Below are 72,089 nucleotides of genomic sequence, written 5' to 3'. Positions count from 1 at the left end.
GGATGCATTTGAAGTCTTGCATATGGAAATATTAAGATGCAAGACACCATCATTCCTAGTAACTGCATAAATACTCGAGCTGGCAATGAGTGATGGAGCTGGAACTGGGAAATTAGAGCTTGAATGTTGTAGATTCTGGCTGGATTGGGACAGGCCAAAGCTTTTTGTGTATCGAGATTGGCTCCCAAGTACGTTTGCGTGTTGGAGATGGGACTTGGACAGATTTACTATGAATCCAAGATTGTGGAGCAGCTGCACTGTTTTGTGAGTGTGTTCTAGACACTTTACTTGTGAACTGGCTTTGATGAGCCAGTCGTCCAAGTATGGGAAGACGTGAATATGTTGTCTTCGCAAATATGTGGTTTGGGAATTTGCTCTTTTGCGAGTGTTAGAGACCACTATCGAGACTAAGGGAACTTGACCTTTGATATAGATTGGGTCGGTAGGTGCTGGCATATATTTTTTGTCTACTCTAGGTGTGACAATCCTCACATGCACTGGGTCTTTAAAAATTTCGTCTGCGTGTTTGAGAAACCCTTGAGCATGGGCAGTGTGTGCGTCACTCTTTGAGCAGAACTTAAGGTCTCGAAGACAAAATCCTCTTCAAGTGGCTCTTTATGAAGTTGGACCCCATGATATTCAACAGCCCTTTTAAGTAGCTCTATGTAGCCTAAATTGTCGTCTGAAGGAGAGGGTTTTGAAGAGTATGGATCAGGATCATTGTCTGTATTAGGATCTGTATTGTAGTCAGTTCATGGATCAGGACTAATGTGCCCTGGTACATCCCCATCTGCATCCCCGTCATCTTGGTGCTCAGGTGACTGTGGTTGTGGTGAATTTGTAGGAGTAATTAACAAATTTGGGTCAAGTGGGGTAGGAAGTGTAAGAGGAGGGGGAGAAGGATTAGTACCCACATTTTTCTTTTTAAGTGGAATTTGGTAAGCTTCCTCTATCTCTGGCTTCCGTTTAACTGGCAGTTTTATATGAATATGTCCAGTTTTTGGATTAATCACTAGTTGCTTCTGTTTCTGGTTTGTGTTGGAAGGCAGGACGTCAAAGAGGCTCCTTGGATGGGGAGAAGCGGTCTTTTCTTTCAGTGCCAGAATTTTCATTGCTGGAAGGCTTTGATGTGTGTTTTGGTGCAGAGTCCGAAGGCGGAGCGTTCAAATCCTGTTCTCGGTGCCGACCTTGGCCCAAAGGCAGAGGAAGGATCGGAGCCTTTTTCTACAGCATATTGTGGGGCAGGGAAGTATCAATTCTCAGGGTACGCTGACCCTGCGGCTCGTCGTCTTCCATGTTGGAGTCGTCTTCTGACATAGAAATGTGTTCCTCCTCTTCCTCGGCTCCTTGTGCATCGAAAACTTCATGGTCCGAATCTTCTCCGAAGAGATCCGGTGCGGAGCCGCTTTGTTGGTGCTTTTCGTGACATCGAGCCTGATGATCACGGAGCATCTTCTTGGATCCAAACGATAAACACGTCGCAGTCCTGCTTGTTGTGTTCCGGGGGTAGACACAAGTTGCACACTTCGTGCAAGTTGGTGCGCGGATACTTAACACAACACCCGGGACAGAATTTGAATGGAGTCCGTTCCATCGACTGAGTGCTGACCCGACGCTTTTAGGCCCTCCACAAATTTTATGATCGAAGATTTTGAACAGATACGATACACAGAGAATGGGAAACGCGATCGAGAAACAATACCGTCGAGGGTAGTGGATTGCACACCGAGGGGAACCCTGAGAAATGGTGTTGAACCGGAGCACAGTAATTCACGTCCGAACCCAATGGCAAGAAAAACCAAAACAATCTAACAATGGAGTCGATGCCCATGCACACTACACCGAAAGGAGGAGTCACCTACCTCGTGACTTGAAAAGACTTCTTCAAAGAAAAACAAAGAGCAAACATCCGGACCCAACACATTTGGGATTTGAAAGGCGTGCTTACCTGCAAATCCTCTGCAGGGTCTCTGGCATGACTGGCTGCATGTCTTTGTACTGGCTATCTAAGCAGCAACTCCTCGAGCAGGTCAGCCCCTGTCCATCAAGTCCACTGTGCCGTATGAATAAAGACATAACAGTGGGCCTTAAGGGCAAACAGAGATCCACCAGATGTGACCAAACCCTTGGTACGCAACATCAGGATCCAGGCTAGAGTAGCCAGAGCAACTGCCATTGACAGGGCAGGATGGATACTGGTGGAGTGTTTTCCCTTTAAGTGCATAGTTGGTTTTAAAGCATCTAAAGGCTGAAGCCTATTGTCTTTTAGCCTGTGGCATTTCATTTTTGCTTTGAAAATATTTGTGCATGCGCCTCATTTCACTTTTATTAAACAAGCACGTTTTCTTATTGTTAGTATTGAGAAGAAAAGAAACTTGGCCTTGGACACTTAAGTTCTCGATTTGGGCCAACTGCTCATATACATTTGAAACATTTGGTGGAGGCCAGTAAATTCTATGGACAATATCGGACTTCAAACTAAAAACACATTAACCTTACTGATACCTACTATAGTAGTACTAACACCAATGTTGGCAAGTCTCTTTCCAAAGTCCTCCACACATATGAAGTTTTGGCATTTCGAGCGGCACTACGGCGGCCAGGTGCAGAGTGCTGAGGCCCAATGTTATCCAATGGGGGATAGGGGTCTCCGGTTGGTGGCTGCTCACGAGCAGGCCACAAGGTTGTGGGAGCAAAGCTCCAGGTGTTAGGCTCAGGGCAAAGGGGGATCCGGTTTAGCACACAAGGTGCACCCGCAGCGGCACAGGGACAGCTGGGTACAGGGTACTGTTTGGTGTCGGGAGCCCTGTTGATTTCAATGGGGATTCTCCACTTGCAACAAACACTGCAGGCTCGGGGACGAAGATCTGCTGGAGGTGACCACCGGTTGGAGAGGTACGTTTGGATACATGGGGATGCTGGGACGTTGGGTGCAAGGGTGTCTTTAGGCGTCGGGTTTTCCTACCAGCTCCGGTGGTGGTCCGTGGATCCTTCAGACAGGGGCTGCAGGCGTTGATTGGAGATTCAAGGCAGGTCAGAGATCACCAGATCTCAGGTCAGGATAGCCAGGGAGACCTCCTTGTGGTGTTGGGCCACTCGAACTCGGGCCGAGGGTGTCAGGTGCAGAGTGGTGCAGACTCGCAGATTTGGTTGGAGCCAGAGGCTGTGGGTGAGCAAATCCGGTGCTCACAGGAGACAAAGTCTTGGTTTGGGAAGGCTGGGCAGGCCCTCCACGTTCTTGGGGGCTGCTGGCTACAGGACACACCGGGATTTTACTGGAGCAGGTTCGAGGTGGGGACAGGCCGGTAGGGCTGGGGCCAAGTCAGTGGGCGTTGTCCTCCTCTTAGTTCAGCACAGCTTCTTCTGTCCTTCTCTTCTTCTGGTCGGTTCTTGTCTGAGTCCAAGTTTGGGGTTGCCCCTAAATACTAGATTTAGGGGCGTTATCGGTAGGTAAAGGTCGGGATCAATGGGTCCCTTCCTTGGTGTGGGTACACCCCCTATTATGCCACATTCTGGTAGGAGTTGGTAGGTCTTTTCCACTGCCCGAATTTTCTATTAAAGTTTTACCAGGATCTCTTCCCTACACTGTTTTTTGTGCGAGATGTTTTGGGCCCAGTCTCGGAGCACTGTTTTGAAGGCTTCCCATACCTTCCCTGATGAGACCACTGTGCAGACCTGGTCTTCAAAATAAGGAATGGACTCTACAGAGTTCTGAAGCCAACTCGGTTATTTAAATCCCAGCTGGTCAACTTTCAACATGCCCTCCGCCCCTTCGTGCCAAACCCAATGCAACCTGGAGTGGTGCATGGTCAATGATACGCTTGGGCAATTGTGGTTAAACACTGCTCTGCACCGGTTCTCGTCCACTTCTCAGGGCACCCACTCTGTCTCTGGTGTGTGCACACCTCCAGGTGGGGGGTGGTAGGGACAAGAGCATCCACCACTAAGTCTTGTGCTCCCCGGACCCGGCAGGGTTTCTCATCCTAGGCCGTGAACACCCCTCTCTGGGCCTGGCCCTGTTGGGTCACCTTCAATCTCTGCAGCCGTTGGCGGATTCAGACCCCCCCCCCATTTATTTATTTATAAAGTTTTATATAGCGCGAACGTGACCCAAAAGAGTATCTGAGCGCTTTGCAGTGTACAGTAAAAGAACATAGATGGATGAGAAGGTATACACGCATTCAAATGTGTCAATTTGTACAGCAGAGATCTAAAATATATGGATGACCAACATAGAGGACCGGGAATCTGCAGGACGTTGTGCAATATACAGTTATTGAACATTAGGGGATTGTGCTAGGAAACAGAGATAAAAGCCAGTTAAGCTTTACATTACATACAGTTATTAAGCATTAAGGGCTGTGGTATTAATCTTACATAAAATAGTCTCTTTCATTCCACCGGAGGTAGGCAATGATAAGTGAGTCTTGTAGATGACTCAGTGACAGCCTGAATTAAGACTTAGGACGAGAATTTGTTCATTAGTAGTATTTTTACTTCTTTTTTGAATGCGGTAAAGGAAGAGATTCCACGCACTACTGGAGTTAAGGAGTTCCAAATCTTTGGAGCAATCCCTGAGAAAGCTCTGCAGCCAGTTCTCTTCTTATGGAAGGATTGAGGTTTCAGAAGGAAAGTACTTGCACTTCGTAGTTGTCTGCAACCTCCAGATCTTTCCAGCTTTAGAGCCAAGTAAGTGGGTGTATTGTTATGAATTGCTTTGTGTGTCATGCAGGCCACTTTTAGGTGAATTCTTGCCTCGTAAGGCAACCAGTTCAGGGCTTTTAAGGTCGGGGAGATGTGACTGTTTCTTTTGGTTCCGGATACCAGTCTAGCAGCAGCATCATTGATGCCCTCAGCGGAGCCAGTTTGCATTTTGGGAGACCACAGAGTGTGGTGCTTCCGTAGTCTAATCTTGGCAGCACTAGGGCTTGTACTGCCATTTTTAGACCAGCCTGAGAGAGGAAGGGTTTGAGTTTCCTTAATATACTCAACTTGTGATTAGCTCCCTTGGTGGCATTAGAGATGCGCGACTGCATAGTTGGATGTTTGTCTATGGCGATTCCTAGGGATTTTGCGGAGTCAATGATGCGGGGAACACAGTCAAAGGAGGTTAGGTGTTTTAGCCATAGGTCTAAATTCGGTGGGTGGCTCGGTGGCGAGATGAGGATGAATTCCGTTTGTTTGGTATTCAGCATGAGGTGGTTGTTAGTGAGCCAGCTTTGAGTGTTCAGTAGAATAGTGTTGAGGGCAATGAAGTCTTCTGGCGAGGTGATTTTCAGATACAGCTGGGTGTCATCTGCCTACAGGTGATATAGAATATTCACTGATTTCAGTGTGTTTGCCAAAGGCTCCATTAGGAGGTTGAAAAGAATGGGTGATAGGGCTGATCCCTGAGGGACACCCAGGGTGACCACAGAGGGTTGCGAGAGTGAATTCTTCATCTTGATTCTTTGAGATCTGTTATTCAAGAAGGAGCAGAACCATTGCAACACTGTGCCCGAGAGGCCCGTCCTTCGTTCCAACAGGGACAGGAGGTTGTCGTGCTTGACCGTATCGAAGGCAGAGGACAGGTCAAAGAGTATCAATAGGCATGACTCATTGCGGTCAAGCATTTTTAGTATGTCGTCCATAATGTGTGTGAGTGCAGATTTTGTGCAGTGACCTTGGCGGAAGCCAGACTGGTGACGGTCTAAGAGGTTGTAGTTCTCAATATGTTTGCATAATTGAATTTGTAGACATTTCTCCAATAGTTTCGCCAAAGTGGGGATGTTGGATATAGGACGATAGTTGTTGAGATCAGATGAAGTGGCATCAGCTTTCTTTAGTATAGGTGTGACCTTCCCTATTTTAAGATAGTCTGGAATGACACCTTGACTCAGGGAGGCATTTACAATCTTTGCCCATAGCGGTAGGATAGATGTTTTTAAGACTTTAAACAGTGCAAGAGGCAGGGGGTCAGAGAAATGAGTGGAGGGGTTGATTGATTGAAGAGTGTTGTCAATTATTTGTTGAGAGATTGTCGAGAAGGTGCACCATGAGGCATTGTTTTTTGTGGCTTCCCCTGGGTTATTTAAGTGAACTTTGAATAGAGTGCCACATTTAGAATCTTGGACCGTAGATTGCGGGAGCGCCATCTTGGATTGGATGTCTAGCTCGATGGTCTTAGTCTTTTCGTGGAAGAAATTGGCCAGCAGGTAGGTGTGGCCAGGTCATTTAGCTCCCTAGAGTTAGTTGTATTGCATGATTGTTGCTTGACGATTTCAAAGAGTTTCTTTGGCCGGTGGATAGCTTGGTTCAGCTGGGTTCTGAAAAATTCTGCCTTTGCCTTAAGAATCTTCCTATTGTATGAATTCCTTAACCTTCTAAGATGCTCAAGGTTATCAGTGGTAGGAGCAGATTTCCATAGACGCTCTGCAGCTCTTAGATGCCGACGCTCCGAGTTTAGGACCTCATTGAACCAGGGTTTGGAAATTTTGGAGGAGAAATTTTTTTCTTGGAGGGGCACTGTAGAGTCCAGGATTTCAAGTAAAGTGGAATTGTAGAAGGTTGTGAGGTCATGTACATCAGTCATGTCCATCATGAGGGTCAGGGCGGAGTTGCAACGGTTTACCAAGGTGACGGAGTTGATATTTTGTAAGTTCCTTTTCCATTGTCTTGCTTTTGAGGGTTGGCCCCTTTTTTGAGTGACTTCGATATTGATGGAGAAGAGGATGCAATAATGATCAGACCAATCGCATGGGGTGATGGATTCTAGTAGGACGATGTTTGTTTTTGCAATGATGAGGTCCAATGTCTCTCCCTTGTTATGAGTTGTGCTGTCACAGAATTGAGATAGCTCCTGTTCTGACAGAAACTCTTTAAGACAGCCTACAATATGATAGTTTTCGTTGTTCCAGTGGAGGTTAGTCACCCAGGAAAATATGAGGTACTTGTGAGTTGGCATTGGATGCCATGATCTCCATTATTTCGTCGACACAAGTCAAGTTATCGCCTGGGGGGTGGTAGAACATGTGAAGCTTGCTGGCGATGCGCTTAAAATCAGAGATATTAATACAAAGGTAATCATCGGAGGATAGCCCAATGGAATCCGCTTGCTTGACTGATATTGAGTCACGATAAATGCAGGCTACCCCTACCCCCATTTTCCCGATTCTGTCTAGTCAGATTAGGTCATGTGAAGGAGGAACCAGTAAGTCGAGGATGGGCGAGGAGGAACTATTCAGCCAAGTTTCTGTGAGGACCATAATGTCTAAGTCATTCTCCAAAATGAGATGAATATATCAGTGGCATGTTTACTAGCAGATCTGCAATTAATGAGCCCACACTTAAACTTGTTAATAGAGTGGTATAGGGAAATCTGTTCTAAGTTGATATTTGTGAGGTTATCTCGTTTACGGATCTGTTGTTGAAAGTCGGTTCTCGGAGGGGATTGGTTACAATGGATTGAATAGTGCCACATTGCGACTTACTGTTGTCTGAGGCTCGGGCATAGGATGTAAGGAAGTCGTCTATGTCTCTGTCTGATAGTTCAACGCTTGACCTAGGCCTCGATGGTGAGGGTAAACTACCCACATTAGTGTTTTTGGGGTGTGTGGACTTGGATGTGTGTTGACTAGATTGGACGTTGATTTGGTTATACTGACTAGTCTTCTCGGTGTGAGCATTCGTGGGGATGCAATTTCTCATATGGAGACTGAATTGGTTCACGGTGTTGTTGGTAGCTCTATGTAAGTTAAGAAGTTCTTTAGTGATAGTGGATAGGTTATGCATTTCGCCCTTGAGATTGGATAGACCAGTAGCTAACTCATTAAGTTGAGTGATCTAGACGGAATTGGGCAAGTAGGAAGTAGTCGTGGGTGTATGATCAGTTATGGAGGGCGATCCGCCCGAAGTGGCAGTCATGTTCTCCACTTGCTTAGGGATAGCTACATTAGGTATGGGTGTATAATCCGTTACGAAGGGTAAACCAACAGTATGATCAGTCTGCAAAATCACGTTCTCCATTTGTTTGGGGAGAACTTCCATAGGGGTCGATGCGAGAAGCTGAACTGTGAGGTTTGTTGTGGGGTCCACATCCCTGTGTAGTGTGGAATAAGCGCGAGGCAGCCGGATAGGGGCTTCCTCGTGAAGTTGAGGAATGGTCATTGTGCTCTGTGATTGGATTGGCGGGGAGAGTGTAGCGTGTATGAGTGTAGCGGATGTACGGGTCCCCTCAAATATCGAGGACAGTGGGTGAGGCGGGTCTAAGCGATCCGCTTTGTATGGAGGGGAGGAGAGGAGGTCGGAGTTGGTGGTATCCCGTATGATGCCATCCCGCGAGGATGGCAGGGATAGCAGGGGTGCGTCTGTCAAGATGAGATCACTAGCAAAGCCTAACCCCGTCTCTTCTGGGCGGGGGATCCAGGTGTGGCCTCGCCTAAACGGACTGGGTGGTAGGGATTATTGGGGGATCCGGAACTGCTGAGGTTGGTGGCCAAGTGCAAACCAATCTCACCTGGGCCAGGGGATCCATGTGTATTTGGCTCAAATGTGTCTGGATGGCTGGGCACCATGTCAGAGATGACATTAGTCGGATTGGGAGAGTTTGGTGTGGTATTTTGACGAGGAGGCGTTAGGGAGGCCTCTAAATCCAGAATATGCGAGGATGTGGTGAGTGTGTTATTCTTAATGTTTACTGCTTTCTTGAGAGTAGGGAAGAGCCTGTCTATGATAGAGATTATCGTTAAAGGCTTGTATAAGAATATTACCATTGTTGCAGATAGTAATGGTGGCATTCGCTGGGCATAGGACCGAGGCTGTTACCGACAATTTGAGGGCATGCGGGGTTTTCTTTGTTTTGGAGATTCTGAGCAATGCGTAGAAGGTATTTCTCCATTGGGCACGTTTTTTCGTGTGGAAGATCAGGTAGTTGGAAATAATGCCTTTGTTAATGCAGAAGTATGGGTCTAAAACAAGAGTCTCAGGATGATTTATCATAAGCCTGTGCTGGAACTTCTTTGTAGCGTTTTTAGAGAGGTTGGGCGGGTAACGAATGGTGAAGGTGGTGCAGATTGGGGTGTACAAATTCTCCCTACTTCCACGGATAGAGTAAATTCACAGATACACGCACATACACTCATCATATGCTTGGGCCCATTTCACTAACATACACTCAGAATTACTCTATCAGCACTGAACCTGTGGAAAGAAAACCTTCTAAACACCCTGCATCTACACTATGGTCGATAAGACCTAATTGACACTGTCTTGAGTCATGATTTAATCAATAATAATCAACAATAATCAAAATAGAGTACTCAATAATTGACAAGAAATAACCACCAACACAGTATTTCAAATAATGGTAATTTATCTAAAATTAGTTCAAAGAAAATCAATTCAAAAGCAAAATCATTATTCTCATAATTACCTATTCTAGCTAAATGTCATAAACAGGTCAGGACAGGTCTCTCGATAGAAGTCTCTCAAGTCACCGTCCTCACAGCATCGATCCTCACCAACGCAAGTTCGGAAAGAAGTGGCCTCAGAATCCAAAATGCAATGACCACAGACCCTCTCTAGTCTAGTATATTTATAATAAATTTAACAAAAGAAGGCAACATAAAATGTTTTAGATATCCGCTGAACCGCTGAGCAGAGCGAGCAGGAAAGGATGTAGCATCGCTACATTTGGAAAAATCTCCGCTCATAAAAATCACAAAAATAAAAAGACGGAAGACGGAACTAAAACTTGAAAATGTTTCTTTTTCATGTTCATATTTCCTCGGAACCAGCATTGTGATCACAAAGTTCATTGTGGCTCCTTTGTCTTCCAAGGACACTTGGATGTCCGCCCAGAGCTGCTGTCCTCACGGAAAACTTTTAACCAGGCGAAGACTGTGGTCAGATGACTCTCGACCATGTTCAGCAAGGCCTTCTCATCACAAATCGACTACTCAAATACAGGCTTTAAACGGCAGCCATCTTTCACTAGGCCAAAACGTACCATCTTAATTAAAAGAGACAAAAACAACGTTACCACAGCATAGTGATTAAACAGTGTTAACCCCACTAATACCCTTATGTGTATGTAATTATCTAGCCTTTGCAACACAAGAAAAGCATTAGTACACGACATTTTAAAAGCGTTTTTGTGCTTTAAAATAAACAGCACTCAGCAACATTTATTTAATAAAACATGCACATTATTAGTAAGCAACATGAACGCATCCCCACGTATAGTTTTCTCTTATTAGTGCGTATTGATTAATCAGAACATTTACACAAAACAAATAATTAGTAGTTATAAATTAATAATTTTAATTTCTTTCGACAATAGACAAACCAGAGCTTAAAACCCCAATAGATTTTCAACAGAAAACTCTGCTCCAGCAAAGGCATTATGGCCAGCTGGTTCCAGGTCTATGAACATTTTTTTTTTCTCCTCTTTGTCATTATTTTCCTCCTTTTTTTTTTTAATATAACAGATAAATTAAGATTTGCCCTACCGGTACATTTAAAAACCCACTGAGCTGCAAAAGGCCATAAGGGTGTCAGCCCTTCACAATATACAGATCGTTATGACCACTCCAAGTATTCCCTCATTCTATCTCTGCAGTGTAGTTCCCCCTTATTTCCTTTCCCTTAGATAACCATGTCCTCCTCCAAACACTTCAAATTGTAAATTTGACTTTCCCCAGTCAGTTGAATGCACCTCCTTGGGTGTAGTCCTGTTTCACTGTTTGTTAACAGTGAGGAGGAGAGGCGTGGTTTATTTAATGTCTCGGTCAGGTGCCATTTTGAGGTCAGGCGCCCGGCTTTAAAGCTCAATACCGACTAGCAGGACCTCCTTGAAAGAGCGAAATCCACTTCCCCTGCTTAACTTTACCCTCTATGTAATTGACTAAAAGGATCTTAGACAGAGGAGCTTACCAAGGGCCAGGAGGAAGGGCAGTCGAGCAGGAGATATGGACACATTGGAAAATGGCGCCCGTCCTTTATGACCACCGGAGGAAGATCACGTCGACAGTACAGGTGAACCAATATTTTTGCGGTCTGATGTCTGAATTGGATGGGCGGTGGACGCGATCTGCCCCCCAGTTGCTCCCACCTCCATCCGAATTTTGGAGCAGATTCGGGGCGATGCGCAGTGTCTTCCGGATCCCAGCTGCAGCGAGAGCAATGTTTCCCCAGCAGGTGGTGAATCGATAAAACAGCGGCTGTTTGAACGATAGGAGGTGAATAGTTTGCCCACCGATCCGCGCTCATAACAATGCCCGGGGCGAGTTCCAGACACAGTGGAGACTGTCGGCCGCCATTTTTGTAGTCCAAAGCTTACGAATTGCTGTAAATCCGTATCAGCTGGCAATAAACAGTGTATATTACGAGGCCCACCAGCTAACGCGTTCCTAGGTGCAGAGCGTCTGGACCCGTCATTGCACCAACATCGATGGATCCGAATTTGCGGGGCCCTAATTGCGCTGTGATGAGCAGTCTTCAAACCGCACTGGATTCGGGCTGACCAGGGATTGTGGCTGCAAGTAAGGGTCACCATGATGGTCAGACCCTCATATCAGGTGAGTTGTCTTCTCTTTTGCAGTTTTGCATTCATGGCGTTGTCCAGTAAATTTGCGATAAGTATGTAGGTGGCAGGCCGGTGTCGGTAAGGTTTATCAAGGGATATCTACAAAAAGGTAATCCCAAAAACCTGGAGCTCCTGAGGGAGGTTCCTACACGGCGACCATTTCCTTAGAAAGCCCAATATTAGAAGCACCAAGAGCATATACACTCCCAGAGGCAGTTGAAAACATGACTGTTTCCTAGATAACTGCACAGCTTACATTGTTCTTCAGACAGCCGGGCAGTCTCTGGAGCAATTTTATATGTCCTGTGAAGTGAGTGAAAGAGAGCCCCCACTGTCCAATCCCGCCTCTGCTATCTCTTTTATCTGGGGAATGTTTTCTATGGTCTGGGGTGCCTCCTCATGTGATCTAGGTCCCTGTGGCCTTCGTGGCCGGCCTCATACTTCGTAACTGCGCCTGCCACAAGGCTAACCGACCTGTCTCCCCTCAGAGGAGGGGCACGTGCAGCCGGAACCTCATCTGGGATGCCGCAGTGGTTCTAAACCGCTGTCTTCCCTCATTCACTCTCAGCCTCCATCTGAAGGCCTCCCACTAGGCCCAGCTCCAGTTCCCTGTCACTGAAGATTGGGCTCCCACACCACACCCAAGGTTCTGGCTGGCAAGCAGCATGACCTACTGTTGTTCACGAGGGCAGCGCACACCAGATAACAGATGGTCACAGGGATTGCACGGAAGCTCCACTTCTGCTCAACCAATATTTTCTGCCGCTGGCCATGCCCCCGATGTCTTTGTTCTGATCCTATTTCGGAAATGTTTCCAAGTCGTGATGACCCCAGAGGTTCGGTTACCGTGTGATGGGACAGCGCGTAGTATGTGTTGGATGATGAAACGAGAGAGACTGATGCAGTTTTTTGGTTTTCAGTATGCTGGTAGCTTTGAACAACTCAGCAGTTCCCTGTATGGTATTTCATTGGATAGAGTCTGCTTAGCTGGTTACTGTACTGGGTTACCCAATCTGTGATTTTGTGTATTGTTGCGGTTCTGAGCTGGTATGGTTGGAGGGAGAAAAAGGGAGAGAATTGTTGGGATGGACAATTGTATTATCATCCCATATTGGAGTGTCCTTGTGAGATGTAAAGAAGCGTTTAGAATATATAGATATTTGGTACATGTAGTGGTGGACTATATTAAAATCCCCAGAATTGTCCAGCAATGGGTATTCCCAGACGTGGGACCCGTGCTCACTACGCCACTGGAGTCAAGCTATCCTTCTGAACTGGGGTGGCGTAGTGGGCAAAAGAACGATGGATTTAACCCAGATCTCTTGACTGGGGGAGAATGTCTGCATTGTCAGCATTCCGTCCATCATTTGTTTGTTGTAACGCTTTTCGCCCTAAGTGGGATGGGTATTCCCAGACGTGGGACCCGTGCTCACTACGCCACTGGAGTCAAGCTATCCTGGCTGATGACGGCTGATAGCCAGAAACCGGTCCTAGGATGCTTGATTCCGGTCCAGGGAAGACATGGCTTGGCAGTTCGGGCTGGACTGTTCCCATGAAGCACAGGGTCAAGACTGATTTGCATATGGCCATGTCTGAACTGGGGTGGCGTAGTGGGCAAAAGAACGATGGATTTAACCCAGATCTCTTGACTGGGGGAGAATGTCTGCATTGTCAGCATTCCGTCCATCATTTGTTTGTTGTAACGCTTTTCGCCCTAAGTGGGATGGGTATTCCCAGACGTGGGACCCGTGCTCACTACGCCACTGGAGTCAAGCTATCCTGGCTGATGACGGCTGATAGCCAGAAACCGGTCCTAGGATGCTTGATTCCGGTCCAGGGAAGACATGGCTTGGCAGTTCGGGCTGGACTGTTCCCATGAGGCACAGGGTCAAGACTGATTTGCATATGGCCATGTCTGAACTGGGGTGGCGTAGTGGGCAAAAGAACGATGGATTTAACCCAGATCTCTTGACTGGGGGAGAATGTCTGCATTGTCAGCATTCCGTCCATCATTTGTTTGTTGTAACGCTTTTCGCCCTAAGTGGGATGGGTATTCCCAGACGTGGGACCCGTGCTCACTACGCCACTGGAGTCAAGCTATCCTGGCTGATGACGGCTGATAGCCAGAAACCGGTCCTAGGATGCTTGATTCCGGTCCAGGGAAGACATGGCTTGGCAGTTCGGGCTGGACTGTTCCCATGAGGCACAGGGTCAAGACTGATTTGCATATGGCCATGTCTGAACTGGGGTGGCGTAGTGGGCAAAAGAACGATGGATTTAACCCAGATCTCTTGACTGGGGGAGAATGTCTGCATTGTCAGCATTCCGTCCATCATTTGTTTGTTGTAACGCTTTTCGCCCTAAGTGGGATGGGTATTCCCAGACGTGGGACCCGTGCTCACTACGCCACTGGAGTCAAGCTATCCTGGCTGATGACGGCTGATAGCCAGAAACCGGTCCTAGGATGCTTGATTCCGGTCCAGGGAAGACGTGGCTTGGCAGTTCGGGCTAGACTGTTCCCATGAGGCACAGGGTCAAGACTGATTTGCATATGGCCATGTCTGAACTGGGGTGGCGTAGTGGGCAAAAGAACGATGGATTTAACCCAGATCTCTTGACTGGGGGAGAATGTCTGCATTGTCAGCATTCCGTCCATCATTTGTTTGTTGTAACGCTTTTCGCCCTAAGTGGGATGGGTATTCCCAGACGTGGGACCCGTGCTCACTACGCCACTGGAGTCAAGCTATCCTGGCTGATGACGGCTGATAGCCAGAAACCGGTCCTAGGATGCTTGATTCCGGTCCAGGGAAGACATGGCTTGGCAGTTCGGGCTGGACTGTTCCCATGAGGCACAGGGTCAAGACTGATTTGCATATGGCCATGTCTGAACTGGGGTGGCGTAGTGGGCAAAAGAACGATGGATTTAACCCAGATCTCTTGACTGGGGGAGAATGTCTGCATTGTCAGCATTCCGTCCATCATTTGTTTGTTGTAACGCTTTTCGCCCTAAGTGGGATGGGTATTCCCAGACGTGGGACCCGTGATCACTACGCCACTGGAGTCAAGCTATCCTGGCTGATGACGGCTGATAGCCAGAAACCGGTCCTAGGATGCTTGATTCCGGTCCAGGGAAGACATGGCTTGGCAGTTCGGGCTGGACTGTTCCCATGAGGCACAGGGTCAAGACTGATTTGCATATGGCCATGTCTGAACTGGGGTGGCGTAGTGGGCAAAAGAACGATGGATTTAACCCAGATCTCTTGACTGGGGGAGAATGTCTGCATTGTCAGCATTCCGTCCATCATTTGTTTGTTGTAACGCTTTTCGCCCTAAGTGGGATGGGTATTCCCAGACGTGGGACCCGTGCTCACTACGCCACTGGAGTCAAGCTATCCTGGCTGATGACGGCTGATAGCCAGAAACCGGTCCTAGGATGCTTGATTCCGGTCCAGGGAAGACATGGCTTGGCAGTTCGGGCTGGACTGTTCCCATGAGGCACAGGGTCAAGACTGATTTGCATATGGCCATGTCTGAACTGGGGTGGCGTAGTGGGCAAAAGAACGATGGATTTAACCCAGATCTCTTGACTGGGGGAGAATGTCTGCATTGTCAGCATTCCGTCCATCATTTGTTTGTTGTAACGCTTTTCGCCCTAAGTGGGATGGGTATTCCCAGACGTGGGACCCGTGCTCACTACGCCACTGGAGTCAAGCTATCCTGGCTGATGACGGCTGATAGCCAGAAACCGGTCCTAGGATGCTTGATTCCGGTCCAGGGAAGACATGGCTTGGCAGTTCGGGCTGGACTGTTCCCATGAGGCACAGGGTCAAGACTGATTTGCATATGGCCATGTCTGAACTGGGGTGGCGTAGTGGGCAAAAGAACGATGGATTTAACCCAGATCTCTTGACTGGGGGAGAATGTCTGCATTGTCAGCATTCCGTCCATCATTTGTTTGTTGGCAAGCAGCATGACCTACTGTTGTTCACGAGGGCAGCGCACACCAGATAACAGATGGTCACAGGGATTGCACGGAAGCTCCACTTCTGCTCAACCAATATTTTCTGCCGCTGGCCATGCCCCCGATGTCTTTGTTCTGATCCTATTTCGGAAATGTTTCCAAGTCGTGATGACCCCAGAGGTTCGGTTACCGTGTGATGGGACAGCGCGTAGTATGTGTTGGATGATGAAACGAGAGAGACTGATGCAGTTTTTTGGTTTTCAGTATGCTGGTAGCTTTGAACAACTCAGCAGTTCCCTGTATGGTATTTCATTGGATAGAGTCTGCTTAGCTGGTTACTGTACTGGGTTACCCAATCTGTGATTTTGTGTATTGTTGCGGTTCTGAGCTGGTATGGTTGGAGGGAGAAAAAGGGAGAGAATTGTTGGGATGGACAATTGTATTATCATCCCATATTGGAGTGTCCTTGTGAGATGTAAAGAAGCGTTTAGAATATATAGATATTTGGTACATGTAGTGGTGGACTATATTAAAATCCCCAGAATTGTCCAGCAATGGGTATTCCCAGACGTGGGACCCGTGCTCACTACGCCACTGGAGTCAAGCTATCCTTCTGAACTGGGGTGGCGTAGTGGGCAAAAGAACGATGGATTTAACCCAGATCTCTTGACTGGGGGAGAATGTCTGCATTGTCAGCATTCCGTCCATCATTTGTTTGTTGTAACGCTTTTCGCCCTAAGTGGGATGGGTATTCCCAGACGTGGGACCCGTGCTCACTACGCCACTGGAGTCAAGCTATCCTGGCTGATGACGGCTGATAGCCAGAAACCGGTCCTAGGATGCTTGATTCCGGTCCAGGGAAGACATGGCTTGGCAGTTCGGGCTGGACTGTTCCCATGAGGCACAGGGTCAAGACTGATTTGCATATGGCCATGTCTGAACTGGGGTGGCGTAGTGGGCAAAAGAACGATGGATTTAACCCAGATCTCTTGACTGGGGGAGAATGTCTGCATTGTCAGCATTCCGTCCATCATTTGTTTGTTGTAACGCTTTTCGCCCTAAGTGGGATGGGTATTCCCAGACGTGGGACCCGTGCTCACTACGCCACTGGAGTCAAGCTATCCTGGCTGATGACGGCTGATAGCCAGAAACCGGTCCTAGGATGCTTGATTCCGGTCCAGGGAAGACATGGCTTGGCAGTTCGGGCTGGACTGTTCCCATGAGGCACAGGGTCAAGACTGATTTGCATATGGCCATGTCTGAACTGGGGTGGCGTAGTGGGCAAAAGAACGATGGATTTAACCCAGATCTCTTGACTGGGGGAGAATGTCTGCATTGTCAGCATTCCGTCCATCATTTGTTTGTTGTAACGCTTTTCGCCCTAAGTGGGATGGGTATTCCCAGACGTGGGACCCGTGCTCACTACGCCACTGGAGTCAAGCTATCCTGGCTGATGACGGCTGATAGCCAGAAACCGGTCCTAGGATGCTTGATTCCGGTCCAGGGAAGACATGGCTTGGCAGTTCGGGCTGGACTGTTCCCATGAGGCACAGGGTCAAGACTGATTTGCATATGGCCATGTCTGAACTGGGGTGGCGTAGTGGGCAAAAGAACGATGGATTTAACCCAGATCTCTTGACTGGGGGAGAATGTCTGCATTGTCAGCATTCCGTCCATCATTTGTTTGTTGTAACGCTTTTCGCCCTAAGTGGGATGGGTATTCCCAGACGTGGGACCCGTGCTCACTACGCCACTGGAGTCAAGCTATCCTGGCTGATGACGGCTGATAGCCAGAAACCGGTCCTAGGATGCTTGATTCCGGTCCAGGGAAGACATGGCTTGGCAGTTCGGGCTGGACTGTTCCCATGAGGCACAGGGTCAAGACTGATTTGCATATGGCCATGTCTGAACTGGGGTGGCGTAGTGGGCAAAAGAACGATGGATTTAACCCAGATCTCTTGACTGGGGGAGAATGTCTGCATTGTCAGCATTCCGTCCATCATTTGTTTGTTGTAACGCTTTTCGCCCTAAGTGGGATGGGTATTCCCAGACGTGGGACCCGTGCTCACTACGCCACTGGAGTCAAGCTATCCTGGCTGATGACGGCTGATAGCCAGAAACCGGTCCTAGGATGTTGATTCCGGTCCAGGGAAGACATGGCTTGGCAGTTCGGGCTGGACTGTTCCCATGAGGCACAGGGTCAAGACTGATTTGCATATGGCCATGTCTGAACTGGGGTGGCGTAGTGGGCAAAAGAACGATGGATTTAACCCAGATCTCTTGACTGGGGGAGAATGTCTGCATTGTCAGCATTCCGTCCATCATTTGTTTGTTGTAACGCTTTTCGCCCTAAGTGGGATGGGTATTCCCAGACGTGGGACCCGTGATCACTACGCCACTGGAGTCAAGCTATCCTGGCTGATGACGGCTGATAGCCAGAAACCGGTCCTAGGATGCTTGATTCCGGTCCAGGGAAGACATGGCTTGGCAGTTCGGGCTGGACTGTTCCCATGAGGCACAGGGTCAAGACTGATTTGCATATGGCCATGTCTGAACTGGGGTGGCGTAGTGGGCAAAAGAACGATGGATTTAACCCAGATCTCTTGACTGGGGGAGAATGTCTGCATTGTCAGCATTCCGTCCATCATTTGTTTGTTGTAACGCTTTTCGCCCTAAGTGGGATGGGTATTCCCAGACGTGGGACCCGTGCTCACTACGCCACTGGAGTCAAGCTATCCTGGCTGATGACGGCTGATAGCCAGAAACCGGTCCTAGGATGCTTGATTCCGGTCCAGGGAAGACATGGCTTGGCAGTTCGGGCTGGACTGTTCCCATGAGGCACAGGGTCAAGACTGATTTGCATATGGCCATGTCTGAACTGGGGTGGCGTAGTGGGCAAAAGAACGATGGATTTAACCCAGATCTCTTGACTGGGGGAGAATGTCTGCATTGTCAGCATTCCGTCCATCATTTGTTTGTTGTAACGCTTTTCGCCCTAAGTGGGATGGGTATTCCCAGACGTGGGACCCGTGCTCACTACGCCACTGGAGTCAAGCTATCCTGGCTGATGACGGCTGATAGCCAGAAACCGGTCCTAGGATGCTTGATTCCGGTCCAGGGAAGACATGGCTTGGCAGTTCGGGCTGGACTGTTCCCATGAGGCACAGGGTCAAGACTGATTTGCATATGGCCATGTCTGAACTGGGGTGGCGTAGTGGGCAAAAGAACGATGGATTTAACCCAGATCTCTTGACTGGGGGAGAATGTCTGCATTGTCAGCATTCCGTCCATCATTTGTTTGTTGGCAAGCAGCATGACCTACTGTTGTTCACGAGGGCAGCGCACACCAGATAACAGATGGTCACAGGGATTGCACGGAAGCTCCACTTCTGCTCAACCAATATTTTCTGCCGCTGGCCATGCCCCCGATGTCTTTGTTCTGATCCTATTTCGGAAATGTTTCCAAGTCGTGATGACCCCAGAGGTTCGGTTACCGTGTGATGGGACAGCGCGTAGTATGTGTTGGATGATGAAACGAGAGAGACTGATGCAGTTTTTTGGTTTTCAGTATGCTGGTAGCTTTGAACAACTCAGCAGTTCCCTGTATGGTATTTCATTGGATAGAGTCTGCTTAGCTGGTTACTGTACTGGGTTACCCAATCTGTGATTTTGTGTATTGTTGCGGTTCTGAGCTGGTATGGTTGGAGGGAGAAAAAGGGAGAGAATTGTTGGGATGGACAATTGTATTATCATCCCATATTGGAGTGTCCTTGTGAGATGTAAAGAAGCATTTAGAATATATAGATATTTGGTACATGTAGTGGTGGACTATATTAAAATCCCCAGAATTGTCCAGCAATGTGTGACAGATCTCTCCAGTTATTCCATCCCTGTTCATTTGTTGACTACATTGTTTTGGCCACACAGTGCTGGCAATGGTCAATCTTCATAGCAGATGCATCTTATGTGAGTTTAAGAGTGACTAGGGCAGTGGCAGTACCCTGAAGCTGCTGGGCGCCTACCGGCTGCAATCTTGGAAGTAATTGTTTTTAAAGTAAGGTGACTACTGGAGTGCTGTTTTTTAAACTGATTTTATTCTTCTGGGGCATTCTGTACTCACCTGGGAACGAGGGCGACTGCCTGGGCTCCATCTTGCTTCCTTCCCGCCCCGGTCCGACACAGTAACCAGTACCGTTGCGCGGAGAGCGGGGAAGGTCAGAGCTAGGCACTTCCGGGTGGCGGTTTGCGGTCTAGGGGTTTGGGACCAGGAAGTATAAGGTCACATGCTCCGGCGGCCGCGCAGCGGTGACTAGGGCAGTGGCAGTACCCTGAAGCTGCTGGGCGCCTACCGGCTGCAATCTTGGAAGTAATTGTTTTTAAAGTAAGGTGACTACTGGAGTGCTGTTTTTTTAACTGATTTTATTCTTCTGGGGCATTCTGTACTCACCTGGGAACGAGGGTGACTGCCTGGGCTCCATCTTGCTTCCTTCCCGCCCCGGTCCGACGCGGTAACCAGTACCGTTGCGCGGAGGGCGGGGAAGGTCAGAGCCAGGTACTTCCGGGTGGCGGTTAGCGGTCTAGGGGTTTGGGACCAGGAAGTATAAGGTCACATGCGCGCAGCGGGCGCGCCGCCGGCGTGCCAAAGGCAAGTCCCGCTGCGCCCGTCCGTGGCCGTCCGGGGCCTGGGGACACCCCCCTGGCTGTTCCAGGATTAATTTACGTATACTACCCATGATTTACTTGCCCTTCGTCCCCAAATGGCGGAGTTATGTAGACATAGCATGCAAGGTGCAAGTTTGGTTAGGATCTGTAGGCATTGCTCTTTCAAGTTTAGTTTGGGGAAGGAGGAAAAAGAGGCATCCCCTGCGTTGAGCTGTTTGTTGAATTGCTGGTCACTTAGGAAACCTAGAGTAGAGATTTTTGACCTGCTTACTGATAGTCTGGTGGATGTAATGTTTCTCACCAAGAAATGGCTGGATGAGGACTCTGTGTCGGAGATCCTTGAGGCATTGCCAAGCGGCTATGCAATAAGTAAAATGGATAGGGACTCTGGCAGAGGTGGGGGTGTGGCAATTATTTTTAAACATGCCGTCCGATGCCTACTTGACCCTATCAATATTGATGACTGTGAGGCTGGCCTTTTTACTATCATGGTGGCAGATAACTGTATTGTGAAAGGTCTTTTGATATATCCTCCTCCTGGATATCCCTCCTGCTTTTCATCGAGTTTGATTGAATACCTCCCTCAACCAGCCTTGCGATATGACAAACTCCTTGTATTAGGAGATTTCAACCTACATCTGGAAGATTTGAGGTGTGTGGTAGCCAAAGAATTACGCCAGGAATTGGCGACTCTACAGTTGAGACTAACAAATATCTCTCCTACTCATCAGCAAGGCCATCTCCTTGATCCCATCTTTACAAATCGGGATGAGCTGGTGGTCGGTCTGCCTCAGCCTATGGTTTGGACGGATCATTACTTGGTCCCATTTGTTATGCGATTGCCTAGGTCTAAGGTGCAGGAGGATGTGAAGGGGAGAATAACCTGTGGGAAATGGGCGGGTTTTTCCCCAGGCAAGTTTAATAGTGCCCTCTTGCAGGGGGGGGGGGGGCCTCCACGGGGAACGGATGCTGATAGTGCCTATTTAGACCTGGACAGGAGATCAGGGAAGCGCTTAATAGTACGGCCCCCTGGTCACGAAAACTAGCGGGTAGAGCTCGGAAATCTGCCCCTTGGTTTAATACCATTTTGAGAAAGGCTAAGTCAGACTGCAAACATGCGGAAAGGCACTGGAGGAAGGACTTTTCTGACCTAGGAAGGAGTGAATATAAAGCTATGCTGAAGAGCTACCATGGTCTTATTAGAAGAACGAAGGCAGAGTACTATCTGGAAAGAATTGGGTCTGCGGGCAACTCGACTAGGGAACTATTTAGGTTCTATAAGGAAATATCTTCCCTTGCTACAGTGGCAGCACCTGTAGTTGGTTCAGTTGAGCTGTGCAACCGTATGGCAAATTTCTTTTCAGATAAGGTGCAGAAAATGTATTCCACCTTTCCGGACGCTGCCCTAGTAGACCAAGATATTTTGGATGAGGCAGGGCCCGTTAATGAAGGCGAGGGACTAGAGAGTTATATTGTCGCCCCCACCCCCCCCCCCAGAAATGCTGATTAAAATCTGCCCGAGCGTCAAGTCGGGTTCTCCTAAAGACCCGGCTTCTCCAATGATGCTTAGAGGCTGCATAGAAACACTGGAACCCTACATTAGATTTCTTGTGGAGGTTTAATTTAGGACTTGCACAGTTCCAGGTCGGTGGAAGGAGGCAGTGGTACTTCCTCTACCCAAAAAGCCACACTTAGGCCTTGACCGCCTGGAAAACTTGCGCCCAATCTCTCTTTTGCCCTACTTCGCTAAGGTTGCGGAGAAAGTGGTGAATAAACAACTCAAGGCACATATTGGGAAATTCCATCTTTTACATCCTACCCAATCCGGTTTCCGGGAATGGCGCTCAACGGAGTCTGCCCTGTTACTCGCCACAGAGACCATTAGGCAATTTGTGGATGCAGGTCAGACGGCGGCCTTGATCCTCTTGGATCTAAGTGCCGCCTTTGATACGGTTGCCCATCACACTCTAGTGCACCGTTTGAAGAAGGGTGGTGTGTCAGGCAGGACACTAAGCTGGATAAAATCATTTCTGGCGGAGCGCAGTTTTCAGGTGAGGCAGGGTGCACACTATTCTGGGGTCATCAGGTTGAAGCAGGGGGTACCCCAGGGCTCTATCTTGAGTGCGACCTTATTCAATCTGTATGTAGCTCCCTTAGCGGAGATCGCGGATGGTTTCGGGATTAGGGTGGTATCCTATGCTGACGACACCCAACTGGTGTTCTCCCTGACTCAGGAACAGGACTCGGCAGCACCCAACTTCGTGGCATGTTTACAAGAGCTAGCTTCATGGATGGATAAGAACTGTCTGAAGTTGAATGGTGACAAGACCGAGGTACTGGTGGTGGGGAGAGCACCATCGGTGTGGTCGTCAGCCTGGTGACGCAGAGTTTGGGGCCCACCCCGGTGCCTTGTGCCCAGGCTAAAAACCTGGGGGTGTGGATGGATTCTAACCGCTCCTTTGAGGACCAGACGGGTTGCGGGTGCCTGCTTCGGAATTCTGAAGGTCCTCCGCAAAACCCTGGATTTGCTGCCTATTGCAGCCAGGAAGACCTTAGTCCATGCCCTGGTGACATCTCACCTTGATTATGGTAACCTCTTGTATCTGGGTGTAACTGGGAAATGTATGCGGAGACTCCAGTGTGTGCAGAACGCAGTAGCTCATCTGGTTCGGATGCTTCCTAGGAGAGCCCCATCGAAGCTGGCTCTTGCCTCCCTTCATTGGTTACCGATATGTGAACGAGTCTGGTTCAAGAGTCTGCCACCGAATTATTCAGGGGACTGCGCCGGCCTATCTGCTTTATTTTCTCACTCCCTATGTCCCAACTTGCTGTCTTGGGTCTGAGGGGAGAGGGTTGGTATGTGTTCCGGCTGTGAAGAGAGCCAGGATGGGGGGCCGTTCCTTTCGTCTTCTGGAGGCACAACTATGGAATAAACTTCCTCTGTGTCTGGAGCCCTTCGAGGGTGTTTTTAGGAAAAAGCTGAAGACTCATTTATTTCCTTCAGGATAACGGGCCGGTAGCTTACCGTAGCGCGGGGACACACTGGCTGAGTGTAACCAGGCGCTTTATAAGTGTACTAATAATAATAAGTTATAATTTGTTGCGGACTGCCGCTTATTATGGTTTTAGTATTAATGTGGCCGTAACGGTTATATATGCAAGAACATAGCCACAGCGAACTATAGGTCAGCCCTTCCTAACTTACCTGCATATCAAAAGTAATTTGCTAGTTGAGTTTTTGCAATCTGTGGGTTGTAAGCGGATGATTGCACTTGAGGGTGCGCCTGTGCAGTTATCTAGGAAACAGTCATGTCTTCAACTGCCTCTGGGAGTGTGTATGCTCTTGGTGCTTCTAATATTGGCTGGTAGTGGGTTTCAGAGCTAGGCGGCTTGTACTTAGAAAGCAGTGCTTCCTATGGATATTTTTTTTTTTTTTTTTTTTTTTTTTTGAAACCGTTTATTACATGTTAAAAAAAGGTTACAAGTATGGGCCTACAACCATCCGGCCGGCCGCTAGAGTGGCAGAAGCACATGACATACCTACAGTAAGAGTCTCTTGGCGGTGCAGATCGGTAAATCAGGAGATATCAATAGCGCAGGCCACATAGCTCCAAGCCCACAATACGGTTTCCTTTTTTCAAAACAGAACAACACAAAAAACCACACCCGCAAGGCAACCCGCCATCCAAAGTGACGGCACGTGCTCCTTAAGTGGGGGATCCCAACCAGCAGCCAAACTCTGAAGAGGGGAATGGGAATAGATCAGGGACAGGGGAACCACACGCCCGTGGCTGGGGGAGGGGGTCGGCTAGGGGGACGGAGCTGGTGAGGCGGCCGGTAGCAGTGGCGGCTCACAAATACCCCCGCGATAGGCGTTCCAGGGGCCCCAGATTTTCACCCACGCCCCAGGCTTACCCCTCGCCACATACACTACCTTTTCACGAAACATACACCAATCCATATGTTCTTTCCAGGCCAACACCGCTGGGGGCCACTGGGATCCCCACAATTGAGCAATGTCGCGCTTAGCTATCATGTATCCCAGAGTCACCCACCGCGTCTGCGGGACTGAATAGTCATTTGGTTCCCACACATTCAGCAAGCATCTCCTCGCTTCAGGCAACAGCGCAACACGCGTCACCACACGCAGGACCTCATGCACACCACGCCAGAATCGCTCCACCTGTGGGCATTCCCACAGAATATGCATGAAAGTTGCCAAGGCACCACAGCCACGCTTACACAATCCGTCACCAACAAAGCCCATACGTAGAAGCCTTGGCCCCGTCACGTAAACCCGGTGGAGGATCTTAAGCTGGACGAAGCGAAGGCGAGCCGGGATGGCCACCTCCTTCGGAGAGGCCACCGCGGAAATCCAGTCCTCGTCGTCCAGTTCCAACCCGTCGGCAAACCAGGCCTCGCGGAGACTAGTCAGCAGGCACGATCTGTCGTTGATCAGTTTTTTATATATAAGGGAGATCGTGCTGTCTGGGACATGGCCATCCAGCACTCTGTCCTCCAGGGGGGAAGACTCCGGAATGGACGCGACATCAGGGAAGACGGAGCCCAGTGCGTGGCGGACTTGTAAGTACCGAAAGTACTCACTGCCTTGCAGCTGAAATTCCGTCCGCAGCGTCTCAAAAGTTTTGAATCCACCCCTTGTCCAGAGGTCTCCCACTGTGCTGATTCCGATCGTGTCCCACTTCTCGAAGCCCTTCGATGTCCACAGGGAGCCCAACCTCTCAGACGCGTATAGCGGTGTCGCCCGGGTCAAACGGTCCTTCCACCCCATCGCTGCATTAGCCGCGTGCCAGACACGCACCATGACACGCGTCGGTCCCGTCAGACGGGAGTCGGGCGCGCCAGAGTAGAGCGCTCGATTGTAGTCGCCACCGGGCAGGAGCATCTTGTCCATTTCAAATGCCGGGTTCAGGGCGGGCCCGTAAAGGCCATGATTAATCGCAGCTAGCTGGGAGGCCCAGTAATACCGTTTAATGTCCGGGAGGGCAACCCCCCCATCGTACCACGGGAGCGTCAATTTAGCCAGAGCAATACGCGGCCTCCCGTCCCAGAACAGGCGCCGCTGCAGGCTCTCCACCTCACGGAAGTAGCGCGCCGGAACCAAGTCCATAGTGTTCTGAAGCGCATACAGAAAGCGCGGCAGGGACATCATCTTAAACAAGGCCGCTCGGCCAAGCGGCGAGAGCGGAAGACGCCGCCAGCGCGCAACGTCCTCCCGCAAGCGCTGGAGGGGGGGTAGCAAGTTCCGCTCGTAGCGGGCCTCCGGGTCTAGAGTAATGTATATACCCAGGTACCGGAACCCCTGGGAGGCAATCTGGATCGGGCAGTCCCGTGGTAGGGCCGGAGCCTCCCCGGAGAGCACATACACGCAGGATTTCGCCCAGTTGATGACAAGGCCTGAGTTACGGCCGAAGGAGCGCAAAACATCAACCAGGACAATCAGCGAGTTACGCGGGGAGGCGAGATACAAAAGGATATCATCGGCGTAGAGGGACACGCGGTCCTCATGCTCGGGGGTCCAGCGGAGACCACGGATAGAGGGGTGCCACCGCAGCCACTCCGCCAAGGGCTCCAAGGCCAATGCAAACAGGAGCGGTGACAAGGGGCAACCCTGACGCGTGCCCCGCCCCAGCGCGAAGGGGGCCGAGACTCGCCCATTCACCACCACCTGCGCCAATGGGCCCGAATACAACAATTTGACCCAGCTAATGAATCCCGGTCCAAATCCAAATTTCGCCAGCATCGCCCAGATGTATGGCCATTCAAGCGTGTCAAACGCCATGGTGGCGTCTAAGGACGCCAAGATGGCCGGCTCCCGCACAAACGGGACACGCGCGAGCACCCCATGCAAGCGTCGCAGATTAAGAGCCGTGTTGCGATGGGGTATAAAGCCAGATTGGTCGTGGTGGACCAAATCGCCCACCACGCCATCCTATGGATATTTTATGATGAGGTGGTACGATCAGTGGAACAAGCCTGTGGCTAGTGTTCTGTTTGGTCTGTATAGCTTGAATTTAACTTGTTCGTATTTCGGTCCTTTGCCTTGGGAAGCTCTGTGGACAATGCAGAGTGCCTTGATCATTGCCCTTCTAGCTATTTTATATATCTGCAATATGTTAAACCATTTGCTTTCTCTGTCCAGCTTCACAAAACCACACAACATTAAAGATCAATTACATACGTAGAATATATAAATCTCTACACTTTGCCCATTAACTGTAGATCTCCGTATCCTAGACGTTTTGACACCTTTTCTATTTTTACTTCTTGTACTCTTGCACAAAAAAGTTAAACATGGTATTAGCCGAGTTAAATAATTCTAACACTCCAACAAAAGGGTCAAGAGACTATCTATACATCATTTCTGCTGCATGGCAACAGGTTTGCAGTGGCCGAGGTATAGTAGAAGGTCTACCTCTGCCACAAAAGGCTTCAGCTCATAATCATCAATATCTGTGGCTGAAAACCGATTGTAACGTAACCTACATCTCACAGGTCCTTCATTCTCCCCCACAGAACTCTTTCCTGAAACGCAAGGCCATAGACACAAATGACAACAACCAAATCAGTTTTTCTATTTTTTTTAATTTGTTTACTTTTTTAAACTGAGACCAACAATAGAACATATATACATAAAAGGAAAATAAAACCAGAAAGGATAAAACTGAAGACACATTTATGCAAAACAAAGCAGATTTGGGGACTAGAGTAAAGAAATATTGTAGCTCTCATGGTCAACTGAACGGATATTTTTGAGCGTAGGCCCTCCAGGCTCTATCTGCTTCAGTTTCCTCAATTTTCCGGACTAAATAAAAAGAAAAAAAATCCACCAGTAGTACAGCCAAGCAAATTCAGATAATAAAAAAATGCAAGCATGGACAATAATCAATTTAACCCATGCAAGTGTCAACAGTGCAACATAAAAAATATAGCTAATGTCAGTTTATCACCAAAAGCAGCACCTTTCTTCCCTGCCAATTGCATGACTGACAGATGATGATGAAAAACATTAATAAACATCTAAACCTGAAGCTTAGCAAAAAAAAAAAAAAAGTACCTCAAAGCTCTTCTTGTGACATTCCACAGTTATTTAAATTCCAGCACAAAGTATTAACTTCTACATGCTCTACAAATCTCAATCTGACCTAATCAACCCAAGGCCGAAACACGTATCTTGTCTCCTACACTATTGATTTTATTTTTACACACATACATTAATGATCACTTAGATATGGCCTAATGATGCACAGCTCTTCTGAGTATAATTAACTCTCACCTTTCTTTGGTGGGGATTTATTCCGAGAGGAAAGCACCCTTTGTCTGCTGTGGTCCTCTGCTGGTACTTGCTGTGCGTACGATTCATCATCTTCAGAAAACTGATCTGAAAATTGATCTGAAAACAGGAAATAGATCATTTTGATGGTCATATTTTATGAAAGTGAATACCACTGTGGCATAAAGAATGATGGGCTTCTTACTTGCTACCCACAAACATCCCTTATCTATGGCATTTTTACTGCAGGGATTGTTTTGCATAGGTTGAGAGGATAATGATGAAATGACTCTGTCCTGACTCCAAAAGTAACAATGTCAAAGCTGTCAATTTACTCTGTACTCTGAATTTACAGTTGTTAGGTACTAAGGAATTTGCTTAGCAATGAAGCTGTCAAAGCTCACATTCTGAGCAATGGTCAAGATAGGAAGGCATAAGTGCAACCTTAAGGACAGACAACTGTCCCCTTAGTCAACAAGCTCAGCATTACAATAAGGATGCAGCCAGCTAGGATGGATTGTCAATGGGTAGGTAGGGCTGTCTGGAAACAGCCTGACATCACTGTTTCTGTCCTTCCTGTAGAATCTTATAGGTTAGCACTAACATGTTTACTACACTCAGAATTCTCCAAAATAATATATGCATATTAGATTCTGAACTGCAAAGCATAAGAACAAACAGCCAAGCAACTTCTGACCAGCTATAGGAACGCCTTGAGGAGACCCTGCCAAAGGTCTACATCAACCCATAATCATAATCAATGCTTTATTGTTTAAGTTAATAAAAAACCCATAACAATGTCGTAAAACAAAAGAAAGTCTGTCAATTTACAATCATTTAAAATGTTTAAAACGCATTTATTTAATTTTTTTCATAAAAAGACAATTTCCGTATCATATCAAACAGACTAAAATGGAGCGAATTGCCGCATCATAAAAGTATCAGCAATATTGGTATCATATCGGTGTTCATGTAAGGGTGCATTTGTGCAGCGGCTTAGGGTTTGGGAACGGTCAATGGATCATTGGACTGGACAGGACTGATGGTGTGTATATTTTTGGGCCGTGGTATCTTTTCGTGAGTGTCAGAAATTTCATCATCTTACAAGTCAGTTGAGGATCTGTTGTGCCCAGACCTTTAATAATGGCAGATCTGCAAGTTCGAATGCCCCTGTAGTTAAAAGCTTTTTTTAGTAGCGAAACCCAGATTGTTTTTAAGAAGGGGCAAACACAGATGAGATTTTCATAAAATCTTGCCTTAAAGCACCACATAAGCTACATGTTTCGGAGCCATCATACCTCCATGTTGGATGATCAGCCAAATTTGGTAACACCCCGAATCTGATAGCCATTAGCTTTCATTTCAGATAAGATGAATATGTCGAGCTTAGGTATTAATGTATACGATTGGAGGACCATCCAGGTATGGGACCGCTTACCTAGCATGCTTTTATCTTCTAATAATGAATGAAGTTTGGCTGCTTTGTTTATCACTCCACGAATGGCTTGGAAGGAGGGGTTCTGCGCCCAGAGTTCTGCTGTGTTGGTTTCCATCAATGCAGTTTAAGTATTTACCATAATTTGAACTTAGATCTTCTACCTGGGATTGACACAAGGCATCATGTAGGACATTGGATAGAGTCAACAAAATTTTGTATCAAGTTTTAATTGCAGCGTAATTTCTCCCAATCTCCTGTTGGATGAGACCAAATTCCAATCGTACCTGCGCCGGCGATGCGTTCTGAGGTAGACTAAAAACTTGTTATACGTCTTCGTTTGTAGATAGTCTAGAAGTTTTGCATCTTTGCCATTTAAAGCTATGCTTGTGTAAGTTACTGTCGGCAATAGTTTAGCGGCCATCACTGCTACTAGCGGCTTAAAAGATGGTCACTATAGTTTTTTTACAAGGGTGCAGAAAGCGTAAATGACGCCATTTCCTTTTTTTTTTCCAAGATATTGTTTGTGAAATTGACAATTCAATCGATTGTCTATATATACATCAACCCACCATTCGCAATACGATGTAAACTCTGCTGTAAAACTGCCAGAGATATGTACAGCAGAAGATGACTGAGCTTCTAACAGGTGCTATTTAAAAGCTGTGCTATTACCACGGCAAATGGACCCTTGGAGCACTCATAACTGTAAGCTACATTTCATCCCAAGTAATCATATGTTAATAATATAATTTATTTGTATAGCAGCTGTATGCTGGGAACTAGTAGTTAAAAATAAGAGGATATTTGATTTGTGAATTTATAAAGCGCACGATTGCCCATGGGCATCTTGATGCTAAGTCGATGTAATGTCAAGGTCTGCCGGGGGATAGTGCTCCACCTAAGAAGTAAACAGCCAGGTTTTTTCCTCTTTCCTGAATGTGAGCAGAGATGTGCTGTTTTTGATTGTAGTAGGGAGAAGGTTCCAGGTCTTGGCTGCCTGAAGAAGGAAGCTTCTACCCCCCCCCACCCTAACTTGCTTAAATGTGGGAGCCTGAATCAGCTTTGCCTTGCTCGATCTCAGGTTTCTGGAAGGCTCGTATTTTTTTCAAATGTGTTTTTAAAAACTAGGATCCTGACCCATGGAGGGATTTATAAACCAGACAAACTGACTTAAACGTTATTCTCTTTCCAATAGGTAACCAATGGAGGGTCCTAATCTATGGACTTCTGGCTCAGATTTTGGAATGTTCAGCACCAGCCTTGCTGCAGCGTTCTGTAAGCGCTGGAGTTTTGCTAGATATCACAAAGGGGTGTAGACAAAGCTAGGATGTCTTATAGCTTGGCTAAATTGACAATTGTGACTCAACCCTATATTCAAAGGTAAACCTTTCCAAAATTATAATATATGGATATAATACCATAACCTACAGGATTTCAGGTCTAAATTTCTTTCAAAAAAGGTCTCCATATCAATTGGCATTTGTTTATCTTAAGTCTCTGTGCTCAATGTATACCTACCAAGTTGTCAATTCTATAGGTTTTTTAGGTCAGTTCTACATGCTTCTATTATATAATCAAATATCAAAGGTAATTATATCTCCTATGCAGTTTTGGTCTTCCTAGCTCAGTATATGTTGTTTCTCATGTGTTCGAACATAGGAACTCCCCTTCTTTAATGCTGCATTTTTTTGATGAACCGTCTTGCTTAATGCAGAGCTTTGAATACCTGACTGTTTGAAGCAGTTCACTAGTGCACTCTGCTCAGTGCTTAGCTATTATGTTATACAGCCAGGACACCCTTTTGAAATATTCCATTTACTCTAAAAATGTTCAGACTAAGACCATAAGGAGTCTGCAAAGGAAAAAAGGTACATTCCATCCTCAGCATCCAAATGTCAGTTACCTATAATTGAAGTTGCCATATCTGAATTATCTCTCTCAGCGCTAAACCTCTCCCCCACCCACGGCCCTTCATTTGTAAAATGTCTTTACATATCATATTTGACAATCCAATTCATATTTATAAGCCATGTTTCTAGATAGCTAGCTTATTTCGCCTCAAGAAACACATAAGCTTTACCTCTGTCATATAGTCAAGCATAATGGTGTGGTCTCTTTATATTTTCGTATATGGCAGATCTGCATGGTATTATATGTTCTGAATTTGTTATTCATTTAGTTTTATTGCCCTGCTGTGTGTTGAGTATATATGCTGCTGTGTGTTGAGAGAGAGATATATATATATATATATATATATATATCTACTGCCGGTCGCCAGTAGATAGTTATAGTTAGGACCGTGTTTCCATAGGAAATCTCAAAATTCTATTTTGAATAACTTTGGCGCCGGTTGACGAATCTTCGCGAAATTTTCAAAACTAATGGGGCGCTCCGCTCAGCTCCTACCCTGAAAGTCTCGGGGGGATTCGTCAAGCGGGGGCCGAGAAAAAAGGGGGGTCCCAAAACGCGTTTTCCCCATGCATTTTTCCATAGGACCTTTAGTCGAAGGTACAGCCCGAACGGCTGAACAGAATTAATTGAAATTTCGCAGAGAGGTAGTCCTCCGGTCAGGGAAGTGCCTTTTGCAGGTCTGGTGTCAATCTGTTCAGTATTTCCTGAGAAAATAGCATTGAAAAGTATATAAATATCTATACGCGCGCACCGTGCGCGCACGGTGCCGTGCGCGAGCGAAATTCTGATTGGTTGTTAGATGTCAGTCAACATTCGAATTGGTCGAAATCAGGAAGTGTCGGCCGCCATTTTGTCTCTCGCACTGAAAAGGAAAGGGGGAAAAAAGGTGGAAAACGTGAAAAGGGGGCAGGGAAGAGAGTTCCTGACCCCCTAGCCTTTGTCAGGGGGTCACAGAAGGACCCCCCAGGGGGGAAAAAACTTTTTTTTAAATCGCGGTGTGCACGCACGGTAAAACAATTTAAAAAAAAGATATATATTAATAAATACATAACTTAGCATTTAAAAAAACGTACAAATTCACTTAAAAAACCATAGGTTTCACACACGTTATAGTTAGGAATTAGCATTTAAAAAACCTTGCAAATTCACTTAAAAAACCATAGGTTTCACACAGGTTATAGTTAGGTGGATATTTCTCTCGTAAAAAACCAATGAAATTCCCCCGTTATAGTTAGTTCAGATAACTATAACTCGCGCGACCGCCACTCTATCACAAGGATGATGTCATGAGTGATGCCACTGACCATGTCATGAGTGATGTAATATGTGACGTCATCAGCAGTGGATTGCGGGCGCGCGAGTTATAGTTATCTGAACTAACTATAACGGGGGAATTTCAATGGTTTTTTACGAGTGAAATGTCCAGCTAACTATAACCTGTGTGAAACCTATGGTTTTTTAAGTGAATATATATATTCACTGAAAACACAGCTTCAAATGACATTATAGTGGAGTGTTAGGATAAGGTAAAAACCTTTTTTTTTTTTTTTTTTTTTTTTTCTTTTCCAAACCAAAAACCTCTGAAATTCACAAACTATAATTGGCCAAGTTAACAATAACTTGGTCCCCCGCCATGTCATAGCTTCTAACATATTTATATATCACTGCGAAAAATAAACAAAAATAAAGGTTGAAGTGACATTGTAGTAAGGAATTAACTCTTACTATACATTTGAAAAAACCTTAGAAATTCAGTTAAAAACACAAATGTTATATAGATGTAAAATTTTGATGAATGCATCACTTAAAAAATTACATTTTAACCTAACAAAACCACGGAATTTTAAAAGTTATCGTTATTGCACATAATTATAAGTCTTGCCCTAAAGTAACTATAACTTGCGCCCTCGCCATGCACAATGTTGCTATCAATTATGTCATTTCAGATGTCATTAGTGTTATTATCAATGCAGTCAGTGATGTAATATGTTAGCGTACAAGCAGTGCATGGCGAGGGGTGAGTTGTAGTTATTTTAGGGCACAAGTTATATTTAGTTGAGATAACTGTAAAAGGTGAATTTCAGTGGTTTTGTTGGTTTAAAACATTAGGTTTTAAGTAAAATTTTTACCAATCTAGAATTTTTAAATTTAAAGCAAGAAATTATAAAAAATAACAATAGCATCACTTTAGCCTTTGTTTTTTTTAGTGAATTTCTATGTTGTTTTTTTTGTTTCCAATTTTTTATTGTTTTTTACAAAAAGAAAGCTGTGTGAAGTAAAACAGACATGTAACATTGGGGAGAGATTGTTGTAGGAATCAGACGTGGTCAGCTAGAGAAGGTTACATCAGGCACAATGTTTTGTTTCCTGTAGCAGGCCCCCTTTACTTCTTCTACGCACTGTTCACACGTTTGTGAGTTACCCACCTCCTTCCGTTCCTCTGCTCTCACCAACTGCAGAAGATTAAAAGCACCCAGTGTGTCCACCACAATGTATCTAAACATAGCGTACGGTCTCTGGTCCTCAGATTTCTAACCCAGTCTCATATCCGTGCTTCTCAGCTGTGTCATAGATGAGGTGGGAAACTCTCAGTGTCAGTGAAAACGATCTAATGCCCTCCAGCATGGGGGTAGGGCAAGGTAGACAGTCCCCCGCTTAGGTGTTGTGCCAGTAGCCGCCATTTGGCTTCAAAGGCCAGGTGGGACCCCTGGATGTTGCTGGTTAAGCACTTCATGGCTAAAATGGTCCATCGTCTCTGGTGCCACCATATGTACGGTGGGCAATGTGATTTTTTTTAAAAAAATTATGGGACATGGCTAGTTTTTCTGCTCCGAGGCATCGGAGGCTCATTAGTCATTTGCTCTTGGTTATTCGTGCCAGGTTGAGGGGTTTAATGCCCCGGAGTAGCAACTCTGGTGTTGCCGCTATTGGGAAAGTTGGGACCTTTTGAAGTAATTTGGACACTTCCTCCCAGAATGGCCAGCTCAGTGGGCACATCCACCACATATGAAGTGCACTGCCCACTACTGCGTATCCGGTCCTGCACCACGGAAAGGCATAGTGGTATATGTGGTGTAGCCTATAGGGCATGCAGTGCCATTCATATTATACTTAGTAGTGCATCTCCCTCCTCAGATATGAGGCGAACCAGAAATGTATGTCCCTTTGCAGCTTGTCCCATCTTTTTGGCATCACCCAAGTTTCCAGGGTCTGCATCCATTCTCTGTTATGTCAACATGAGGTTGGGATGTAGGGTGCTGGCAGTAGTTCATAAGAGTGGTGCAATGGTGCCCCGTGTGCCATTCAGTTTGGCACACTAATTTAAATGGTGTCTTTGCCCTTGCGGCTCCTGCACGGATCTGCGGGTGAGTCACCCAGTGCCACATCTGGGCATAGTGCAATCGCTCAGTTTCTGGTACCCCATATGTGCCTTTGCATTGTTGGAATGATTTCATTGTTGGGGCCTCATACATATCTGCAATCATTGTGAAAACCCCCTTCCCTCCAACTACGAAAGAAATGATCATTGAGGTAAGGCTTAAACATAGGATTGTAGTGAATCGAGGAATAGGGAAAGGATAGGACACCAAACACGTACCACTCACTTATTTTTCCATGCCTTCAGTGTTGCGTCCGGCGGTGTGCTAATATAATAATATAAGAGTGAGGGGGTCTTTAGCACTTCTCAATCAACAGCAGATACCAAAGGGGTTGTCAAGACTATTGCACAGGCCATCTGCCACCAGTTTATCTCGAAGAGAATGGTGGACCAGTTTGCCACTGCCCTCAATTGCTTAGTTGCATAGTAATGCGGAATTCTGGGGACCCCCCCAGCACTCCCTCCGGCGCAGCCCTCACCCCCAGACCAATGCCTCCTCCCCCGCACCTTACTACCCTCAGCTGGGTCATACGTTTTGCTAGAGTATAGGGGCTTTCCCTTTCCAAACAATCAGTTTTCGCTAGATAAGTTTCAGGTAAGGAGGGTCCAGCCAGATCAGGAGGGACTGGAAGAGAGAGGGCAAACACAGGAGAGCATCAGATGACCCCAGGTGTGGAGGTCCACTGTAATGACAGTATGTAGGGGAGTATAGCTAGCCATGAAAAGATCCCTCACAGACCGTGTGAAGCAGACTCCCAGGTACTTAATCGAAGTTTTAGCCCAACAAAATTGAAAGAGGGGCCACACTCCCCGCTTCCTCCGTTGTCAGGGTTAAATGGAGTATCTCAGATTTATCACAGCTGATCTTATATCCTAATACTTTCTCAAAGGTTTCCAAGAGATTCTCAACGCCAGCATCAAGGTGGCAAGGTAACCCAATGTCAAGGGGACATTGGCCCAGAGTGGCAGACTTCAAATTCCTTCGGAACAAATTTGATATCTGTGATGGCGGTAGTCTGCTGTATTAGACAAGCCAGGTGCCTTGTGCCCCTAGGTATTCTAAAAGGTTTGGAGAGGTGTCCAGTCAAGGCAAGTCGGGCGACTGGGTTAGAGTAGTTAGAAAAAATAATCCGTAGGAACATGGGTCGCAGGCCTATTTTCTGAAATGCGACTGTGGGAAGGTGGCTCTGTATATAATATTATCGCTAGGTGGTAATACCGTGCACAAAGTCCAGAAGTTTCCCAAAAGTGTACAGGGCTCCAAGCAAAACCCAAAGTGCTATATTAGTGGTTGTGTGGGCGTAATGAGCTACGTACGTTTTTTATTTAAAATATTTTTCACATTCAAAAATTGACACTTAAAAACTTTTTCAAACTGTCCAATGGTATCCTATGGGGAAAACAATACAGCGGTTAACCAAACTAGTATCGAATTTACAGATCTAGTCTTCAGAGCCAAAAGTCAGCAAAGGCCAGGGGTCAGGTAAGTACCAAAACTGCACCACCAGTGCCACCGGGGCGGCCGTGTGCAGAGTCAAAATTGGAGTGCAGCTCAATGCTTTCCAATGGAGACAGGGGGTGCTTGGAGCCACACTTCTTGCAGGTAAGTAGATTGGTTTCAAGTGCCAAGCTTTGGGGGTTAGGTTTAGCACAGGGGAGGGGGCAGCACCAAACATACATCTCAAGCGGCACAGAGGCGGCTGAGTGCAAATTTGACATCAGGCACCCAATGCTATTCAATGAGGAACTTCTTGACGGCAAACAAGCTGCAGGTGTGGCACCGAAGGTTGCAGAAGGACGACCTGCAACAGCCAAGGTGAGTTGAGTTGTAGGGGGTCAATGGGGCACCGTCGGTTCAGCTAACTAAGGCCCAGGGGCTTCAGGTACAGGGGTGTCTTTGGACATCGAAATCTTCTTACCAGAGCCAGTCACGGTCGGGAGGAGCCTCTGGATCTACACAGCTTGTGCCGTACAACATCAGTATTGCTGGGGAGACTTCACTGCACAGGTGACTTGGCCTGTGGGTGTCGGTTGCAGAGTGGGCAGGAGACACGGATCCGCCTGGATCTGGAGTCGGTTTCTTCTGGACAGGTCTTCTGTCCTCAAGAGACACGAGTCTTTATTGAAGGCAACAGTCCTCCCAGAGGTGTTGTAGGTCGTTGTTGCAAGACAGGTCACAGAGTCGTCGAAGCTTGAGACAGGGCGGTAGGGCTGATGCCAAGGCATTTGTCATCTTCTGCTGCAGGGTATCTTCTTTTAAGTCCTTGCAGATCTGGGGGTCAGGTCTGGGGGAGCACTCTAAATATTACATTTAGGAGGCGTTTTAGGGTATTAGCAGGTAGGGCCAATGGGCACCTTACCTGGGGTGGCTACACCCTCTATGGGAAGGGGCATAGACCTAGCCCTGATTGAAGATGTCCTCCCATCTTCAAGATGGCGTGACTTAAAGTTGTACTTCACCTCGCTCCCCCCAACCTTAGGGGTGGGATTGACAGAGGTGGGTACACCTCCTACCCTTTCGAATTTTCCCACCAAACGTGGGGGTGTAAACAAGGGGGGTGCCAACTGCTGATAGCAGCAGTGGCTGGGGGTCGCATTACAAAGGCAGCATGCATTTGAAGTTTCCCTGTTCGAGAACTGGCCCATCCTGAGGAAGGAGGCATGACACCTCTCCCCAGGATCTGCATTGTTTATGGTCCCAGGGAGCAGATGCTCTCTACCCAGGGGCCCAGCAACATGTCTGGTGGTGGCTGGCTGCCTACAGCCGGTCAGAGACCACAGCAGAGTTGGTAGTGATTAAGGGGGACCTCTGAGATGCCCTCTGGGTACATGGTACAATATATACTGGCGTCAGTGTGGATTTATTGAGAGGAGTAGTTTGGTACCAAACACTCCTATATTCAGAAAAGTCATCATGGAGCTGTGGAGCTCGAGCTGTCGAGTTCCCAGCCCATGTACTCTCTCTATGGCTTCACTAGCACTTACAATATTGGGAAATGGTGCCCAATATTGTAGGGGCACATCTGCTCATGCAGATATGTCCTCATCTAGAGAATTGAGCACCCTGTATGGCTCTTCTGATATTGTCACAAGTCTTGCGCCCCTGGATAGAGCTTCCCTGGTCTGGGTGTACCAGAATGGAAAGTACTGTGTTGAGTCGGGTTGCTAGAATCTTCGTATATAACTTGGCGTCAATCTTCAACAAGGCTATACGGCGACAAGAGGCACAAAGCTTAGCATCTTTATTAGGTGACCGGATTATAGTCACCACTGATTCTCCCAGTGTCTGGGCAACGGATCCCTCAGTGGCACAATGGTTCAACAGAACAGTGAATTTCTGGATTAGTAGGGATGCACAGAGTTGATAGAACTGGCTATGAACCCATCATGCTCCGGGGTCTAATTTGACTTTCTGGATTAGTTGGGATGTACGGAGTTTTTAGAACTGGGTGTAAAGCCATCAGGCCTGGGCTCTTATTGGATTTGAGGGTTTTGATGGCTAGGCGCACCTCCTCCGGGAGGATCAGGCTCTCCAGCTAGTCTCGGGTATCTGTAAGCTTTGCTAGCTGAATAGACTAAACAAGCATTTACAATGCAATGGTCTCGGCATTGGTAAAGTTAGAGCTATTGGCATTGCTCATGACATTATTTTTGTTTGTTTTTAAAACATTTGAAGAAACGGCATGATCTACAATGTCAATAGCTTAATCACTCTCAAATGCGAGACCTTTTGCATTTGCACTCACACACAGAGCCACACACACACAGCCACCCACACACACAGAGCCACTCACATAAAGCAACCCACACACAAATAGAGCCACCCACAGAGCCACCTACACACACAGTTACCCACACACAGAGCCACCACGCATAGAGCCACACACACAGAGCCACATACACAGAGCCACACACAGTAGCTTCCACAAACCTTCCAGCTTTTGTGACGAGATTAGCAATAAATCAGCATTTAACAGTGTTTAAGGCTCGAGAAACGAAGGAGTTAAATGCCAACATCAGAAGGAAATAAAAAGAGAACTTCGCCACTAAAGATAAAGCGTGCAGGAGCTGCTGAGGGTGCTGCGTAGGATGGACAGTGGAAATGTACACCACCAGCAGGCACTGGCTGCACGCTTCGATGGGGACTGTAGGGGGAGTGGCTGTTTACCTTCTCAAAACTCTCACGGCTTCCCAGAGGACTCCTCTAGGGGCGTCTTACTAGTAGTGCATCACTCCTTGTCTCTTCCCGTCCTCTCTCCCTTTCCATGGCGTGACACACGGAAACTGCAAGCCATCTTCCCTTTTCACCTCCTTACACAAGACACCCATCTCCTTAGCGCTCACACATCAACAAACCGCCCCTCCTCTAACCACAGCGCTTCACATATTGCTAACAACGCCTGGCCCCAAGCCACAGCATAGCCCGCCTCCTCTACTATTACACCCACACTGCGAGCTCCACCCCCTGCGAATCCATCACAAGCCATTGCCCACCCACATCTCTAAATATTACTGGCACTGACAGCCCTTTTAATAGTTGTAAATTACTAATTTATATGCAGACCTTTGTGAGTGACGCCCATAAAAGACAATTAGGACATCAAGCGCAGAGGGACTGGAAATGGCATCAATCCAAATTCGGGTAGGGATGGGTTGTTTTTCGTTTTTTTTGTCTACGGAATGTAATGCAAGCACAAAATAGGCTGTAAATAAAGGAATTGAAAGTTGTCCAGGGTTTGCCACATTTCTAAAACCCTTGTGTGAGGTCACTACAGGGCTTTTTCTCATCACGGACACCATTTTCCAACCCACTGCTCGCCACACACCAAAACTCAGTTGCCAGATGACAATAATTTTTTTCGAAAAAAAATCTGGTGAAAGGTTCCCCTGATGACATGAACCACCTGGCACCCTTAACCATGTGACCAATGGTTTATGAGAAAACCGAGCTGAATCTTTTTATGATGAACACAATCCGGGTAGGAGGTAATTTAGCCTAGATAACTGGTGGCTGCAAGCTAAGCGTAGTCAAAATAGTCACGAGGACGTCATTATCCGGAAGCACGCGTCGCTCCTCACTGCCGCCTCCAAGGGCTCGCTGGACTTCCATGTCCGTGGATGCAATCGGGGTCCACCTGTGATGCTAACAGCTGCACAACAAACAGAATGAAGGTATGCACACCTGATAGCACCCGAATACCCACCCCGACCCCCAGCAGGCTCTGAACATGACATCTGGCAGGTATGTGCGTAGCTGGCTCCCTGGCACTCGCCTACACAAAGGGAGGCTTTCCGTCTGTACACATTGTGCGAAGCGGCGCCTCCCGCTGATGGGCCATTAACACTGATTCATGGCAGCAGCTGGGGGAACGGAGACACCAACGGGACGTGCACAAGTGTGACGCGAAAACACATTTTCACATTCAAACTTTTTAGGACAGGGGGAGGAGACCAGAGCAGCAGCCGGACACGGGAGCACCGAGGCAGCAGAGAGCAGGGGAGAGGACGCCATGAACACCACCGCCTTTCTCTGAGGCCAAGCAGAAATGCCTCGGAGAAACGCAGTGGCGTTTTCGGATTCGGGGGCGTGTTTTCCTTTTCTCTCCTCTTGCCATTGGCTGGAGGAGATAACTAGAAAAGTTGGAAAAAACACGCCCCCGAATCCGAAAAGGACGGGGCCTGTTTGGAGTGACGGACCTCTTCTCCAATGGCTGGCCAGCATTCAAGAGGCCAGCCAATGGAGAACAGGGGAGAAGAGGGGCGGGTTCAAGCCCCTCTTCTCCAAGTCATTAAATCTCGGACCGAGACTGCGCAAGCGCAGCCTTCGAGCCGAGACCTAAAAAGGCATCTCTGTCCCCCGTAGATGGGGAAGCACCTTTGTAGAGCTATTCGTAAAAAGTGCAGAAGTCGTTAACTTTCCCTTTGTAATACAACAACCGGGATCGCAAGGCAGCAATTATTTCTTTCACATATTCTTTTTCCCTTTTGCCTCTCAGGAGTCACACTATGGGCGCCCACTTTGTTTCCGGATATATAGGATCAGTTTTTAAGCGGAAGCAGGGAAAGTATGGCTCTGTTGGTATAAGGCATCCGTAATTGCCCTCTGTCTGCAGAAGTGAACAAGTAGTATGCTGAGAGCGCTATTGCAGTTCTTGTTCAAGCTCTGTAAACTCGCCCTTGTATTTCTGTAAGTCAAACTTGAGAAGTCATGTACGTTCAGTGGCTACTGCATTGAAAATGTCCTCGTATCACCGTTTTGAATGTGTCCAACACCCCAGGGACCTCTCCTACCTCATTATGTTCCAAATATTTCTCTATTCGTTTTACTATCTCAATTTTGGTGACTGGATCCCTGAATAAGGATGGGTGCAGCTTCCAGAGTCCCAGAGGTCTTCTATGCCCTAGATCTAGCCAAATTATGACTGATGATTGGTCGGAGACTGATAATGGGTCCGATTTCTGTGGCACAGGTAAGCCCCATCAAGGAGTTGCTAGTAAGATGTAACTGATTTGTGAGTGGGTGCGGTGTACAAGTAAGTAAAATGTATAGATCTTGGATGCTACATTGAGCTCCTGCTAGGAGTCTCATAGGCCCAGGTTTTCAATGGTCTTTTTCAGCCAGCTGGAGAAAGCAACTGCACGAGTATTATGATTCCCCCCCCCCAGTCCTCCCTCCACTCCTCTGTCTATGTATTCCAAACCATTTAAGGCTGCTGGTCAGGATGATGCCTCCCCTAGTTACCTCCTCCAGCTTCACTAGAAATTTCTCCTGGGCAGAATTTGGCGCATATACTATGGCCTCAGTTAGCGGTCTGCCAAGTAATGCTCCAACTAAAATAAGATACCTGCCCTCCTTGTCGTTATAAGTATGTGTAATTGATATGGGGAAATTGGGTTTTTGTTGCAATTGTCCCCTCACTTTTTGCCCCCTTTTTTAGGTCTCGCCTGAGACAGCGCTTTAGCGCTGTTCTGGCGAGACTTATAGTAAGCACTTTTGGAAGTGCAAACGAGTGCTTTCAGGCCGCCAACTACTGTGCATGTGTGCCGGGCGCGCGCACCATTTGGCAGCCTGAAAGCACTCGTCTTTCACTTTCGCCTGTCACACAGCCCGCTGTTGTTTCCAACCTCCCCTTGAACAGCGTGAGCAGAAAGGCCACAACAGTCCCGAGTCAGCCTCCCCCTCCCAGATGGCATCGGCTGAGAGGACTCTGTAGCTCAGCCTTCTGCTTCCCCCTGCCCCCCTCCCATGCTGCCTTCGGACAGTATTAGCAGAGAGGCCACGCAGCACAGCCCTCTTCTGCCCCCTCAACCACCACCTTCGGACAGCATCAGCAGAGAGGCCTCGCAGCCCAGCTGTGTTCTGCCCCCCACCCCGCCTTTAGACAGCATCAGCAGAGAGGCCGCAACAGCCCCCCCCCCCCCACGCCACCTTCAGACCGCATCAGCGGAGACGCATAGATGCCAAGGTTTCATATTGCTTGTGTATGACATTTTCATAACTTCACTTTAATTCTGAGTGGCATTCAGCGATTATGGGTGACACTTTGTTGCAAGCAAAATGAAGACGAGGGAAACATATACATCAGAAATTACCTGTCTTTTTCAAAAATAAATTGACTGCTAAAGGTGACATTCGACATCTTGAAATCGTACATAATAAAAAAAAAAAGGCAAGGCATACACGTGCATACGTCATCACACTGGGCCGCCACTTATTTTTGCTGGTCTGTCCCTTTTACATCCATCTGTCCTCTTTGACCCCCGCGCCTCTTACATTGTCCCGCTGTTTCTGCCGCTCTTATATCCACATCACAAAAGTCTGATGCCGCAGGGACGCACACATATACCGCAGCAACTCAAATGGACTTGGGAACCTGCATATCCAAGCAATACCTGGTCCCCGTCAGAATTTTTAATGAGCAACACCATTATGCTTACTGATCTGTGAAAGTTAAGTGCATTAACGCATTTAATAACATGAAGCCTACATGAGTCTTCTAAACCTGAACAACAAATACATAACCTACATGGACCACCATGATGCGTCCATAGATTGTTTTTGCATTGCAATAATAAATATATAAAGTATGACAACACAACGTGACACCAAAATATATATCAGTAGCTTTGGGAGCAGCTTCACCCTGACTATGCTTTTTACAAGTATCCCCGGCCTCCAGCATGTAACTCTACCTTTCTCTAACTCTCTTTTCAATCTCTATCTCCTTCTCTTTCTCTCTCTCTTCACTCTACCTCACACTTGTATACGCAGATAACTCGAACTATCTCTATGTAGCAACTCGCTCTCCCTTTCTATCATTTTCGCACTTGCTCTCACATAAGTAAAATACATTTCCATTACAACGCCAATAACTCTAACTCTAAAAAAATGCGAGACCTATTGCATTGCAAATGCTTGTAGCTACTAGATGCTGTTTTTGACCCTGACAGTGCACTGAGGCCTGATAACCAGACCTTAGTGCCAGTGCTCCTTCCTTGAAAAACAGTGATGTCAGACTGTTTCAGAGTTGGCTAAGGACCTTCACAGAGACTGCCATTCCAAGCTGCGTGCCATAGTGCAAATTATGTTTGAAAACATGACTTGGCACACTCCTGTGTGCCATGCCAAAGACAGAACATGGGCTGTAAGTTACCGCTACAGTAGTCCTTGGAGCCCTAAGGCAAGGTGCATTATAACATATGTGAGGACATATCTGCATGAGCACATATGCCCCGGTAATGTCTAGTTCCATTGCTGGATGTTACAAGTGAGCAGGGCAGCCATCTTAAGGTATGTATACTGGGCACTGGTCAAAACGAGTTACCCAGCTACATAATGGCTTCACTGAAACCTATGGTGTTTGGTACCTTGTATTAATAAACCCACACTGATGTATTTATTAATACATGCACCTAGAGGGTACCTTACTTGTACACCCTGAAGTCTACAAGTCCTATAGTTTGCTGGCTGACTGGTCCTGTCAAGCCTGCCACCACAGATGAGCTTCTGACCCCATAGGAGGTGAGAGCCCCGCTCTCATAGGTTAGAAACAATGCCTGTTCTAGTAGGAGAGTACACCAGCTTTGACATGCAAGACTGGCTTTCCACATACCTGGAGGATGCCAGCCCCTGCCCATTTGGCACCAGGACATTAGCTATACAAGGAGGCATGTTTCACCTCCTGGCTAGTCACAACCCTAAGGTGAGCAGCCTGAAGTGAAAATGAAAGTGAGAATTCCACCATCTCGTGTTGTGGAATTAGGAGCTCTGGGACAGGGGGATGCCTACTCCCCACAGGAAGTAGTCAGCTAGGGGGTGTAGTGACAGCAGGGGTTAGTAGTCCATTTGCCAATACCCTTCACTCTCTTCAATGCCACCAAATTGAGTATTTGGGTGGGCCCCTGACACCAGGAAGTAATACTTGAGGGATCCAGAAGAAGAGGACAAGGAAGAGCGACAAAAACAAGTAAAGACTTGCTGCGGATAGTTTGGCAACAATCCCTGCTTGACTGCACTAGTCTTGACAATCGTGAAGAAACGGACTCCTCCTGCAGCTGAGTCACTACCAAGAACCTTGGCAGACTGCCAGCCTTCGTAAACTGCCAGCAATCCCCCTTGAAGTAGAGGAGCTATTCCCCTGCAGCCACCAAAACAATAGTCAGGTCTACAGTGCCACCGCTTCCAGGTCTTACAGACATAGCAGCTGTGAGAAAGTGGCTCTGTATATACTGTTCCTTAATAGGTACAGGGTGTACAGAGTCCACAGACCCCAAGGGTTTAACGGAAGTTAAAGTTAGATATAACCTTACTCTCCACAAGTGGTAGCCTGGTCGATTAGTAAGGCAGTATCAGAGGACGTGTAAAGCATTTGTTGTACACACTCAGTCAGCAAATAGTTCCACACACTCAATAACTGAACTCTAGGCCAATGGTTTGTATATATAAAAAAATATATGCTTGTTTTATTTTAGAACCAACACTTGGAATTAAAATATACTTTCTCGACAAGAGATGTTTCATAAAAATACTTTTGTATATGCAATAGACTTTTTAGTAAACAGTTACAAGTAGTTGCAGTAGGCAACTCTATTTCTAAACACAATACATTGAGCTCAATGATAAATTCAAATTATATGCAACAGATTACTTTCAGATTACTTTTGTAATTCCAGGCTTGGATCCTAGATCCAGTCCTGGGTCAGTTCTCAGAATCAGCTGTTGAAAGTCGATTTTGGAACTGTACTGATTTTTAACCAATATTTATCTATTTCAAAAGTGAGCACTTAAAAAATATTTCAGAGCAAACAATCAATGATTCCCTATGGAAGGAAATATAGGTTACAGGTACAGTAGGTTGTCGTTACTTTTGTAATCCAGTACTGGGTGTCTGGGTTCAGTACTGGGACATTTATCCAAAACAGGTAAGTAATTACGTTTTCAGATGTTTTACGATTTTTGAGGAATATTTAGAAATTGCAGAAATCAACACTTAGAAGAAATTTCACAGAAAAGCAGTCAATGGTTTCCTATGGGAGAAAATGGGGTTACTGGTAAGTATAGATGCGAGTATTCTTCCGAGCCAGTGCTGGGCACCAAGATCCAGCACTGTGAGCCCACCTGAGAGCAGGTGAGTTTTTGCGTTTTTGTCGCTCGGCTGATTTTTAGTGAATATTTGAAGATTTGAAAAGTCCACACTTAGACGAAATTTCAAGAAAAAGCCAGTCAATGTTACCCTATGTAGAAAATAGAGTTAGCGGTTTTCAGGTAAGTTCTCGACTGGCAAAGGTGAGGTTCTGGGCATAGACTCAGGGGTCCCCCAAGGTCAGATAGGCACAGTTAGTTCACCCTCAGCGGCTCTAGGGCAGCCGGGTGCAGAGAGAGTTAGGCCCAATGTGAGCCTATGAGGAATAGGGGGGCCTGGTTTGGTGGCTGCTGACTAGCAGGCTGCGCGGCTGTGGGAGCTGGGCTCCTGGTCACTCACTCAGGGCAAGTGGGGAAGTAGGCTAGTGTAGAGATTGCACTGCCAGGGCCACTCGGGCGGCTGGGTGCAGGGTGCTTTTGAGCCGTCGGGCGCTCAATGGAAATCAATGGGAATGTTCCGGTTAGGAAAAAGGCTGCAAGCTCGGGGACGAGGATGCTTCAGGTGCCACCACCACTTCGAGAGGTAAGTTGGGTAGTTGTAGGTTAGGTGGGTACCCCGGGATTGGGCACAGGGGGCCGTAGGGCGCCGCGTGCAGGGGTGCCTTTTGGTGTCGGGAAATCTTACCCTCTGATGATCGCGGTTGGGGGGGGCACCTTGTTCCGAGGCTGCAGGATTCTTCAGGAATGTTGAGGGGGGTCCTTGGGTGCCGGACTCGGGGTCAGTGTCGCCGTGGGGTCGTCCTCAGGGTCTTTGTCCACTCCGGCACTGGCCAGGCTTGGCTGGTGCAGAGTGTGCTGGGTTCGCGGTTCCGGGCTGCTGCCAGGGGTTAGAAATAGGTTTCTGAGTAGAGCCTCTACTCATGGGAGTCCCAGGGGCTTAGAGCCTAAAGGTAGCCAGGTCCTCCGGGGTTGGTGAGGTTGCTGGCCACGAGAGATGCCGCGCTGGTGCAGGTTCGGGAGTCGACAGGCCGGTAGGGCTGGGGCCAAAGCAGTTGGTGTCTTCTTCCCTTTTTAGCAGCTGCAGGGCAGGTCTTTGTTCTTCTTGCTCTTCTTGTAGTCTTTTGAATCTGGAATCTGGGGAAGGAAGGTTCAGGGTGCCCCTAAATACTAGATTTAGGGGCGTTACAGGTAGGTGAAGGTCAGGGACCAATGGGTCCTTGTCCTGGGGTGGGTACACCCCCTATCCTGCCCCTCTCCTGTGGGAGGGGGGCAGTAGCCTAATCCTGATAGGGTAGGGCCTCCCATCTTCAAGATGGCGAGAGCCCGGAGATGTGCTTCACCTCGCCTCCCCCACCTGAGGGGTGGGGTGGGCAGGCTGGCACATCCCCTGTCCTTGTATGGGGTTTCCGGCCAAGCTTCCCGCCAGAGTGGGGGGTTGCAGTGGCCTGGGGAAACTCCTAGAGGCGGCAGGCCTTTGAAGCTTCCTTTTGCTCATCCTGGGGGAGGAGATTTATCACCTCACCCAGGATGTGCATTGTTGCAGGCCTGGGAGAGCAGGGGCACTCCCACCCAGGGGTCCAGCAACGTGTCTGCTGTGTGGCAGCCTGGGCAGCCTCAGAGCAGACGTGGATTGTAGGTTAGTTGTAAGGGGGCATCTCTAAGATGCCCTCTGGGGTGCTTGGTACATTAAATCTCACACTGGCATCAGTGTGGGTTTAATGTGCTGAGAAGTTTGATACCAAACTTCCCAGTCTTTAGTGTTGCCATTATGGTGCTGTGGAGCTCGTGTTTGACGAGCTCTCAGCACCATGTACTCTTAAATGGCAGCACTGCACTTACAGTGCCCAGGAATGGACCTGGGTACTGTAGGGGCACAGGGCTCCTGCGCCCACACCATGGGCATAAGGCACCCAGCCAGAGGGGTGACTGACATATGCCTTGGCAGTGTGGGTGTTGGGCATGGCACACAGGGATGTGTGCCATGTCGACTCTTCATTTTGTCCTGCACCCAGACACTCAGCCTGCAAAGGCAGTGTGTGTGTGTAAGGGCACAGGGCCCCTAAGGGTGGCACAATGAGTGCTGCAGCCCTTAGGGGCCTTCCCTGGTCACAAGGCCCTGGGTACCTAGGGTACCATTTACTAGGGGCTGACATGTGGCCAGGGTTTGCCAATTTGGAGTTTGTGTGTTTAAGGAAGGAACATAGGCCCTGGGCACCTGATTGGCAGGAGTCCAGGGTACACTCAGTCAAAGTACATTCAGCAATTTAGCAAAAAGTGAGGGCATACCATGCAAGAAAGAGGGCACTTTCTCACAGCAGCCCCCCCAGGAAGAGGTCACCATGCTACAGGTCAGATCCGTCTCCCTACCAAGTGAGAAAACACCAGGACCAACCAGAGCACCAGTATCCGGTGTATCGGACCTCCTACAGCAACCAAAGCCTATTTGAGTCCAGTCAGGACTCCAACAAGACTGAGCAGCAATCCAGGGATGTCAGCATAGCAGAGACCCACTCCATAGTGGCCCAGTTGTCCTGATTTTTGCACCCTCTAAAGGCAAGACCGACAACGCAAGGATCTGTGACGCACCAGCGTACCTGACCAAACACCTATGCCCCGGCACGCGTTTTTAAGAACCGACTGTGCTGCCTTGCTCCCAGGACCCTTGTGAACCTAGCCCCCCCCTCCCCCCCCCCCCCGTTGGGAGCTTCTGGATTCGTCCACCATGCAGCTTATTTTTTTTTTTTTGATAAGCAAATTTTTATTTTGCAAATAAACAAACAAATACATGGACAACCGTCCAACAAACTGGCATCAAAAGACATTGGATACATTCAGTGACCATCAGCAGCACGACCCCCCGCCCCCTCCCCACCATGCAGCTTATTTTTAAGAGTTCATCTCCTTCAGTGTAGAGCATAAAGCTACCAACCCAACCAGCAATTCTGCACCCAGACACCTCAGGGCTGGTAAACCAACTGCTGGTAGTACTTTGGACCTTACCCCCCCCTGACCACCTTGAATCCAGAAGGGGACCTGCAGAAACTTACTGCAAGTACCTGTATTCCTTATAGGCCTTTTTTCTCCGTTAGGAAAACAATACGCATAAAAAAGCTACATACCTGCTCACAAGTTCTTGTTATCAAATTTTATATAAAAATACGAGTTCATTTTTCTAATTTGGTTTCAGATTTATTCTTTGAGTGCGTCTCATTTATTACCTCTGAGAGTACAACAAACGGTTAGTACTACCCTCTGATGTGCCTAAATTGCTCACCCACACTACCAAATAACAGAGCATTTAGTATTATCATTTTTGCCGCTCTAAACCAACAAGGGTTGCCTGGATTCTCTACTCAGATCAATTTGGTGCATTATATATATTATATAGTCAGCTTCCTACAGGGGTCTGTCCCTCTTCAACCCCATCTCTGCTGCTTATGCCTCAATGTGGTGGACAGAGCACCCAGGGGCCACAACTGATCATCTAGGCGCTCCCTCAGTGGTCTTCTTGTGCAGTGTCACCAGTGTAAGATCCAATCAACAAATGCAGGCGTTCAGTCCGTACTCTGTCATACTCGCAATATGCCTCCATATGGGCCATCATTTGTACCAGTATGCTGACACGCCCATGGATAGAATCCAGTGTCTTGCAGTGTCTCTACGGCAGACCGGGATGACACCATGGAGCCATTCTTGATCCCCTTGGGAGACCTCCAGAGTTCATCCATAAACCTCTCCGTGGGCGGCTCCAGGTCCTGTGGGGTCAACCGACCCCGAGCTCAAAGCTAGATTTGCAAATATTGTGTTTATCTCATGGAAGAGGTATGCTTGTTTATGGTCGCGCCCGTACTGGGGGTGGCACCTTGTTCCATTTCTCCAGCTTGTGTGCTTTCCAGACAATTAGAAAGGGTGCCCCGGGTCATCATTTTGTTTTGGGGGCATGGAAGGCCCCCCTGTGTCGGCACATCCATGTCAGTCCGGCTCCCACGAGGGGCGGTCCTATCGCAGAGGTCACACCTCCCCCCCCCCCCCCCCTCTCCCAGTGTCCAACTAAGCTGTAGGGAACTTGAGGTGACAGTTCTCAAGCAGTCTTTCCCAGTGTGGTCGGAGCCTCAGTTTCAACTCCTGTCTCCTTATCACAGGACGTGTATGCTTCACCCCATTCCCAGAGGCGTCTCTAGCCAACAAGAGGCTTTGGCAAAGTTCTCAAAGGCCTCTTGCAGGGTACCCTGCATCTCCCCCAATGCTCATTCACTGACATGTATGAGGAAGATGGACTCCATGCCCCGTGTCCTCAATGGCCCGCCTCTGTGCGTGGCCCAAGTTGGCCGGTACAGGGGCCCGAGCCCCCTGCCTCCGCACAACCCTGCTCCTAGACCCAGGGGATCAAGGGCAGGCCATATGCCTCAGTCACCGCAGGGCTCTGGACAAGCCCCATATCATCCAGCTGGCAATCACGGTATACATACACGTGGTCTCCACTGTCCCCGGTCCCGTACGGAGGAGTCACTCATGCCCGCCCTCCGTCCAGGCCAACCGCAATCCCTGGGACACGGGAGCTTCACCTTGACCCTGGCCAGCAAGCAGGGGACTCAGCCACTGAGCGGGGCGCCATACTGCCTGCAACAGCACCAGGGAAGGAAGCTCCTGCTGTCGCATCAGTCCCCCTGTGGTCAGACCACCATCCGCTCAAGGCCCTCCTGGCCACCTCATCTCTCTGCCGCTGCCTCCAATCTGCGTAGTTCGATGCAGGATGGGATAGCTTACTTGACTTCAGGACACCCAGACAACCCCCAATTGGGGCGGGTGAGCAGGAGAAAAGATCTGAAGTCTGTCAGTCGGTGGGAGAGCAGGTGAGGAGAGTCATCACTCAGCCGTCTTGGCCCTGCCCCTTCTTATGCGGTTTTTAATGGAAAATATGTCTTATCGCAGTGTGCGGCGTTAGGCGCAGAGCATGGCCTGTGACCATGCCCTGTGCCCAACCACCCGCTGATGCCCCAACCGGTCCTTTTTAGGTCTCGCCTGACCCAGCGCATGTGCTGGTCTGGCGAGACTTATTGAGAGGGCTCCAAAAAGTGCTACCATGGCCAGCCTAGAGCTACAGCGCATATGCGCGGGGTCGCGCGCCGCGCTTTACCACGATTACTTTCACTTTCGCAACCGCACGGCCGCTTTGATGTTTGCTCGCGATCACTTTCGCGGCCGCACGGCCGCTTGGCATAGCCAATAGGTCTCGCTTTTGGGACCTTATAAGTATTTAGTTATGCAACTGTTGCATGGCTAAACACTTATAAGGTCCCAAAGGCGAGACCTATTGGCTATGCCAATGCTTGTTGTTTAACTTGTTGCGTCGCAGATTCGGTGCAATTCTCTAGGGGGCATGCTGGGGAATCGCAGTGCATCCACGGGACCACAGCCCCCGAAAGCTGCTTAAAATAAATTAAAAAAAAAAAAAAAAAATCCCCTCCTATGTGGCTTTGGGAATGAGTCCCCGAGCCCTAAAATGGTGGGCACAACTTTTCCTATAGATTGCGGCTACCTTATTACAATATGTGCTTGAGCTCATAGATCTGTGAATCTAACACAGTGAATCACAATCTGGCTATCTGCCAAATTTGGTGTCATTCTGTTCTGATGTTTTTGGCTGTAGCGCTGTCTAAAATAGCTATGGGAAAATGCATAGGGAAAACACATTTTGTCCCCCACCCCTCAATTCCTTGGCCCTGCTTGGCGGATTATCCCGAAATTCTCTAAGAAGAAGCTAAGGTGGGTGAGACATTTTTGGGGGGAAGTTTAGTGAAGATTCGTCAAACTGCATCAAAGTTTTTAGCAAACCCAGTAGATAGTTATAGTTAAGACCAATTTTCCATAGGAAATCCGCAACATTCTATTCCCAATAAGTCTGGCGCCGGTTGACGAAGCTTCGCGAAATTTTCCAAATTTTTGGCCAGCTCCGGTCCGCTCATATCCTGAAAGTTTCGTGGTGATTCGTCAAGCGGGGGCTGAGAAAAAAGGGGGTCCCAAAACCCGTTTTCCCCATGCAATTTCCCATAGGACCTGTTGATGCAGCTACAGCCCGAACTGCTGAACGGAATGACACCAAATTTGGCAAAGAGGTAGCACTTGGTTCACAATTGTGCCTTTTGTAAATCCATTCAGTAGTTCCTGAGATATTCAAAAATAAAAAGATAGATATATCTAGGGCCACGGATCCTCCCGAGCACGAGCTTTATGCTAATTGGCTGCCAACACTCTGAATCAGGAAGTGTTGGCAGCCATCTTGTGTCTCGGTAGAACCGAGGCACAAGAAAGAACAAAAAACCCGCAAAAAGGGGGCAGGGTAGAAACACCCTGACCCCCTAGGCCTGCTCAGGGTGTCCCACAAGGACCCCCAAGGCCCAAAAAAATATATATATTTTTTTTAAATATCACGGGATCCGCTCCCGGAAAAAAAAAACGAAGCGCGGACTCCCTCGCTTCGTTTACAATTAGCTCCCGGGGGAGCCAAGTACCGGGGGCAATATTTTATAGTAATGGCCCCCCCAGCCCCGGGGACCGCAAACCCCCGGGGATTTTGCAAAAAATGGGGTTGGGGGCGCCAAGGCCCCCCCAAGCTCCGGGGACTGCCACCCCCGGGGCTTTATTTACATATTTGCCGGGGGGGGGGCTCGGGGCCCCCCGAAGCCCCGGGGACCGCCTCCCCCGGGGCTTGTTTAATAAATAAAATACCTGTTTGGGGAGGGCTCGAGCCCCCCCACACGCCCCGGGGACCGCCACCTCCCCGGGGCACTAAATATTTAAAATAGGGGGTCCGTTAAATAAAGAGTGGGGCGGGAAGAACACTCACCCGTGTGACAAACTCTCGTCTCCTTGTTTAGAGGCACTCCGCATGTGTCGTGCGCCCTGCAACGCCGAGTCCGCAGCGTTCAAAAAGTGGGCGGCGGTGAACCGATTAAAATCCGGGTGAGGTCACGTGCAGACCGAACTAGTGGAGCTGGAAGAAATACTTCCGCTAGAGAAACGTATTCAGTTGCGTTCCAATGCATCGTAGTGCTACACAAAAAGCGAGCGTAGGGCTGAGTGTGCAAATACATCATTGCGTCCAAGTAAGAAAAAAACAAAGTTATATTTTAAGAAGAAGAAAGACTCAAAAGTATTCAATTGTTAAAAGTTCTTGGAATCAAAACTTATATAAAAATACGCTGCATTTTTCTAAATTGGTCTCGGATTTATTTTTGAGTGCGTGTCTTATTTATTGCCTCTGTGAGCACAACAAATGCTTAGCACTACCCTGTGAGCACAACAAATGCTTAGCACTACCCGCTGATAAGCCTAAACTGCTCGGCCACGCTACCACAAATAAACATTTAGTGTTATCAGTTGTGCCTCCATAAACCTAATAACGGTTGCCTGGACTCTTTACACAGTGTACCTCGTTTTGCTCCACTATATAAAGAGCCAGCGTCCTAAAGAACAAGTTACTTACCTTCGGTAACGATGTATCTGTAAGAAACATTAGTTAGTTAGATTCCTCACCTTAGAATATCCCCAGGCGTCAGACTGGATCCGGAAGATTTTTCGTCAGCAATACCCCTTGCGCGTCGCTAGGCGTCGTCTGCGACTCCGCGTCCGGTGGCGTCGTGCGCCGGAATCACGTCGGAGTACTTAGACGCCGCCCTCGCGCGCTGACGTCAGTTCTTGTACATAGCTTTCCGCGCCAGGAACGCAGAGCCATGCAAAGACCGACACTGGTGCCAAAAAGAAATCTAGGGGCCTGAAAAGGATATCCTTACCCCTAGATGTCAGTTCGCAGAACGGGGAGGATGGGTGGGTCGGTGAGGAATCTAACTAACTAATGTTTCTTACAGATACATCGTTACCGAAGGTAAGTAACTTGTTCATCTGAAAGAAACACGTTAGTTAGATTCCTCACCTTAGAGTAGATACCCAAGCAATACCATCCCCGGTGGTGGGTCTGCAAACCAAGATCACACCAGAAAGTCCTGGAGGACAGAACGGCCAAAGAAGCCATCCCTCCGGACTTGGCTGTCAAGGCAATAATGCCTGGCAAACATGTGTAGCGAAGCCCACGTTGCCGCCTGACAGATGTCCTGCAAAGGGACACCCCGTCCCAAAGCAGTAGTAGCCGCCGTGGCCCGAGTAGAATGGGCGCGCAGCCCAACAGGAGGGTCCTTTTTTGCCAAGGAGTAACAAATTTTGATGCACAAAACGACCCACCGAGAGATGGTCCGTTTGTGCACAGCTTTCCCCTTCTTAGCACCCACGTATCCAACGAAAAGTTGGTCGTCCACCCGGAACTGCTTTGTGCGGTCCAGATAAAAGGAGAGCGCACGTTTTGGGTCCAGACGGTGGAGCCTCTCTTCCTCTTTGGAAGGATGCGGAGGCGGAAAGAAGGTGGGCAAGGTGACAGACTGCCCAAGATGAAAGGGGGTCACCACTTTCGGAAGAAAGGAGGGACGAGGCCGAAGGACAACCTTGTCCGGATGAACCGAGAGAAAAGGAGGCTTTGATGATAAAGCCTGGAGCTCACTCACCCGTCTAGCCGAGGTGATGGCTACCAGAAAAGCAGGCTTAAGCGTCAGCAGACGAAGAGGACAATTATGAAGAGGCTCAAAGGGAGCGCACATTAGAAATGTGAGAACAAGATTCAAGTCCCACTGAGGCATTACAAAAGGGACAGGAGGGAACGTGTGAGTAATGCCTTTTAGAAAGCGTGTAACTACAGGGGACTTGAAAAGAGAAGGCTGATCAGGAAGCCGCAGAGATGGCAGCAAGATAACCTTTCAAGGTGCCCAGGGCAGAGCCCTGCCGGGCCAAAGAAAGAAGAAAGAGGAGAACCTCAGAAAGAGGGGCGGAAAGGGGATCCACAGCCTTTGCTGTGCACCATGCCACAAATTTGTTCCACCGGCAGGCGTATACCGTCTTTGTGGAGGGACGCCTGGCTGCCAGAATGATATCACAGACTTCAGGAGGCAAGTCAAATGGCATCAACTGCCGCCGCTCAATCTCCACACATGGAGGTGGAGGCTGGACAGGTTCGGGTGTAGGACCGTCCCCTGCTGCTGCGACAGAAGATCCTCCCGAAGGGGCAGACGTATCGGAGGATCGGTCAACATACTGAGTAGCTCGGGATACCAGTACCTTCGTGCCCAATCCGGAGCCACCAAGATGACTTGGGCCCGGTCGTGCCTGATCTTCTTCAGCACTCTGGGCAGAAGTGGTATAGGCGGAAAGGCGCACTCTGGGCAGAAGTGGTATAGGCGGAAAGGCGTACAACAGACCGCAACTCCACTCGTGACGAAAAGCTGCTGACATTGCGCGTTCTCTTCGGTGGCGAATAGATCTAACCAAGGCTCTCCCCACTGTTGAAAGAGACCTTGCGCCACTTCGGAGTTCAGACGCCATTCGTGATCCATCATGCACCGGCGGCTGAGTTCGTCTGCTCTGGCGTTCAGAGAGCCCGCTAGATGTTGAACCACCAGGGTGACGCCCTGGTGTTCCAGCCACGTCCAGAGGCGCAGAGCCTCCTGACAAAGGGTCCACGACCCCACCCCACCCTGTTTGTTGCAATACCACATGGCGGTGGTGTTGTACGTGAACACCTGCACGGCACTTCCCCGGACAGAGGGAAGGAAGGCTTTCAGTGCAAGCCGGATCGCTCTCAACTCCAACAGGTTGATGTGGAGACGAGACTCCGCCGGAGACCAGAGGCCTCTGATCTCCGCCTCTCCCATATGGCCACCCCATCCCAGGAGGGACGCATCCGTCACTATGACATGCTCCGGTTGGGGAAGGGAGAGGCTCTTGCCCTTGACCCAATCGCGGTCCGTGAGCCACCACTGCAACTGCTGTGCAGTGCCCTCCGAGATCAAGACATGGTCGGACAGGTTGCCTTGATGATGGGCCCACTGAAACTTCAGGTCCCACTGCAGAGCCCGCATGCGCCGCCTGGCGTGATGCACTAGTAGGATGCAGGAGGCCATCAGCCCCAGAAGCCGCAACACTAGCCTGACCGAAACCCAGGATAGATGCCGAAAGATGGGAATCACGGCCTGAATATCCCAGACCCGCTGTTCCGGTGGATAGACCCGGAACTGCGCCGAATCGAGAACCGCTCCGATGAAGAGGAGCTTCTGAGAGGGACTCAGGTGTGACTTCGGCACGTTGATGGAAAACCCCAGCAAATGCAGGAGATCCGCCGTAGTCTGGAGGTGGGAGACGACTGCCTGGGGCGAGCCCGCCTTCAACAACCAGTCGTCGAGATAGAGGAAGACTGGAACCCCTGATCTGCGCAGATGAGCTGCGACCACCGCCATCACTTTCGTGAACACCCGAGGGGCACTGGTGAGGCCGAAGGGGAGCACGGTAAACTGAAAGTGCTCTTGACCCACCGTGAACCGCAGGTAACGCCGGTGGGCCGGCAGGACGGGGATGTGGAAATAGGCGTCCTGCGAGTCCAACGCCACCATCCAGTCTCCAGGGTCTAGGGCAGCCAGAACCTGAGCCAAAGTTAACATCTTGAACCTCTCCTTCCGGAGGAAGGCATTGACGTTCCGGAGGTCCAAGATGGGGCGTAGGCCCCCTTTGCCCTTCTTGGGAACCAGAAAGTAGTGGGAATAACAACCACGACCTACTTCTGGGCTCGGAACGCGCTCGGCGGCCCCCTTGGCCAAGAGGACCGAAACTTCCTCGTGGAGAAGATTCAAATGATCCCCCGAGATACGGTGGTGCTGCGGTGGCATGGCTGGAGGGGTCGTCTCGAAGGGGAGGGAGTAGCCCCTTCGGACGATTTGCAGCACCCACCTGTCCGATGTGATGGACCGCCAGTGGAGCAGGTGATGGCGAACTCTGCCGCCCACTGGCATGGAATGGGCCTGAAAGCTCGGACTAGGAAGGCCTTGAGGCGGATGCTGCCGGGGTGGATGTGGGCTGACCGCGTCGTCCTCCAGAACCGCCTCGGCGGAAACCACATCCGCGCGCAGGTTGGTTCTGCAGCTGGTGGCTAGGCGCACGTGAGGAGGCACCCCTTCCTTCGCCACGAAAGGGGCGAAAAGCGGAAGTTTGCGACCGCGGGCCGAGAGGCCCAGGGACTTGGCCGTAGCCCGGGAGTCCTTAAAGCGATTCAGCGCACTGTCCGCTTTCTCGCCGAAAAGGCGAGTGCCATCAAAGGGCATGTCCATGAGGGTGCTCTGGACATTGCCCGAAAAGGACGTGGACCGCAGCCAAGCGTGACGTCTAAGCGCCACTGAGGTAGAAATCGCCCTACCCAGCGAGTCCGTAGTGTCAAGCCTACATCGGATAGCATGTCGCGCTGCATCCCTCCCATCGGCCAGAGCCTGGGTAAGTCGTGTCTGGACCTCCTCTGGACACAGGGGCAGCACGTCCTCCACCGTATCCCACAGAGAGTGGGAATAACGGTCCAAGAGACAGGCGGTGTTCAAAGACCGCAGACCCAAACTAAGGGAGGAGAACAGCTTCTTGCCGAACTGTTCCAGTCTCTTGGAATCCCGGTCCGGCGGAGCGGTCGGGAAGGAGGATTGGGAGGTAGAGGCCTGGATAACCAGGCTCTCGGGGGTAGGGTGTTGGGACAGAAAACTGGGGTTGCCCGGAGCAGGGCGGTGGCACCTGGCGACGTTCCTGTCCACAGGAGGAACTGTGGAGGGCTTGGACCAGGTGCCCTGCAGAACGTCAGTGAGGGCCTCATTGAATGGCAGCAGAGGCTCAGTGGAGCTTGCTGCAGACTGAAGCACCTCGGTGAGGACGTTAGTCCTCACAGCCACGGCAGGTAGCTCGAGCCCAAGGGCTGCGGCCGCCTTGCGCAGCACCACAGAGAAAGCCGCACCCTCCTCCGAAGCCACAGTCAGAGGAGAGATGAATCCAGTGTCTGGAGAGGTATCCAGACCACTGACCTCCCCCAGTTCATCTGCCCAGTCCTGTGACAGTTGAGCCTGAGCGGCCATAGGATCCTCGGATCCCTCCCATTCGCCCCCATCATCCGATTCCTGGTATGCAGGAGGAAGGATCGGAGCCGGGTGATAGACAAAATGTAACGTAACGGCGTCGGGCCCGGAGCAGGGCTGAACCGGGGCTCGACGTCGAGCGGCGTCGGAGGTGGTACCGGTGTCGAAGCCGGCGGAGGAGGCGTGACGAGGTCGATCGGCGGGGACTCGGGAACGGGTCCCTCGGGCGCTTGCGGCGTCTAGGCCGGAGCCGTCGACGGCGCCGGGGCCGGAGCTGCCGGCAGGCAAGGTTGCCCAGTCGGGTCCGCGGGGCCCGAAGGCGCGCCAGCAGGCGTCGACGGTGGAGCCAGGTTCCTCATGGCAGAGAGGAAGGCACTGACTTCTGCCGGTGTCGCGTCAGTCCCAGGGACCGGCGGGTATGGGGACTTGCGCGGCGCCTGCGGCTCCGGTGGAGCCGCGGGGGTGGAACCACCCTGACCCTCGGCCAAGTCGCGCGACCGGCGAGGGGAGTCCGAAGAGCGGTGTCGCCTCTTTGACTTCTTGGAGTGCTTCGACTTACCCGAAGACTTGGAGCCAGACGATCGATGATGACGTCGGCTGCTGCTCCGCGACCGATCCTTGGACCTCCTCCTGGACCGGGATCGAGAGGGGCACGGAGCCGAGTGGCGAAGCTCGAAGCTTACGGGACCGCTCCCGTCTAGCCTTCGAGGTCAGGGCCTTGCAGTCCGCACACGACGCCGCATCGTGGTCGAGGCCCAAGCAGTAAAGGCACCGGCGGTGATGGTCCGTAACCGACATCAAGCGGTTGCAGTCAGCACAGGCTTTAAAACCAGGCATCCTACCGGCACTGGAGTCGAGACAAGATCAAAAAGGATCGAAAAAAGTTAGTCAAAAAGCGACTAAAGGGGTAGCTCTCCCGGATCTGCGCTTACTGGCGCGGAAAAAAGAAGAACTGACGTCAGCGCGCGAGGGCGGCGCCTAAGTACTCCGACGTCATCACGACGCCGACGACGGACACGGAGCCGCAGACGACGCCTAGCGACGCGCAAGGGGTATTGCTGACGAAAAATCTTCCGGATCCAGTCTGACGGCTGGGAATATTCTAAGGTGAGGAATCTAACTGACGTGTTTCTTTCAGATCATACCTTTGCAACTACTTGGTATATTATATCCAATACTCCACATATAAATATCATCTTTGTCAGTCTCCGTTATATCACTTTATGTTTCTACACTTAAATGTTCTGTAATTCAGGTATCCAGATCTCAATCTTACTTTTAAGTATTTATTTCTTAAGTTATTATTAACCCTTTGCGTGCGTCGGAGAGCCGGGAGGCGTCCTAGCACCCACCCACGGGGAAAGCCCTGGCTCTCCCCCCACCCCCCCCCCCCCCCCCCATGGGCTGCCCTTAAAGCTGTCAGGGGAAGTCCCCCCCCCCCCCCCACTCCACCACGTCATCTAATGACGTCAGAAGGCGAGGCGTGCTGATGTCATTGGAGGATACCGGATGTGCTGGAAGCCATTTGGTTCCAGTGCGTCCGGAGGATAGGAGGAGAGTTTCTCCTCCGGGAGGTTATTTAAAAAGGCATCGGAGGAAAGGAAATGGTTTTCCTTTCCTCCAATGTCTTTTTAAGCATTCCTCCTGCACAATCGCGCATGGGGCAGATTGTATTAAAAAAAAGTAACTGTGTGCCCACTAGGCCACAAGGGATTTTTTTTTGTTTAAATATGTTGTTGGGAGCGGCCTCTTAAGCAAGAGCTGTTCCCCTTTGGGAATCATCTATTTTGGCCATATCTGCCCCCTTGGGGGCAGATCGGCCTTGTTATTCTAGGCCCAGAAGCCATTAGACACCAGGGATTGTTTTAGTTTTGTTGGGGAGCGGCCCCTTGGGCAAGGGTCGCTTCCCTTTGGGGGTCATTTATTTTGGCCGTTTCTGCCCCCCTTGGGGGCAGATTGGCCTTGTTATTCTAGGCCCATCTGCCCCCAAGGGGGGCAGAAGCCATTAGACACCAGAGATTGTTTTATTGTTGTTGGGGAGCGGCCCCTTGCGCAAGAGTCGTTCCCCTTGGGGGAGCAATATGTTTTTGGGGAGCGGCCCGTTAGGCAAGGGTCGCTCCCATTTGAGGAGCATTTAATTGGGCCATTTCTGCCCCCCCCGGGAGGCAAATGCAAAAAGAACTATTGATGGACAGAATGCAGAACAATGTCATACATTCACCCACCCCAGTACAGAGATCTGGGCCTAAATCCATCGTTTTTTTGCTCATCATGCCATTCCAGTTTGGACCCAGCCATATGCAAATCAGTCTTGACCCTGTGCCCAATGGGAACAGGTCAGCCCGAACTGCCAGGCCAGGCCCTCCCTGGACTGGAGACCAGCCTCCTAGGACCGGTTTCGGGGTTTCACCCCTCTTCAGCCAGGATAGCTTGATTCCAGTGGCATGGAGAGCACGGGACTCACGTCTGAGCATACCCGTCCCACTCGGTGTGACAAATGCAAAAAGAACTATTGATGGACAGAATGCAGAACAATGTCATACATCCCCTTTGGTATCGCTTTGTTCCCCCCAGGAGGGCAGACCGGCCCAAATAAAAAATTCATTTTATTATATGCCCACTAGGCCACCAGGGATTGTTTTAGTGTTGTTGGGAGCGTCCCTTGGGCAAGGGTCGCTCCACTTTATGGGGTGATTATTGTGGCCGTTTTGGCCCCCTTTGGGGGCAGATCGGCCATATGTTTTCAGGCCCATCTGTCCCTTAGGGGGGCAAAAGTAACTAGACACCAGGGCTTTTTAAATGTTGGTGTTGGGGAGTGACCCCTTGGGCAAGGGTTGCTCCCCCTTTATGAGGGTAAATTTATTGGCTGTTTTTGCTCTGCGTGAGGGCAGATAGGCCTTTCGCTTTTAGGCCTACCTACCACCTTTGCTTGGCTGGTGGATAGTGTGTGGACTAGTGCATTTTTTGCATATGCGATTGTAATGTTTTATTTCTCCTTTTTATTCTAGTACAAAGCTTTTGTTTCTTGTTTGAGGTTTCGGCAGTGGTTGATCTGCAGTTTTGTGTATTTGCATTTTTTTGGTAAGAAAAACATTTGCGTTGGGTTTACTCCAAATGAGTATTATGCATGAATGAATTTTTTGTAAGTGGTGTCATAATAGCAGCATATTTAGTTTTGACATTCTTTGCGATGTGTTTTGCATGGTCTTATGTGTAATTTTCTTTTCTTTATCGGGACTCGCATACCTGCTTTACAGCGCGCATGCGCTGCTCGCTCTGGGAGGCTTCTTGTAATCGGGATATTTCAGAAGTGGAGTTTAAGCACCGCCCATCTTTTTGATTGGCTGGCGTCATCGCCTATGGTAAACGCTGGCTTTTTATCGTAAATGAGGCTTTTTAGTCCCTCCTTGTTTCCTTTTGGCCCCGCCCACCCGGACTGGATCGTTTACTTGCGACATTACACCCACGGTCTCGATAAGTCAGTAAGCACTTTTTTTTTTTATTTGCAGCGCGGTCCTCTTACTTTAGGGACCGCGCTTGTTTATTTAATTCATTTGCCGCTTATTTAATTATTTTGCCGTGCAAGCCTGCGGCCGCGCTTGGAATTTAATTATTTTGCCACGCTTGCCACTTTCACTTTTGCAGCCGTGCTTGTTATTTCCATTGCAGGGCTTGACTGAAGGTTAATCGCAAAACGCTGTGCTTTTGAAATACTCCTGCTTTAGACATTTTGGGCTCATGGCCGTCTAAGTCAGTCTGAGGCTGCCTGACTGCAAACACCCAAGTCTCACAGTATTTTAAAAGCTTTGTAAACATTTGTTGGCTGTCTGCTACTTTTAATGTCTTTAATTGCACCCCCTCCCCCCTTTATCCGAAATCCGAAGCGTGCATTGATGCACCGACATGGCGAGATCGGCGCCGAAATCCCTCTTAGTGCGTTCGGAGCCGATGGTCTGTGCTGGCGTCGAAGGAGTGGAGGTCTTCGAGGGCTTCGAGCCGACCACTGCCAGTTTCACTTTCGGTTTCGGTGGAACGGGTGCGACGATTGGTTTTGGTTTCATTGAAGGGAAACCAGTCTTTTTGGGTAATAATGGCTCGTGCTGGATGTTAAAGGCCGGGCCTGAAGGCGGGGCCGAAGAACTTTGGGATTGATCTCGGGTAAGGCCCGGAGGCGATCCCTTGACCGGAGCCGTAGAATGACGCACTTTGATAGCCTCCATTTCGACGGGTAGGCCCGGCTCTCCACCAGAGCTATCTTCTTCGGCCCCAAAGGCCTCATCGTAGTCTCCTACCTCATCGACGGCTTCTTCCCTGTGAAAAAGCGCTTCATCGGCGTCTTCCGATCGGGAATTGTGTTCGGAAGCGGGGCTGGAGTTTACTTCTTCCACGCTTTCAACATCTTCGTCCTCGGTGCTGAAGATGTTGGGCGGGGGCGGGGCCGGTGCCGATTGCTGCGCTTCTAATCTCGCTGCCCGTCGATTCCGGAGAGTCTTCTTGGATCGGAATCGGGCACAGGCCATACATTTCGATTCGTCGTGATCCGGCGAGAGACATTTGTTGCATACCGGGTGGACGTCGATGTGTGGGTATTTGGCGTGGCATACAGGACACCGTTTGAATGGGGTCCTCGATTCCATCGTCGATGTAAGGTCGATGTTCGGATTAAACGGATCCGAAAAACTGGAAGAAGTTTCTAAACTAAGCAAGAAAGCAGTCGATACCGAGCGGGAACAGTACCGACGAAAACTAAAGGCCTTTTGGCCTTAAACTAAATTTTCCTAACTTGAGCTAAGATAAGCACATCCGAACCCAATGGCGGAAAAAAACAATCTAAGGATGGAGAGGATGCCCATGCGCACTGTGGTCCAGGGGAGGAGTCACCTATCTCTGGATACTTCAAAGACTCTTCCAGGACAACAACGTGCAAACATCCGGACCCAACACTAGGCGGCGATCTATGCACAGATATGAATTCAGCAGCCCACATGCCTCAAACACGTCTTTATGCGACAATATTCTTTGAATCACAATCCATACGCAGACCACTTAAATTTTCACAGTTTTGGTTGGTTTTAAGCAATACTGTAACTGGAATCGTAACTATTGGGATGACTGGAGACCCCAGAGTGGGTGGGTGGAGCCTCATCAGGAGGATCCAGGTTGGGGAGAGAAGCTCTTTGCAGCATAGCCAATCCTAGAATTGTGTTCCTGTGCACAGAGCCAACAGGACAGCCACTTATCCACCCCCCTAGCCCCCAGTTCTCCTGGGCTCACTTCCACCCACCTCCTTCTGCATAGCGCAAACCAAGCTAACGGGCAGCAGAGTCCTGTACAGGGCAATTAAATTTCACAGTAGATGGCTATCTGTCCCTCTGAAACATGTGCTTCAGTGCACTTAATTGCGAGGCTGAAGCCCCACATGGCTTCCAAATTGTACTTTCCAAGCTCTATGATTTAAGAACAAGCATTTGCAATGCATGTCTCACATTTACACGAGTTTGAGCTACTGGCATTGTAAGTGACGATGCCTTTTATTTATGTTTTGGTTTTTAAAACCTAAATAAAAGGCATTGCCATTTACAGTGCCAATAGCTTAAACTCTCGTAAAAGCGAGACCTATTGCATTGCAAATGCTTGTTAATGGGATATTGTTGGTTCTTACTGTGTCTGTGCAGAGTAGGTGGTGGTGAGTCTAGCTGCTTCTGGCAAGTGAGTGGTATAGTGTTGGAGTATAAAGGGGTGAGGAAGTCCCGCAGTTAAACCCCCCCGAAGCCTTAAGAGACCAATGGACTAGTCACCTTGGATCCCGTGTGCCGCGGATGAGGAGAAAAATCCCGTAGTGCACTGAATGCTAACCAAGCACTATCCTTCCCCTTCCCAGGGCGGAGCGACCGTGGTTCCGGGATCGGAGCCAATCCAGATCAAGCACGTGAGCGAGGAAGGCGAATCCGGTGCCCTGAGGTGTGTTGTAAAGGAGCCGGAGACAGAGAGGAATGTCGTTGTCAGGAACCAGGAAGACGCAAAGGAGGATTCAGTGGAGAGCGGTTCCAGAAAGGGGACCGGACGAGCAGACGACCCCCTACAGAACACGGGAAGACCCCGACGCTCAAGAAGACCCAGATGTGTGGTGGGAAGAGTGGTGAGCGCCGGGAGACGCGCAGGAGCCGCCGCAACCCAGGAGGGCTGCGGCTTGAGGCAGTACATGCTGCGGGCACAAGGGTGTGTTGGTGGGTAGAGGGTGGAGTAAGGAATCTTCAAGGCCGCATTAGAAAGGCTCAAGCACCGATTCTCGGTGTTAAACGGCCTTGAGAAATTGTTCACCCTCCTCCCTTTCCTGCCTCACTATCCAGCACTACCCCACCCCCTTTCCAGGGAAAGATACTTGTTCCAAATCGGAACGTTCAAAAAAGCAATTAAATCTGGGCAACAAAACAAAAGCCCTACAGATAAAGTGTACCATATATATATATATATATATATATATATATATATATTCACTGAAAAAACCATAGGTTTCAGACATGTTATAGTTAGCGGAAATTTTACTGATAAAAAAACAATGAAATTCCCCCTTTATAGTTAGTGCAGGCAACTATAACTCACGCGACCGCAATCCTCTGCTGATGCTAATACTGTATTTAGACACTTATTTGCCCATGTCTTCTTCCATAAATTTTTAGCTATACATATATTAGAAATATTTTTTTTTCATAAAGACACATATGTCATCAGCAGAAGATTGCGGTCGCGTGAGTTATAGTTGCCTGCACTAACTATAAAGGGGGAATTTCATTGGTTTTTTATCAGTAAAATTTCCGCTAACTATAACATGTCTGAAACCTATGGTTTTTTCAGTGAATTTGCAAGGTTTTTTAAATGCTAATTCCTAACTATAACGTGTGTGAAACCTATGGTTTTTTCAGTGAATTTGTACGGTTTTTTAAATGCTAAGTTACTTTACGCCATTCGTGGCGTGCACGCCCACTTAACGCAGTTCGTTCCGTGCGCGCACGGTGCGCTTCGCGCACCGTGCGCACACGGTGAGCACGCGGTGCGCTTCGCGCACCGCGCGCCCACTTTACGCAGTTAGTGCCGTACACGCAAGTTGGGCACGCAGTGCGCTACGCGCACCGCGTGCCCACGTTACGCACCGTGCGCACATGGAGGACAGATTATGCGCTTCCTTGTGATAGGTAATCTGTTAAATTTAATTTGTAAGTGATGACAATAATATGCCATGCACAGAGTGTTTTTTTTTTTTTTTATTAAAAATTTTAGCGTAAGCGCACCGTACGCGTACGGTAAGCGTAATCGGCGAAATTTTCAAAAAATAAAAATTTACCGTTTTTGGCCTTTGAGGACTCAACTAACATGGCTATGTGCATGGGCGCTGTCTAAACAGCCCCTTTATATGTTTTTTGCCTTTGTTTACAGCCCCCCCCTCAGAGTGCGAGAGAGAAAATGGCGGCCGCCGCTTCCTGGTTTCGGCCGATTCGAATGTTTACTAAGATCTAACAGCCAATCAGAATCGCGCTCGCGCACGCCACCGTACGCGTACGGTAAGCTTACAGTAAGCGTACCGTAAGCTGGCTCAGATATATATATTGATTTAAAGGCTATTTTCTCAGAATCTACTGAACAGATTTACACCAAACCTACAAAAGGCACTTCCTTGACCTGAGGACTACCTCTCTGCCAAATTTCTAGTAATTCTGTTCAGCCGTTCGGGCTGTAGCCCTGTCTAAAGGTCCTATGGAAAAATGCATGGGAAAAACGCGTTTTGGGACCCCCCTTTTATCTCAGCCCCCGCTTGACGAATCCCCCCCGAGACTTTCAGGGTAGGAGCGGAGCGTAGCGCCCCACCTATTTTGAGAAATTCGCGAGGATTCGTCGACCGGCGCCAAAGTTATTCAAAATAGAATGTTGCGGATTTCCTATGGAAACAGGGTCCTAACTATAACTATCTACTGGCGACCGCCAGTAGGTAATATATATATTAATATATATATATATATATATATATATATATATATATATATATATATATATATATATATATATATATATATATATATATTTTTTTTTTTATTATTTTATTTTGACACTTCCGTAATTCACCTGGGTGTGGTGGAAGAATAATTCCCCTTCCAATTCATACATACTTACCACTTCCTTTTGTTGTGTTGTTCCATCCCTCCAAGCCTCCAGGGAACCCGTCCACCGGCAGGGGAATACCTAAAGAAGGAAGAAAGAAGTGGAAGAGCGTGAAGAAACGTTCTAAAGACATTCAGAACAGCCTTATATATACATGCATATGTAAAGATTTTCCTATAACGAACTTGTACGATTGAAGAATAAAACCACCACTATTAACCAATTACGGCCTCCTCACTTCTGTTTCCGCCCATCCGTCCGACAGGTGGTGTCAGAAGTGGGATCGGGGGAAATGGAGGCCGTCGTGACCAAGATGGTGGAAGGACAAGAACGTCTAGAGAAAATCATGGGATGCTTTCTAGAGGTGGCGGAGGCAGACAGAGCGTCCCTGCACAAAACCCTTCAAGAACAGTCATTCTCAGGAATCTATGATCGGCAAGTTAGCAGAAACCCTCGGTCAACCAAGAGTACATACCACCTTGCCCTCAGTTGTTCTACAAAAGTATGCCCCCGGAGAAGATCCTGATTTATTTTTCTCAAACTTTGAGATAATGGCCAGGGCTGCTATGTGGCCGGAAGAGAAGTGGGGACAATATTTAGGCCCTCTTCTAAAAGGAGGCCTACAAGCAGCTTACCAGGCGGCCAATCAGACCGGTACCAACCCCTATTAGGACGTAAAACAGAGTATCCTGGAACATATGGGCATAGATGAGGAGACTCATCGGATTAAGTTACGCCAGATGAAGGAAGGGCCACAAGAAAACCCCAGAGCTCTATATTTCAGGGTGAGAGACATGGTAGAGAGATGGTTGAAACAAACAACATCATCCAAAGAAGAATTCATAGAAAAGATCTGCCTGGAGCAATTTTTAACATCTCTACATCCACCGATGCAGAGATGGGTCAGGCAACAAACCAACCTTACATTAGACAGAGTGGTGGAAGCAGCAACGACTTACTTCCGGGCTCAAGAGCTACAAAGAGGAAGAGACGACACACCGTGGAAACAGTCTGGGGGGGCACCCACAAGACCCACCAAGACTCCCTCAAACCCCCGAAGATCCGAAACAGTGACTCTGACCCCGGGTCCTGTGACCATACCACCACGATCCCCCCCCGCCCCCCAACCTCCGGACCACAGTGTGTTCATTGCGGTGCCTTCGGTCACATCGCCGGGGCATGTCCACAAAAATGAAGAACCCATGGAGGTGGGGAACCATGTATTGCCACTCCACAGGAAAGGACCTCCCTTTTCATCAAAAGGTGTTGGTTAACGGAGAACATCGAAATGCCTTGGTGGATACAGGATATCTGCAAAGCGTCATGCGACCACAAGCGATTCCAGGGGGTGTTCCACGAACAACAGGGGTAGTTACTATCCAATGTGTCCATGGAGATAGCAAGAAGTATCCTACGGCTAACATAACCGTCCAACATCAAACAACTAATCCTCCAGTCCCCTTGAGAGTGGGTTTGATCCCAAGGTTACCTGAATCCTTGGTTCTGGGCAACGATTACGCCCATATTGACAATCTCCTCCAGGAGGCATGGAAAGAAGGACGTGAATGGAGAGAAACAGCTCCCTTCGCCCAAGACCCAGAACGGGATTTCAATAGAGGTAAAGACCGGAAAAGCCGAAAACAAAAGATAAGAGAAAAGAAAAGTGGGTATCCAGCAATCCTCACTATCCCAGGCCAAGATCTCTGGGACCATGATCGTAATTTTCACTCTGCTCAAAGGGAAGACCCTACCCTTCAAGAGGCCTGGCGACAAACCACCAATCAGGAGGATCCCCATCAAGTAGGTCCCCAGTTTTTCATACATCAAGGCCTGTTGCACAGGAAGGGAGGAAAAGCGATGCCAACCCAGTTATTAGTACCCCAACCCTTTAGGGAGAAAGTCGTATTCTTGGCCCATAGCCACCTTTTGGGGGGACATTTCGGGACCGATAAAACAGAAGGCTATTATAGATAGATTCTATTGGCCAGGGATTTTCCAACAAATCCGTCGCTATTGCAAAGAATGTGCAGTCTGTCAAAAGCATAGTCGATATGTACCCCCCCCAAGGTTCCTTTGAGACCTCTGCCAGTGATCGATGAACCCTTTTCACGGGTGGGTATGGCTATCATTGGGCCTCTTCTCCCTTCCCGTAGCGGATACCGAAATGTATTTGTCCTTGTAGACTAAGCATCAAGGTTTCCAGAAGTCGTAGCTCTCCGGCATCCAAACACGACTCAGATAGCTAAAGCCATGCTTGACATATTTTCACGGGTGGGATTTCCCGAGAGAGATTATTACCGACCAAGGAACCCCTTTACCTCAAGGTTAATGTGACAGGTATGCCATCAACTAAAAATACCACCCCCAAACAGATGGGCTGGTGGAACGATATAATTCCACTTTTAAAACGACCCTATAGAAAGTGCTGAATTTGGAGGCAAGAAAGTGGGAGGATATGCTTCCCCTGGCCCAGTTTGCCATCCGATGCGGGCAATAGAAAAGTACAGGCTACTCCCCTTTTGAACTGTTGTACGGGAGACAACTCCGGACTCTCTTGGACATGGCCAGAGAGGAATGGGAAGAAGAGAAGGATGACTCCAAACCCCTTTTAGAATATGTATCTGGTCTAAAAACTCACCTTAATCAGGTGAGCGAGATCGTTAGAAACATGGAGAAAGCCCAATCCAACCAGAAAATGCAATACGATAAGAAAGCTAGAGAACGTGCCTTGGAGGTGGGAGACAAGGCCCTTCTTATGATGCCCACCTCGGAACAAAAGCGGTTAGGTCAATGGCAAGGCCCCTATACCATCATAGAAAAGGTAACCCCAGTAACATACAAACTAGAATTAGACCCACACAAGAAGAACACTCAAATTTATCATATCAATAGGCTAAAAAATGGGAGGGCCCCCGTCCGGTTTTAGTGGGAACCTCCTCCTTAGCTTTGGCGGAGCGAAGTATCGACCCAGAATTGCCTGACTCACTGAAGCAGGACTTGACACGTGCTCTACAACCATTAAAAGAGGTCTTTTCCTTGATCCCAGGTAGAACAACGGTCATAGAGTATGAAATTCATACCCTGCCTGGAAAGAAGGTGAGGTTACGACCATATTGTATCCCTAAAGCCAGGAGGGAAGCAATAGACCAAGAGATTCAGCAAATGTTAGCACTAGGGATCATTGAACCGTCCAAAAGTGAATGGCGCTCCCAGATAGTCATAGTGCCGAAACCCGATGGGTCTATTAGATTCTGTATAGATTTCTGCGAGTAAACAAAATATCCCAATTCGATGCATATCCCCTTCCCAGGGTTGATGAAATGATAGAAAGACTCGAAAGCCCAGTATGTCAGCACATTGGATTTGTGTAAAGGCTACTGGCAGGTGCCATTAAGAGAACAGGATAGGGAAAAACCGCTTTTTCCACTCCCAAAGGCCTTTATCAGTTTAGAGCAGAGTTCTTCAATCTGTGGGGCGCGACACCATCTCAGGGGAGGCGCGCACTCCACTCTAAGAACTCCGGTATGGTTGGAGGGAGGGGAAAATCGATGGGGCACTACGTGCCCATGTTTTTGTCTTGCTAACTCTCCCAGGAGGGGGTTAATTCACAGAGCTGAAATGCTTCAGCTGCAGTGGGAGGCAGGATGTCTCCTCTGCTAAAACCGAAAGCAAACCAACAGACAGTCCTGTTCCTTTGCGATATCACAGCAGAGGAGACCCCTTGCCTTCCATTGCAGCTGAGGCATTTCAGCTCTATGAATTAACCCCCTCCTGGCAGAGTTAGCTCTTCCAAGAAAGGCAACAAAGTTTCCAGAGACGTTTTAAGGCATGGGGAAAGTGGTCTCTGGCCCAGGGCCCCAGCCTTTCAAAGGAGTTGGGGGGAGGGGGGCTGAAAGAGCCAGCTCTGTTCTAAAGTCTTGCCCTCATGACCTTGAATTTTTTTTTAACACAATTTTGTAAATAGCGTTTTCTATCATTCATTTTTAATGTGTAAGAGTCTATTATAGACATTTTGCAGACAAAATGTGTTGATGCGTCATGCAACATCCATATAAAAAGTTTATTTCAGATCAATACAGGACCTCGCATATGAGAAATGGGAGGGTGTGACAGAGATTATTTGCAGTAATATTAGTAGACTGCAGTTGTGTTACATACTGAAAAAACACATCACTATCCCTGAATATCAGATGTACACACATTTAGTATTTGACCAAAGAAGGCTTGAAAAAGCGGAGACTGGATCATAAAAATCAAAGCTGGTCCTAACAGGGACCCCCAAAATACATTTTGCCCAAGGCCCCCAAAATCCTTAAAACGTCCCTGAAAGTTTCTTTTAAAATTACACAGGCAGGCGCGCAAAATGCCAGCCAGCCATGTGTTGTTTAAACAGCCTTCAAATTGCTTGTCTGGACACTAATTATGGTTATAAATAAAGAAGTATGTATTTATTTGTAATGCGACTTTTCTGTCTTTGTTCCCTTTTATTATCAGTCATGGATCATTCAAGCAGCTCTAGAAAACAATTAAAAGTTATTTCTATTTATATTTGCTGTTCAAAGTATGCACAGACAAGTGCTGAAAATACAGCTTTAGATGACTGCTTATTTTTATACCGTCTGTGACATCAAAATAATGAGCTGGCAACCCTAATCATAAGACTGGAAGTTTGTTGAGGGATCAGCATATTATTTCTTTCCTCCACCCTGATCCCTAGTTACTGCCATAATGGCAATAGTTTAACAAATTTGAAACCCTACGCTGCCGTCAATAACATGCTGAGTTACTTCAAGTGTCTGGGATTGCACCTTGCATTCAGACAACTCGCTCCTCATTCTCGCCCTTCACTTTCACCCTCACCCTGCACTCACACTGATCCGATACACTCACACCAATCACCCACTTACCCTCCACTCACACTGATCACCCTGCCCTCACACCATTCACCCGTTCACCCCTGCACTCACACTGATCCCCATGCACTCACACCATTCACCCACTTACCCTCCACTCACAGTGATCTCTCTGCACTCACAATGCACTTGTGCTGTTCAGCCTGTACCTCACCATGCAGTCACACGAGCACATTACTCAACCTGCACTCATGTGATGCTTCACACCTGTCCCCTTCACTGCTCAATCTGCAATCTCACTCATATAAGCCCACCCCCAACCATACATTCATTCGCCCCACTCTGCATTAAAATGCGCACCCAAATTCATATGGTCACCTCACTCACCCCTGTACACAAGTATGGGCATGTCGTGCCCCATCAAGTTTTATGTGCTAAATTACAAAAGGAGACCTCTAAATGCTCTGCAATCCAGCCTTCCAAGGGCCACTTGATAAGAGACAGTTCTGTTTTTGCCCGGATGGCCTGGAATCATTCCTAAACAGAGTCTTGCAAATACCTTTTTGTTTAATTTCTGTTTAATGTGATAGATGTGAGGGAGTCTATTACTATTTGCAGAGAAATGTGTTTGTTTCATGCAACAACCATAAAAAAGTTAACCATAAAAAAGTTCGATCCAAGCGGGTCCTCACATATGAGAAATTGGAGGATATCACAGATATTATTCACTGTAAAATTAGTGGGCTGCTGCTTTGTTACAACAGTGAAAACACATCACTATCTCTGAATATTAGATGTAAACGCTTTTAGAATTTCGACTACAGTGCCTGTGCACTGTTAGTAGCCTGGCTAAATAGGGTATGGCAGAGCTGAAAGTACATCATTTAAAATCAAAGCTGTACTGTACAGGGCCCCCCAAATTAGTTTTAGCCCAGGGCACCCAAAATCCCTAACATGTCCATGCCATCACAAAGTTTGTCAGACAACATTACTCTGAAGTAAAATAGACAACATCATAAATGTATTATTAGTTATATTGTTTTTTTTAAACAAAAGCCCGACGTGTCCTAAACCCCCACTGCTTCAGGCAAGCAACTTATCGTACCACTAAGGAATTCTCAATTAGGTGTTCGTTTTCCCTCTCTGTAGACTTTCAACTGTCTTCGGATCCATAACTGGTTGGTGGGCAATTATTCCATTATAATGCTGCCTAAAACATTTGTAGCAAAAATCCATCCACAGATTGACCGTCTCTCATAGGAGGAGCGTCTGAGGGGCCAGGAGACGTCACTCTCGGCCTCTTCAGGGAGACTTCAGAGGTTCCGGAAAAGCTTGCCTCTGAGGATACCACACTCTCCCTGTCCTTAAGCCTGTCCAGCCAGATAAGCAGACGACCCTCTCTGTCTCTCAAGGTCTTGTGAGGGAAAGGCCTACATATTTTGCAGTCCTTAGGCACGTGGTCAGGATAAAGGCAATATAGACCGAGGTCATGCTTGTCGTCCACATGTAGCCTCTTCTTCCCACATGAAGAGCAGGCCCTGAAAAGGGCTTTCTTCTGGGATTCCGACATGCCAGGAGTTTTAGAAGAAATAAACACTCACTGTAGTAATAAGAGGCCTGAAGTGGTCTGCGTTCAAGTCCTCTGAAGAAGTAAGTCACTGAAAAAGTGAACAATCTGGTTTGAAAGAAATCCTGAAGTAGAGCTGCTGTAGAGGCGGAGAACCAGGTCAGCAGAGCTGCTGTAGAGCCAGATAACCAGGTCAGCAGAACTGCCTTAGAGCAAGAGAACCAGGGCAGCAGAGCCGTTGTAGAGCCAGAGAACCATGTCAGAAGAGCTGCTTTAGAGCCAGAGAACCAGGTCAGCAGAGCTGCTCTAGAGCCTAAGAACCAGGTCAGCAGAGCTGCTCTAGAGACAGAGAACCACATCAGCAGAGCTGCTCTAGAGCCTAAGAACGAGCTCAGCAGAGCTGCTTTAGAGCCAGAGAACCAGGTCAGCAGAGCTGCTGTAGAGCCAGAGAACCAGGTCAGCAGAGCTGCTGTAGAGCCAGAGAACCAGGTCAGCAGAGCTTCTGTAGAGCCAGAGAACCAGGTCAGCAGAGCTGCTGTAGAGCCAGAGAACCAGGTCAGCAGAGCTGCTGTAGAGCCTAAGAACCAGGTCAGCAGAGCTGCTGTAGAGCCTAAGAACCAGGTCAGCAGAGCTGCTTTAGAGCCAGAGAACCAGGTCAGCAGAGCTGCTTTAGAGCCAGAGAACCAGGTCAGCAGAGCTGCTGTAGAGCCAGATAACCAGGTCAGCAGAACTGCCTTAGAGCAA

At 48.5% G+C, this 72,089-nt stretch overlaps 1 long non-coding RNA gene across 1 annotated transcript; it reads right to left on the bottom strand.

Annotated features, from left to right (window-relative positions):
- Positions 1-26,904: 26,904 nt before the first annotated feature.
- On the bottom strand, positions 26,905-65,007 carry LOC146870293 (uncharacterized). The gene is made up of 3 exons (XR_014959371.1): positions 64,938-65,007; positions 27,484-27,600; positions 26,905-27,012 (listed from the first exon to the last, which is right to left on the bottom strand). It is a non-coding gene; the product is annotated as an uncharacterized LOC146870293 (long non-coding RNA).
- Positions 65,008-72,089: the final 7,082 nt, after the last annotated feature.

Source organism: Triturus cristatus, chromosome 1_1 (assembly GCF_964204655.1).
Source record: "Triturus cristatus chromosome 1_1, aTriCri1.1, whole genome shotgun sequence".
In the NCBI taxonomy this organism is placed as follows: Eukaryota; Metazoa; Chordata; class Amphibia; order Caudata; family Salamandridae; genus Triturus; species Triturus cristatus.
Note: the sequence above shows the minus strand (reverse complement) of the source record. Positions and strands in the feature narration are given on the sequence as shown.